Source organism: Oncorhynchus clarkii, chromosome 24 (assembly GCF_045791955.1).
Source record: "Oncorhynchus clarkii lewisi isolate Uvic-CL-2024 chromosome 24, UVic_Ocla_1.0, whole genome shotgun sequence".
Lineage (NCBI taxonomy): Eukaryota > Metazoa > Chordata > Actinopteri > Salmoniformes > Salmonidae > Oncorhynchus > Oncorhynchus clarkii.
The window spans coordinates 22,680,407-22,738,624 of record NC_092170.1 but is presented as its reverse complement, the minus strand read 5'-3'; the positions used below and the strand labels follow the sequence as shown (position 1 = coordinate 22,738,624).

The following is a 58,218-nucleotide window of genomic DNA, read 5'->3' as shown; positions in this document are numbered from 1 at the left end:
AGTCAAACATGCAGTATTTCCTGGTCCATGGACAATCCCATGCCACTGCCTATAGTCACAGAATGCATGCCCATACATTGGGATACTTGTTACTTCTCCAGTGTTTCTGTACTTAATTCCTGTAGCTGTTATAACAAATCCTTTAGTTACGCCATTACAGTTCAAATAAAACAAAATATATAACATATAAATGTGCCAGCAACTGTACCTTTAATTATTTAATATATTCTCACTTTTACAGTTACCATTAAGTGTATTTTACTGGATATGTATTATATAGAAGAAAGGTTGAGTCAATTTATTTGGGGGAATTTATTAACTATGGCACTGCGTACATCAAGATATACATTTTCCCCTAGTAAAGTTTGTCAAAAATCTATTCAAAGAATTCCAGATATCAAATTAAAAACATGAGCAACAGTATGTGGACACCTGCTCGTCAAACATCTCATTCCAAAATCATGGGCATTAATATGGAGTTGGTGCCCCCTTTGCTGCTATAACAGCCTCCACTCTTCTGGGAAGGATTTCCACTAGATGTTGAAACATTGCTACGGGGAATTGCTTCCATTCAGCCACAAGATAATTAGAGAGGTCGGGCACTGAAGTTGGACGATTAGGCCTGGCTCGCAATCAGTGTGCCAATTCATCTCAAAGGTGGTCGATGGGGTTGAGGTCAGGGCTCTGTGCAAACCAGTCAAGGTCTTCCACACCAATTTCGACAAACCATTTCTGTACGGACCTTGCTTTGTGCATCGGGGTATTGTCATGCTGAAACAGGAAAGGGCCTTTCCCAAACTGTTGCCACAAAGTTGGAAGCACAAAACCGTCTAGAATGTCATTGTATGCTTTAGCGTTAAAATTTCCCTTCAATGGAACTAAGGGAACCATGAAAAACATTATTCCCCCACCAAACTTTACAGGTGGCACTATGCATTCAGGCAGGTAGCGTTCTCCTGGCATCCCCCAAACACAGATTAGTCCGTCTGACTAGAGTCCAATTGCGGTGGAGAGTCCAATGGCGGTGGATTTACACCACTCCAGCCGACGCTTGGCATTGCACATGGTGATCTTAGGCTTGTGTGCGACTGCTCAGCCATGGAAACCCCTTTCATGAAGCTCCCGACTAGCAGTTATTGTGCTGACATTGCTTCCAAAGGCAGTTTGGAACTTCACAGTGAGTGTTGAAACAAAGGACAGGCGATTTTTACACTATTCAGCACCTGGCGGTCCCATTCTGTGAGCTTTTTGTTTGCCTACCACTTCACCGTTGAGCTGTTGTTGCTCCTAGATGTGTCCACTTCACAACAACAGGACTTACAGTTGACCAGGGCAGCTCTAGCAGGGCATACATTTTACGAACTGACTTGTTGGAAAGGTGGCATCCTATGACGGTGCCATGTTGAAAGTCAATGAGCTCTTCAGTAAGGCCATTCTACTGCCAATGTTCAACTATGGAGATAGCATGGCTGTGTGCTCGATTTTATACACATGTCAACAACGGGTGTGGCTGAAATAGGCAAATCTACTAATTTGAAGGGGTGTCCACATACTTTTGTATGTATAGTGTATCAACAATATGCTGCCAGTGTATTTATAGTCCCAAAAATCATGAATGAATATTAAAACACGAAAAGAGTAAAGAAAATTGACAAAAAAAAGCACCACACAAGGATGCCACCTGCAATATTCCTCTAATTTGAAAAGATCAGACAACCAAATGATTCAACTTTGGCAAAATAGTGTTACATTATCTATCCATTGAACACCATGGTTCTTCATTACAGGTAACTACTTATTTATCATGAGTCCTCCAAAAACTACCTGATATATCATGGGGCGGCAGGGTAGCCTAGTGGTTAGAGCGTTGGACTAGTAACCGAAAGGTTGCAAGTTCAAATCCCCGAGCTGACAAGGTACAAATCTGTCGTTCTGCCCCTGAACAGGCGTTCCTAGGCCATCGTTGAAAATAAGAATTTGTTTTTAACTGACTTGCCTAGTTAAATAAATAAAGGTAAAAAAAAATTAAAAAATCATACATACATACTCATCAGTATACAGATAATTACAGTAGATGTAGTGTACAATTGTGCTCCTAAAAGACGCCATTCAAAGTCTGATAAACGGACAAAGAGTCCAGTGGAGAGACATTACATGATGATAAAACAGAATCTAAAGTATAGACATATGAACCTAGATGTACTGTAACATGTACTGTAACATTAAACATTAATAATTTTCCATTCAGTCTATTTCTCCCAATCTGCTGCGGTGTCACAAACACTCTACAAGTGCAAGTACCGGAGGAGTTTTCAGAAAGTGCTTTGTCCATTTACAAGAAAAGGAACATTTACAACTTATTAAAAATAAAAATAAACCAACCAACCATCAAAATATACAATTATTCTGTTTTAAAAGTACAAATATTATTGTAATTTTGTTAGTTCATTTTCAGATGTTGCAAATAGAACACATTGCATGACAACAGTGACAACATGAGAGAATTGGCTAAAATCAATCAATTTGACTCTTTAGATGGTAACAAAGAAAGTACAGACAAATGGTTGTCTATGGCAGGAAAAATATACTTGTATAAAAGGTCAAGTAAAAAAGCAGCATAGTTGTACTCAATTATCTGACAGCAAATATATTCAACATGGGACTTTGATTAAAAAAAGTATTGCTGTGGCAATTGTATGTACAGCATTGCAGCTAAAGATAATTTGTGTCTTTGTAAAATGGTACATCCACGTCAAATTACTTTCAGACAGCTTGGTGTTAGGATATGAAGAGCCATTCATGTATACATTCTGCATTGGCCACAGAACCAATTGGCTTACTGCATATCTAAGCTGCCAGCTGGATACTTAATTTAGCCTCAAAACAATAATATTGCACACAGCCACTATAATCTTCTATTGTTCAGAGGATCTATGCATATTTTTTTAATTTAACATATCTGATATGTTCCAATACCATGGCAGAATTAGATTTTTTGCTGCACAAAAGTTTCAAGTTTGATGATGATCCGTGCTGTACATTCCATCACTCTCATTGCCACCTCAGACGTGAATCTGTCATTGGGGATCTGAGGAAAGGGTAAGAGGTCAGGATAGCGAGTTCTTAGGCTGTCCACACCATACCCCTCCAAGATGTTGACATCTTTCGCAAGTCCTGCTAGCTGTGGGTTGTACTCTTCCACTTTCTGTGCCAGTGATGTGGGTTTCACATCCTTGTCTGACTTTCCTCTAACAGAATAGTCAGCAGCTATCAAGGCTAGTTTTGTAGCCAGGTAGCATTTGAAACACACCCACTCATTGGCATTTTTGTGAAGGTCATTCCGTGCAGAAGAAAAATTGGCTCTTGCTTGCCTGAGCCACCTGCGGGCTTCCACAGGATTGCCAACAGACTTGAAGGTCGGGGGCACAAAGAAGCGATTAGAATGTGATGAACCAGCATAAGTAGTGAACTGCTCCCGGAACTGCTGTTTCTCAGACCTATGGCTTGTTGCCTCTTGGTTCCACGATGTGTAAAATCTTTGAAATGAAAACTTCTCTGACTGGAAGCGGGTGGAAGATGTTGAGAAAGTTCTCCTGGATGCTCTGTCGGTGTTCTGCTGATCTGTCAGAGTCTGCTTCTCCATCCTGTTGATTTCATTCTGTAAGTGCTTGAAGACCTCTGTAGCCACGTCTAGATTCTCTGCATTCTTGTCCGGATGCCACTTGAGATACAACCGGCGAATGATCTTCTTCCTTTCCGTTTCAGCGAGCTTCCAAGCTTGCTCAATAACTAAGGTCACATCTTTTAGGATTTCTGGCAATGCACTAAGTCTTATCTTTTTGGGAGATTGTTTTGTGGGAGGGACTTTGTGATTTTCCTTTCTAGTGAAAAGGGGAGGCACCAATCGTGGACCAGGACCAGGAGAGCGACATTCTGGGGGGGTTGTTGGAGTTGATGGGGCGCTGCTGTCTCGGATATGAGCACTTTCCTCTTGTCTAGAGAATTTGTATAGATCAAGAGAACTGACTATTTTGTACTCCGAATATCCAATGTCAATTTGGAAGCATTTCCCAAGGAAGCTTGGGTTGTCCTCCTCTTCTTTCTCCACTTCTTGAACAATGATGGCATACGTGTACGTGGGCTGATATCCGCCATAGACATCCCCTCCTTCAGAGTCCACAAGGTAACCCACATATTCTCCTGGGTAAAACACATTCATTGGATCCATGAGGAGTATATGGTGTATCTCAGCTGGTATGGGTGTCCCAGGGAGAGGAAGCTCGAGTTTTGAGGGCTCTGTGGAGTCATACTTGACGCCAAGGTTGTCCAGCTTCTCTGTGATTCTGTAGATGTCGTTACAGCCCAGCATAGCAATTAGATAGGAGGTGTCAGATATCAAGTTGTCTGTTGCAGATTTAAGTGTCATCGCCAGCGCTAAGAGAAAATTAATGTCTTTGCTGTCTGAGTGTTGGATGTACAGATGAATAACAGCTGTACCATACCTTTTCAGGAAGGCAAGTGTTTCACTCCGGCTGTGTGGGATAGGGTTGCAACCTTTGACTCTTAGTGTTGTCTGGAGTTTCTCAAAACAAGACACCTTCAAACCCTCACAAAGTGCTTTGCACAATCGTATGGCTTTTTCCTCATTCACAAGGAATGCATTGTCATTTTCATGCTTCATTATTCGTATCAGTCCTGTGATGAACTGTTCTGATGACAGTAGAAGCTGAAGGCGACCCTGAAGCGAACAGAGAGCTCCAAACTGGCACATTTTTGGAGAGTCCTCATCCAGCTGCTCCTCAAGGATACTACTCAGGAGTCTTGGTCTTAGCTTCTGTGGGAGCAGCATGATCAGCTTTGTGTGGAAGGAATGGTCCTTGCCAAGATAACACTGACTCATGTCCACAAGCATCTGAACGCCTACATTACCCTGAATTCTGCTCTTGTAGTGTGGGGCATCGTCAAACACTAAACTGTTGGATTTGGCTAATCTACCATCGTGACTTGGCAGGTAAAATATCAAATCTCTGAGGCTCTCAAGGTCTTTGCGTATCTGAACTGGCTCATTCTGTAGGCTTTTGAATAGCCCTGAGACAGCCCTTTTCACAGTTCTCATTTCATTCGGATCGAGCTGCTTACCCTCTGAATTTCTGTGAATGCGGCACAGCACTTCAACGTATTGTTTTGTTGATACAACATCCTCTGTGCCCAAAAGCTTAAACAGCTGATGAAAGATGCCAAGCTCTAGTGGTAGTTTGTATAGGTACGGCTTGAAGTCCGATTCATTGTCCAAGTTGATGACAACCTCCTCTGGCTTTAGAAGTTTCCAGCCCTCCTCAACCATGATAAAACTCACCCCTCGTAGCTGGAAGCGAAACTCTCTTTTATCTGCATTGAGAATTTCGTAGGTGGATCTCAAGACTTTGTTTCTTGTTTTCACCATATCATCATCGGGATTGGATATGTTGCAGATATTTTTGCAGTTGCTTATCACTTTGTCCAAGGGGGGTTCCAAGTTGACACTTAACATGGTCAGCACTAAGTTCAGTTGTTCTTGGCCAGTCAGCGTGCTTCCCTCCTGGTCTTTAATGGCTACTGGTGTGGCCTTCTCTGGGAGAATGGGACATGATGTCCATAGTAATTGAATGATATCAGTTTGCTTGAATTTTGGATTGACTTGAGACCCACTGAAACGTATCAGAGGGAGAGTGCCATTCATCTCTTGGAATTGAGCATGGAGCCGGATCAGCTCAGTGGGTGCACGCTCAGGACAAAGGAATGCTATCATTGACAGCTCTTTGAGGAAAGCGCCAACAAATAGGTCTGTCCTCTCATTGAATATGTGGTTAAGGAGAACATCAACAATCATTTGGGCTTTTTCTTTGGACCAGTTCTCTGTCTGAGCTTTGATGCTGACTTCTTTTGCATACTGGAGAATTTGCTGCTGAGAGACAATGTGTTTGAGGCCTATATTCCTTAGGAATGTGATCCATGAGGTGAGAAATGCTGTCCCATTTTTTGGCTTTGACACTTGCTCAACCTTCTTGAAAAAGTCATTGGGTATGAATGTTTTTGGAGGGAGCATCACTTCGAACACCTTCACTGTTTGATCATAGAACATTTTGGTAGACTTGAGTCTGTTTGTGTAGTCATAGATGAATGACAGACCTTCTAGTTTCTCATACAGATGATCCTTCATCCCACATGACTCCTCCATTGCCATAAGTCTCTCCTTCAGATAGACAAGGTGCTCAATTCTGGCATCGTATGACAGGTTGTCAAACTTTGGTAGGAGATGCCTCAGGTAGACTTCTAGATCATCAATTGGGCAACATCCAAGGAAACTGTACAGTTCCTTCAACTGTGGATTGTCTGCGAGAAAGGCGAAGGATGTTGTGTGAGCCCATTTTTCCATATCTGCAGAGGGAATGCTTTTTGCCAGAACATAGCATGACCCAAAGTTTGCAATGCTGATGTATCTGCCACTGACTGCTTTAAAGCATGGGAGCAGTTTCAGAGTTTGAGCGTCCTCTTGGGTGAGATTGATCAAATTGCAGTTGAAGTACAACAGAAGAGCCTCAAACTCTTTGTCAGTTAAACTTCCTGTTTTGAAAGCTGCCGTCTGAATCATGTACTCCAGTGCTTTCAGGATGCTGGATGGATTGTCTATGTTTGCTGTATGCTGTGCCAAAAAAGGCAGGACAGGATTCTCTTTGAAGCATATTTTGTTGATGGCAAGCTGAATGCATCCCCCTTTCATTAGGATGTGAAATATTTTGTCATTTTGCCCATTTGGAAAGATAGCTGCGCTTATCAAACTCAGGGGTAGTAAGACGTCGTGATCAGGGACAACCAACTTATTGCTTGAAACCATGAATTTGATTCCTGGCAGCAAAGCCCAGTCTTTCAGTAGGTCGAGAACAGTCTCAAAATTGGGTTTGATGCCTGCCTGTTCTTCCTTGACTGCAATGTTCTCACTGATGAAGTGCCACGCACCTTTCAGCCAAGACTCACTGGCATAGCTGTCTCTCCACTTCACAAGGATCCTTGTTCTGTATTCACGCGGTAGAACAGAACTCAAAAGTTCCCCGAAACTGCTGATGTCGAAGACCTTTGCAACACCTAAATTCATCAGGATGTTGTTGTACTTCATGTATAGTGTGTTCATGAACAGCTCTTTCCTTGATGAGACCAGTTCATGGTGTGTTGACAGAAACTTTGGTTTCTTGGAATCAAACACCTGGAGTATGTTGTCCATTGTCATCATCAGTGGTAGCCCCTCTATGCTGATTCCATCCTCCTCTACGTCTTTGAAGCAGTAGTCAACCAGAAGCTTCAGGCTGTGGAAGAGCTTGTAATTTGACTGCTGGAGTCGACAGGGAAGTTTCCCAACTTGGCAAGATGTGTCTGGGGACGAGAATGTGAGGAGAAAGTTTCGTACATCCTCTGGGGTAACATAGCTCACGGGAATGCCTGCATCATCCAAACAGATGTAAAGACTGGCTGTTTCGTCACAACTGTGGACCAAGTTGAACCCCACATCCGAAAGCAGGGCCTTGAGTCGGAAGACATTTTCTGCAACAGACTTGCGTGAGGAGATGTTGTATTCTGAGTTTTTCAGATGTTGAAGTTCATCTTGCAGCAGATTGTCAAAGAATGCACGACCTTTGTTGGCAGAGGATGTGTTCACCCAGGAGATGTATACGGCAGAGTGCATGTCTGTGTTGTCAATGTGGGGAGCCCTAACAACAGGAAGGAGACGTTTCAGGTCAGCATGAATGCAGGTGTACACTGCTTTGACAAGACAGTACCAATCTGGCTGGATGTCAAGTCTGTTGACTGGGAAGAAGTACAGGAATTTCCTCAAAGTGTCTTTGACAATGTGAATTGGTGTTCCCTGTAACACAGTCATGGTGGGATCGGGTCCCGGGAAGTATCGTCTTTTCAGCTGAATCAAAAGCTCCACATAGGCAGGAGCTATCAAAGATGTCATCAAGTTGTTGTTCCAGTCACTCCTCACTCCTACTCCATTGTCATCTCTCCATAGGTTTCTCCTGGCAGAATCCAAGGCAAAATGCCCATTAACATGAAAGGGCAAGCCAGTCTCCAAGGAAAGGGGCAGAAAGCAGAATGCTCTGTGGGGCTTCTTGTAGTTGTGACTTACACATGCAGCCACCCCGCCACGTGGAAAGAGAGTAATGTCTTCATTTTTGTGGGCTGAAATCACACTCTTTGAGACGTTCTCTATGCAGGAGAAGCCAGATCGATTGCAGACCATCCAAGATGTTAGATTGCCATCGGAGTCCTCTATATCCATTGAGTAGGTTATCTGCTGGACTGGGATTTGAGTGAGCTGCTTCTTTTTTGTCACACTATCCACCACTGAGGCATGAAACTGCTTGCGTTTTAGACGGTCACCATCTGTGATTTTAGCAGTCACAGAGTATAGCACCTTCAGGTCACCTGTAGCTTTCTCTATTTCACAGATGGAAATTTTCTCCATGTGGTTGAGGAACATGAGGAGTTCTGCCCCATCGGTTTTTAGTTTATCCAGAAGGTTTTGCACCATTCTGTCTGATGCAGGAACAGAGCTGATCTCTGATATTTTGGCCATTTCTGTTGAGCGTATGGGGAATCTGAACATTGTGCATCGCTCTAGCCTGAAATGAGATCCCAGGTAAAGATTTAGCACATCAGAAAATTGAGATCTAAAGTCAGAGTCCAAGTCCCTAAACATTCTGCCAGGACTAACAGATGTCGCCCCGGGTGCAAATCGTGCATGTGGATCGAAGATGCAAAGAATGTCATTGTTTGAAATGAAAGACGGGCAGTCTGTGATGTGATACACAGAGTTGAATCCTATGCCATATTGTCCAGTTTTACCAGGATTTGCTTCTTTTGTTCCCCTTCCTAGGTTCTGGATTCCTCTGACATCATCCTCAGTGAAAGGCTGATTGTTGTAGACACAAAGTGATGGGCCTTGCATTGGCAACCATTTATCATCAAATATTCTGTCTGTGGGGTGGATTCTTGGATCAAAAACAAAGTAGATTTCAGTGGCTTTAGCATCATCTGCATTCTGCAGGAGCTCCTTTAGCATTTCCTTCTCTGATGGGTAAGCGTTGAGGATACTTTTAATTCTACTGGTGAGTTTCTCTTTTTGTCCAAACTCACTTCCAAGTGTAGTGAAGCAGATATTTGAGGCATACCTTTCCAGGGCTTTGTGACGTTTGGGAACTGCTCCTAATTTCACAGCAACCTCCCTTGGAATATCTACATGGCAATATTTCACAGTTGTGTCTCTGACTTTAATCCAAGGACAGTCATTGTAACACAGAGACTTTGATGGCTGCAGTGTAAGATGGGTGTCAGGAAGGAGAATTTCCCCGTAGGTAGCTTGGCAGAATTCTTGGTTTTTGTCTCTGATCAAGCCCCATATTCCTTCACTAATGATTCTGCGAGAGAGCTGAAAGTAATCCTCAGAGAGGGCTCTTCTCCCACACTCCTTTTTCACTAATTCAAGGACTGCTGAAAAGTTCTCAACTGTGAAGCTTGACTGAACCCCAACATTCTCAAAGAGCTCACGGCAACTGTTTCTGTACTTGTTGGGAAGCTGGTAGAGATATGGTGCTGCATCAAAGTTCTGGTAGAATGCAACTTTGGAGGGCTCAACATAAGTGTTCTCCACCAGAATGGAGCAGAAGGTTTTCAGCTCCTCATTGATCTGTGTCTTTGCTTTGGCATCCTGGAGCATTTCTTCATGTAGGTATTTGTAGCAGGCATTGGTGATATTTTCCTGATACAAAGTAACTCCGTCAAATGACTTAGCAAGTTCCTTAAGTTGACTTACAACTAGTCCAACTGCTGGCTTTCTTATCAATCCGAGAGAGTCTTTTACTGCCAATGTGATTGTGCCGCACCCTTTGAAAGATGGAGAGTTCTCATTAAGGATAGGCTTCATCAAGCACACTGTATCCTGGTGGTCAGTCGTAAAAAGTTCTTTGGCAGAAAACATGGTGGACGGGTGGAAAGTATTCCCATGCCATGGTAGTGAAAACCCTGCAGGCTTTGTCAGAAATGGAAGGAACTTTATGTCCTGTAGCTTCTCCAGTAGTTTACTTGCTCCTGAGTCTGTCATTTTCAGCTTCTCATCAATGAGACTGAGAATAATGCTGCTCCGAAGACATGCAGCAGTGTGATCAGTTTCATTTAGATCGAACACAGATTCTGCACGTTCAATCAAATCCTTCCAAGAAAGGTCATCTTTGACCATTCCCAGCTGTACTAGCTTGACCAAGCAGACTGGATTCATGTAGTCTTTTGAGGTTCCTTCTGGAAATCTTCCATCTTCAGCGTTGTACAGTTTTGCAACTCTTCCTTCTGGATGGATTAGTCTGGATGGTATGACTAATTGATGAGTGGGGCCAGAGCATGGGATGCATGGAGTCTCTCTAAGAATTGATGCAAATTCATCCAGTTTGCCATTCAAGACATAATGCATTAGTGGGTCACGAAGTTCTTTGTCGATGTCTTGAATATGTGGGAAAAATACATCTAAGAAGAACTGCTTTTCAGTCAGGGTGTTCTCTACCAGCTTCCCTTTGCATCCAGCATCATCAAATCCTTCCTTGACCCAGTCAGGCAGCTCAACAGCACAGAGGTCTTGCGAGCTGCTCTTCTTGAGGTATTTTAGGAATATCTTGAAGGCAGCAGGGCCAATGTCTGGTCTACAGAGCAAGGAGTCATCTAGGAATCTGACGTACTTGATTGATACCCAGGTTTTGCCATCTGAGAAAACTTTTGCATGGTCCCCGTCACCCCCTTTGGCGATCTCTTGGTAGACTCCTTGGCTGATCACTGTGAAGTCATCGTGTACTACACTTGGATCAGGCCATGCTACATAGTAGCTGTAGTCAAGCAGTTCTCCACTTTCTGCCATTGAACGCAGCATATTGAGTGCTGCTAGGTATGCCTGGACAATCACGTGTCTCATGAACACTGAGTTCCAGTGTCCTTTGGTGTCTGTCTTCCAGATCTCTTTGCGGTTAGATGTCACAGCAAAACAGCCATTTATGTGGACTGGCAAACCTGTTTTGATTCTGAGGGGTAAATAGCAAAACACTTCTCCTATCGGGTTGATGTGGTTGGTATTATCCTTCACTGTCCATTTTCGATTATCCTCCTCTGAGAGCAGAACAGCTACACCCCCACAAGGCACTAGTCCAAGTCGTTTTCCATTCTCACTGAGTGAAAATTTTAGAGCTTCGGTCACATCCATACATGAACAAATGAGCCAGTTTGTGAGATCAACTGCCTTTTGGGGCATTTCGTCTGTGAGTCGTCTGTTTTTTCCGTCTTTGGCAGCCATTTCAAAGTATGAGGAAGGATCCTCCTCTGAACCTCTGAAAAGGGGTGACTGGAGATCAACTATGCGCTTGAACACATTGTGAAACTCCTCCACCACAATGCGTATGATACAGCCAGACTTGGGAGTGTCAGCAGGTACCCTGTTGGTGGCTGCCACCTTTTTCATGACTTTTGCTGCAGATTTCAGAATGCTCAGAGGCCCATATGCAGCTTTGGATGACCATACACTTTTGTTGATAGTGACAACATCCTGTGCTGCTGCTGGATTGGGCTCTTCATATTTCAGGTACTTCAGTACCATGGAGCCAACATGCTGAGTGAAGAGAATGAGCCGGTGGCCACATATGCTGAACTCATCAACAAGGGAGTAGATGTCTGGGGTGTTGTAGTAGACACTGCTGATTTCACTCACTGACGCCTCTTGCTCAGTCCTGAAGGGGAGTCTGAACAATGTTCCATCGTACTTGTACGGAGACTCTTGTGCAAGAGGAAGTTGGCAATTAAATACATTGATGAATGGTTTGAATTGATTGGGGAACTTTCTCAGCCGTTTCTGCTGTTTGCTCCAGTTGATCTTAATTCCCGGGTTTGACCTGTCTTTAATGTGCTTGCTGATGTGGTTGATGTTTGGATCGAACATGATCATGAACTCTCTGCTCATTATGATGGGGATGTCAGTGATGTGATAAACTGAGTTGAAACCTAGGCCAAATTTGCCAACTTTGTCTGCCTCACATCTCTTCATTGACCCACCTAACCTTGTTATGTTCAGAAAGTCAGTGTCAGAGAATGTAGAGTTGTTGAATGACCATAAGGAGGGGCCATGGCATATAAGCATGCCAGGGTCAAGCAGGTTCTCTCGAATGTCAATATTCTTCCTCATGTCTATCAGGAAGCTACACTCCGTAGCACTCGCATCATCAGCATTCTGAAGAAGTTCTTTGAAAATATCTGCGACAGATGGATATTCTTCTAGAATGTTCTTTATTCTCACTGTCAGAGGCTCCCGTTGGCCTGATTGTTCAAAGCCAAGGTTTTCTGGGTTTATCAGTCTCGTACTCAAACAAGGCACGTTCAGCCATTCTGCTATTTTCATGGGGATATCATCATGGACTAAGATAATGGGCTCTGATGTATCATCAAGCAAGTCGTGTAGATCCTCCACTTTAATGTCACAGTAGGTGCATTCATGAATGGGTTTCATGGCCAGTTTGCTTGGATCCTTGTAGCAAAGGATTGGTACATGCATGTCAATGTCCACAGAAATTTGACTGTTATACAGCCATCTCAGAATATTTATCAGGAGGAGGAGATCATGCTTACTTTCCTCTTTAGTAATTTCTTCATCACACCTTTGCCTTACTGTTTTGATCACATCGAACACATGGCTTGGGACAACCTCTTCAACCGAACCACAGAATTTGAAAAGTTTGTGAAACTTTGCAATGGTTTTTGGCAAAGAGTACAGGTAGGGTTGCAAATCGAGGTCAGAAATGGGTTTTAGAACTGTGTGACTAGGTGATGAAAAGGTCTTGCCAGTCCACACCCAATCAAATGGCAGTGACTTCATTGCCTCTCTTGCATCTTCAAGGTGTGCTTGCATGAAGTCATAAATCTCAATAAGGATCTGTTGGAATTGATACCAGTCTTCTGTGGTAAATGCTTGAGATCTGTGCCAGTCATTCACTGCCTTTAAATGCTGTAACACTTGATCAATCTGTGGCTCTATAGATAACTTCAGGGCCTTCTTCATGCCGGCAGAAGTGCGCTCCACAAGTGCAACTGAAGAGCCTACCAGCACTGCATGGGATATATCGCACATTTCTGAGAATGAGCAGATGTTATGGGTGTCTCCCATCCAGGCAAGGGACTTTGGGTAATTTACAGGTCTGTCCTTGCAAACTGGCACCCATTTCAGTTTTTTCAAGGAATTCTGAGCTTCTGAAGACTTTACCAGCTTGGTTTGTCTATTCAGTATTTGCAGCAGTGTTTTCGCTTTCTGTATAACTGGTTCCCATTCTGGCTCATTGCCACCCTGCAATTCCTCAATCTTCTGTGCCACCTGGAGTACATCTTTTTCGCTGAGTTGTACTTCGTTTTTCAGTCCAAGTTGTCTCAGTGAATGTAGCATATCAGGAGAAGACGTATATGTACTTGTGGGAAATCTATTATTTTCCTCCATGTAGAAAAGATTCTGTAAAATCTCCAGCTCAGGATCAAAAAGGTCTGTAGTTGCAACAATTTTCCCTGCAGATGTATGAATGAACTTTAGAGCCGAAAGCCATCCAATCACAGCTTTGTTTTCATTCTTTAGGAATGACAGATGCTTAAGGGCCCAGAGCATGATCTTAGTGATATCCTCTTTTGAGTAAAACCCTTTCTCCATGTCTTGAACAACCAACTTCAAGCAGTCAGTGGTCTTCACCTGTTCTACGTTCAGAATCTTAATGAGGCGAATGGATGCCTCATCACTGCAGCCCACAACATTGATGGATAGTTTGACGTCTGGTGGATACTTCGCAGTATGGTGTAAAGCCCTGGCTCCTCTCAGTGAGGTATATGTTGGGATGCCTTTCTCTGAACAGGGCCCTACTTTCTCAAATATTGTCAGCTCCAGGAGGATACGCTTCTCTTTCTCTGTGATGTCAGACAGTCCTGCCAGGAAGTCCCTCAGTGCCACTTTCTGTTTGCTAGAGAAGGATGAGACCAGGCTTGCCACTCTCTGTGTTGACGACCTGTCCATGATTTGCAGTAGCATACTGGGAGATGAAGGATGGATGTAGTTCTTCAACAGAGGATGCTGCAAACACAGGTCCAACTTTTTCATCACTACTACCCCAAGTTTTTTCATGATTTCAAGAAGGCTTTCAGAAATTAGGGCCTCTTGCTCATCCACAATGATAATAGGGGATGGGGTTTTGAGACGATGGAGCTCAATTGAGTCCACACTTTCTTCAAGGGGCACATTTGGGATCAATGGCATGTCTTCAAAGGTACTAAGGTCATCAGCAAAGTTTATATATAGATGCTTCCAAACCATCTTAAGCCAAGACTGTGTAGGATGCTTCTTCTCTCGGTTCCCATGGTCCCACTGGACTGTGAAGTCTCTGGTAGGCCAGACTGTCGAGAGGATCTCCTTTATGAGTCGAGCTGACCGTTCAGGAGTTAGCACTTGTACCTGAGTGCAGGGTCTTCCTGTAGAAGATACAAAAACGCTAGTTAATATAACCTTAATGATGACTTTCTCAATGACAATTCATAGGAACTACATATATACAGTGCCTTGCGAAAGTATTCGGCCCCCTTGAACTTTGCAACCTTTTGCCACATTTCAGGCTTCAAACATAAAGATATAAAACTGTCTTTTTTTGTGAAGAATCAACAACAAGTGGGACACAATCATGAAGTGGAACGACATTTATTGGATATTTCAAACTTTTTTAACAAATCAAAAACTGAAAAATTGGGCGTGCAAAATTATTCAGCCCCCTTAAGTTAATACTTTGTAGCGCCACCTTTTGCTGCGATTACAGCTGTAAGTCGCTTGGGGTATGTCTCTATCAGTTTTGCACATCGAGAGACTGAAATTTTTTCCCATTCCTCCTTGCAAAACAGCTCGAGCTCAGTGAGGTTGGATGGAGAGCATTTGTGAACAGCAGTTTTCAGTTCTTTCCACAGATTCTCGATTGGATTCAGGTCTGGACTTTGACTTGGCCATTCTAACACCTGGCTATGTTTATTTTTGAACCATTCCATTGTAGATTTTGCTTTATGTATTGGATCATTGTCTTGTTGGAAGACAAATCTCCGTCCCAGTCTCAGGTCTTTTGCAGACTCCATCAGAATGGTCCTGTATTTGGCTCCATCCATCTTCCCATCAATTTTAACCATCTTCCCTGTCCCTGCTGAAGAAAAGCAGGCCCAAACCATGATGCTGCCACCACCATGTTTGACAGTGGGGATGGTGTGTTCAGGGTGATGAGCTGTGTTGCTTTTACGCCAAACATAACGTTTTGCATTGTTGCCAAAAAGTTCAATTTTGGTTTCATCTGACCAGAGCACCTTCTTCCACATGTTTGGTGTGTCTCCCAGGTGGCTTGTGGTAAACTTTAAACGACACTTTTTATGGATATCTTTAAGAAATGGCTTTCTTCTTGCCACTCTTCCATAAAGGCCAGATTTGTGCAATATACAACTGATTGTTGTCCTATGGACAGAGTCTCCCACCTCAGCTGTAGATCTCTGCAGTTCATCCAGAGTGATCATGGGCCTCTTGGCTGCATCTCTGATCAGTCTTCTCCTTGTATGAGCTGAAAGTTTAGAGGGACGGCCAGGTCTTGGTAGATTTGCAGTGGTCTGATACTCCTTCCATTTCAATATTATCGCTTGCACAGTGCTCCTTGGGATGTTTAAAGCTTGGGAAATATTTTTGTATCCAAATCCGGCTTTAAACTTCTTCACAACAGTATCTCGGACCTGCCTGGTGTGTTCCTTGTTCTTCATGATGCTCTCAGCGCTTTTAACGGACCTCTGAGACTATCACAGTGCAGGTGCATTTATACGGAGACTTGATTACACACAGGTGGATTGTATTTATCATCATTAGTCATTTAGGTCAACATTGGATCATTCAGAGATCCTCACTGAACTTCTGGAGAGAGTTTGCTGCACTGAAAGTAAAGGGCCCGAATAATTTTGCACGCCCAATTTTTCAGTTTTTGTTAAAAAAGTTTGAAATATCCAATAAATGTCGTTCCACTTCATGATTGTGTCCTACTTGTTGTTGATTCTTCACAAAAAAATACAGTTTTATATCTTTATGTTTGAAGCCTGAAATGTGGCAAAAGGTCGCAAAGTTCCATGGGGCCAAATACTTTCGCAAGGCACTGTATAGCCCAACGTTTCATTTAACAATGTTTGTCCTGCAGGTATTCTAGGTGATTTATTAGCTTTACTGCACAGCCCCAGGTTCATTCCCATCAACACCACATGTATCAACAAGATAAATTCGCATTTTGGACCTGGAATGTAGTAGGGATCGACAGGGCATTAGAAAATCAAGAAGAATCATATACACTGCTCAAAAAAATAAAGGGAACACTAAAATAACACATCCTAGATCTGAATGAAATATTCTTATTAAATACTTTTTTCCTTACATAGTTGAATGTGCTGACAACAAAATCACACAAAAATTATCAATGGAAATCAAATTTATCAACCCATGGAGGTCTGGATTTGGAGTGACACTCAAAATTAAAGTGGAAAACCACACTACAGGCTGATCCAACTTTGACGTAATGTCCTTAAAACAAGTCAAAATGAGGCTCAGTAATGTGTGTGGCCTCCACGTGCCTGTATGACCTCCCTACAACGCCTGGGCATGCTCCTGATGAGGTGGCGGATGGTCTCCTGAGGGATCTCCTCCCAGACCTGGACTAAAGCATCCGCCAACTCCTGGACAGTCTGTGGTGCAACGTGGCGTTGGTGGATGGAGCGAGACATGATGTCCCAGATGTGCTCAATTGGATTCAGGTCTGGGGAACGGGCGGGCCAGTCCATAGCATCAATGCCTTCCTCTTGCAGGAACTGCTGACACACTCCAGCCACATGAGGTCTAGCATTGTCTTGCATTAGGAGGAACCCAGGGTCAACCGCACCAGCATATGGTCTCAAGGGGTCTGAGGATGTCATCTCGGTACCTAATGGCAGTCAGGCTACCTCTGGCGAGCACATGGAGGGCTGTGCGGCCCCCCAAAGAAATGCCACCCCACACCATGACTTACCCACCGCCAAACCGGTCATGCTGGAGGATGTTGCAGGCAGCAGAATGTTCTCCACGGCGTCTCCAGATTGTCACGTCTGTCACATGTGCTCAGTGTGAACCTGCTTTCATCTGTGAAGAGCACAGGGCGCCAGTGGCGAATTTGCCAATCTTGGTGTTCTCTGGCAAATGCCAAACGTCCTGCACGGTGTTGGGCTGTAAGCACAACCCCCACCTGTGGACGTCGGGCCCTCATACCACCCTCATGGAGTCTGTTTCTGACCGTTTGAGCAGACACATGCACATTTGTGGCCTGCTGGAGGTCATTTTGCAGGGCTCTGGCAGTGCTCCTCCTGCTCCTCCTTGCACAAAGGCGGAGGTAGCGGTCCTGCTGCTGGGTTGTTGCCCTCCTACGGCCTCCTCCACGTCTCCTGATGTACTGGCCTGTCTCCTGGTAGCGCCTCCATGCTCTGGACACTACGCTGACAGACACAGCAAACCTTCTTGCCACAGCTCGCATTGATGTGCCATCCTGGATGAGCTGCACTACCTGAGCCACTTGTGTGGGTTGTAGACTCCGTCTCATGCTACCACTAGAGTGAAAGCGCCGCCAGCATTAAAAAGTGACCAAAACATCAGCCAGGAAGCATAGGAACTGAGAAGTGGTCTGTGGTCACCACCTGCAGAACCACTCCTTTATTGGGGGTGTCTTGCTAATTGCCTATAATTTCCACCTGTTGTCTATTCCATTTGCACAACAGCATGTGAAATTTATTGTCAATCAGTGTTGCTTCCTAAGTGGACAGTTTGATTTCACAGAAGTGTGATTGACTTGGAGTTACATTGTGTTGTTTAAGTGTTCCCTTTATTTTTTTGAACAGTGTATAATAATTTGCATCAAGACCATATGGGCTCAATTAGGCAAACAACAAGCATTTTATTACAAATATTTCTAGTTAATAGAATTTGATTAACTACAACACTAAAAAAATCCAAAGCACGGCAAAACATAACAACTATATTAAGTTACCATGCACAGCATGGCAAGCACAACACACACTTAACAAGCTAATATTTAATAGACTCAATGTCACATCACAAGACTGCCATAAAATTCTACAATGAGTTCTAACTAAATGACTGATACACAAAGATTGTGCAAATTCCTGCAATGAGCAAAGACAAAGTGCGTTCCAGTGACATGTTAGAATTCACACTGCCAGAGAGACACACTTTTCTGGGAACACACACAGCTAAACAAATACAAAAACATTATGGGCACTATGAAATGTGATGTTTTTCAAATTGGAGGGAAGGGAACATAATATTTCAAACGCTCCCGCCTCCACAAAGGTTCAGTCTTTATCAATGTTGAGGCAATGTTAGCTACTATTCACATTAAATGTATGATACAGATTAGAGTTTGTATAGTGCCCATTAAAACAATGTATTGGTTTGGGTTAATGTAAAAAATGATTCCAGGACACAACACCACATGTCAAAGCACCTACCTGAACACCCCCAAAGAAATTGTTGCACTGCAATTACATTTAAATTACATGTTTTAGACATTTAGGTTAGCACGTTGATAACTACATCCTCCAATTCCCCAAAATTAAATGATGTCATTATAGTTGTATAAATGTTATTTTAAAATGTAACTGTAATGGATTTTACTTTGATATACTAGCTTGCATTGATAGCAGAGGATACAATCAACCTGCCAAGAGAATGTGAGGACAAGGGGGTGATTCTGAGGATGAGTCCCCAGATCACACATGGGTGGCTACAGTGGCAGACAGTCAATGCCTGTAACAGCCACTGTAGGGCAGTGATCATATAACACCGCCGAGGTAGGGGAATTCTAGTGTCTCTAGCTGAGGATCATACAGATGTCGTTCTCAATGGCTACGTGTGAAGGGTCTATTGTGTGAGAGGACCTTCTATGTGACCTACTTAATGAAGTGTAATGAGGATACTTCAATCTCTGATGCATGTAGCAGCACCCAAGGCTGTGTCCTAGCTATGAGGTGGCAATGACAGACCAGCAGAGAGCCAGAGAGGTGTAAGGAAAATTACTTAGGCTTTGAGTAAAGTAGACAGTTGGAATTCTGTCAACTCGTAAAATTAAAATGATAAATATTATTCAGGTTTGCAGTATTTTTCTGAAAGGCAATATTCCAAATGAATCCATGTCTATTTACAGAAATATACTGGATACAGTTAGAGCAGCATATTATTGCCTCACTCCTTCAATCTAGCTACCACTAGCAGTCAGAATGATGGAGTGTACCTCTCTGCCCTGGCTAGACCTTTCTACTGTTTCACAGAGAACTCCTAGCTCAACATGAAGAAGACTTCAATGCTATATTATGTCCAGATTACACACACTGTGAAAACGATGTTTGATTCTGAATTTATTTGTTATGTGGCGCTCAGGATGTGGACACGTTATGTTCTCTGGACCGTGCAGCAAAGGGCTTTAATTGACAAATCTGCATATTCCCCCTGACTGGCTCCAGGCCCTTTTGGCACACTCCTGGTTGGGTATGGGAGCAAGCATGTCCAGAATCTGATAGCAGTGAATGGAATGTGAGTCACCCCCATCTGCCAGCTCACACACGCACTTAGCAGTCATAAATTATCTATCAGCAGTGCACCAGGTTTAATGTCCCCCGGGGGCAGCAGGGGAATGGGGTGACCAGGAGTTATTACTACCTGGCTACGAACCTTACACATCCCTCAAAGAACACAGGGTGAACTAGGCAGTGAAGGCAGTGAAGCTACCGTGTAACAATTTTAATCTACTGTATGTTGAACTACAGTTTAGACTGCATGTCTTCTAGATTCATCGATTCTATTTCCTAGAATTAATGTTGGTGTCCAAATCTAATATTAGGATTAAGGTGGGATCCTCCGATGACTGACACACCCCAGACGTGAGTGGGGGATTTACCTCTGCTTTTGGCTGCATCCTTCAGGCTGCTCATAACTGATGGTTTAATGCCCTCCAGTATGAATCGTCCCTCCAGTCCAGGGTAAAGAGACCTTAACACAAAACAAAGAGAGAGTACACACTTTTATATATTAGCTCACAGGCTGCAATCTAGCATATTGCTGATAGTCAACAATACTTGCATTCAAATGTGTTTTTTTTGTGGTTTTGCTAAGGCATAGAGAAATTCTGTACCTGGGGTATTCTTCCGAAGCAATGTAAATTGCATCCTTATCACTGACAGAGGAGGAGAACGCTGCAAATGTCTCATCTTGCAAAGGCAGCAGCTCTAGTCCAATGAGGTCGCTGTAACCTTTGTCGCTGAGGACAAACTCCAGCAGAAGCAGCTTCTCCTGAGAGGTCCCTTTATGTTTGGCCTTCCTGATCACCTGCCGCACCAGATGAGGGGTCACCTTCTTCACAGAGGCAGGCCCCATTACGTATGTGTCCAGGACCGCATCTACAGCGGCAGGCACCCTGGCCACCTGCATCCCTGAGCTTTGGAGGTAGCTGATTACCGTCTCTGTGATGTCCACGTCCATGTCCAGCTCTGAAAACACAGCCTCGTCCACCTGGATCCAGCTGTTAGTGAGAGAGTAGATGACCTGCTGCTGTAGCAAGTCATGAAACAGAGGCTCCAGTATGGGCTTCCAGCGAGGCCTGATCCGGTTGAGGTCTGGCCAGGCCCCGTAAGTACCTCTAGGGAAGAGGGGGAAGTCTTGGTCCTTCTTGGTTTGGATCCTCTTGATGGCCTCCATGATGAGGGTGAAGTAGGCCCTAGGGATGATGGTGACGATGAGGAGTTCGTTCCAGAGCGCTGCAGGGTCCCTCCACTGGTCCACCTCCCGCCATTTGATGCTTCTGCGATTGTCTGTGAGGCCAAAGAAGCCACTGACATGGACCGGCAGCCCCGTCAGGCTCTCCTCTCCAGGGGGGAGAGGCAGGAAGCAGAAGGCTCGCCCCAAGAAACAAGACGTGGCACCCTTGTCCTCGTCGATGCGGGTGAGAGGCAGGGCGATGCCGATGGTGGGGATGAACTTCAGGTCATCTGCCAGGGAGTCCAGGTCACTGCACAAGCCCCGGCCCCCCACTCCATTACACACAAGCCAGGTGGTCCTCTGGATCTCCTTGGCTGTCTCGTCCTGGGTCTCGATGTTGACCTGGTAGGTGGCGCACATGACAGTACTGCTGGGCACTCCGTTGCTGTAGCTGTCTGTGGCCAGTCCCAGGGTCTTTAGAGAGTTAGGACGCTCTAGCTTGTCTTCTGGGTTCTCTCCTGCTGTCACCTGGAAAAGCATGCGTTCTGTACCGTCTGACTCACGCACATGCAGGGAGACCTTCTGAACGCTCTTGAGGAAGAGAAGCACCGTGTCAGCGTCGGCTTTGAAAGACTCGAAAAGCTCCAGCACCTTCTCTTTGTTGTAGATGTTGGCGCTCAGCTGGGAGGGCTTAATGCGGAGGGGGAAGCGGAACATAGTTCCAGAAAAACTGCCGTCCTCGATGGGTTTACCGGAGTTTCCAAATAAGCCGATGAAGGGCGCAAACTGATCGGTGAGCTCTGTGATCTCCTTCATATCTGTCTTCAGGTTCCAACACTGCCCAGACTCATGGGCACCAAACAGCGTCTGGTGAGGGTCCAGCATGCCAATCTGTTCTCCACTAAATATACTGGGGACATCTGAAACAAACATTCAAACAAAATGTATTTATTTATTGATTAAAGGTAACTTAAAAAATGTGCACATTGAAGGATATATCAAACATAATACTGAATAATCACCTTACTCATTTGCAGGTAAAATAATATTTCAATAAAAGCCTCACCTGTTATGTGGTACACAGAGTTGAACCCAATACCAAATCTTCCAACTTTCAAAGGATCCTCTCTCTTTCTGCTCCTTGCTATCTCCTGAATTCCATTCCAATCTTCAGCCGTGAACACCGCATCATTGTACACATACAAGGCCGTTCCTAAAACCAAAACAAGAAATAAGATCATCCAAATAAGATCATAATCTTGATGACAGTTTTTAGATGTTTGCTGCTGCTATGGAAAAACCAACAAAACAATTTCTCACTACTCTGCGACTTTTCTTACTGAAAACAAAAATGTCCCTATATCTGGTCAACTGAATAATCTGTGAGAATTAATAAAAAACCTACCTTGATACTGAGCCATGTCATGTGACCAAAGTGACTCCACTCCATACTCTGTCTCATCATACAAAAACTTAACCTCTGTGGCTCCAGCATCCTCAGCATTCTGTATCAGCTCCTGCAGAGAAAAACATTGAGATCTTTTAAAACAATATAAAGGTTCAGGGCTTTGTTTTGTGACATTAAGATACATACATACTGTACATACATAAATACATATGATACATACTGATATAAAGAAAGATGTTATGCGCATACTGGGTTTTGTGCATGTCGATATCAGTGCATTATCACACTATTACATAGTCACAGAGCTTCTGAACCATCATCTTCACGGAAAGGTTCAAACTTTAGGAGCCTTTCCTTCCCCCAGAGGTCTTCCAGGCCAGTGTGAAATGAGTGGAACGTCGCTAGGTAATGAGCTTCCATTGTCTTAACAGTGAGAGTGAGTGTCAGGCCTATTTTCGGAACCAAACCAATGTGCTTTCCTCTCAAGAGTATAATCACCTTTGCCTGGATGTCATACTACTAGGCATGGTTGTTCATCATCACCATCAATGAGTCCATGTGTTTGGCTACTATGGACTCTTACAGTAAGTTAAAGCCAGACAACATTAATACATTGTACTTACTTTCAGAATCTGTCCACCTTCAGGATACCTTCTTAGAATATCTTTCAAAAACTCGACCAATGGTGGTGTCGTCTGTCCAAATCTCCCTGTAAAAATAGCAGTGAAATAGAATGTTATGTGAAACATATACTACCCATGAAGAACTAAACTAAAGGATTATGAACACCTATGTGAAAAGTAAGAATGGATTCATCCCAGAACTGTTTCCAGTAATCTATTATCTTACCTCCCCCTTTCAGGCCCCTTCCCTCCAGTGCCATGCATACTTCAAGGCTTCCCATGGGCACCAGGGTCCCAATCTGTACTTTGTCATCCAACTGAAGTTAGGGGAGACAGAACACACCATGAGTACTATACAATATGCTTGTCCTTAAGCTTTAGTAACTGCACTGGACCTGTAATTAACATCTTGTATGCAAAACCCTAAATATGAATGCTTCAAACGATTAATAACCTGACAAATATCTTGAATTGCACATCAGATCACATTTATTTATTCGCTGCCATATAGGCAGCCTATGATCATAATGCACAAGACCATTAAATTGAACAATCTTCACAGCATAATGAAGTACATTTGACTGTCAACCAGGTAAAATCTTGGGTTGGCGTTATTGCACAGGTGTTAGTGTGATACACAATCCCCCTCTGCACCTAACAGGATCGATACTGAACAGAGCAGGCTGGACGTGCACCAGCAGCAGGCAGGTAGGCTTACACTAAGACCATTATCTCTCGCTCTCCAAGGTGAAAACCCTCATCTGCAGCGTCACTTGCTTCGCTCAGCACTTCTGGCACATGAACAAGCAGTCCAGCACGACGAGCCCTGCTCTGCAAACCAAACCTCTCATCACAGAGGCCGTCTGACTACTCACATACTGTAACTGACTGGCTAATACCGATTGTCACTTTTTCTTGCTGGCCATGGTTTGTACAATATTGTTACTGATATGTAAACGATTAGTCTAATAGTTTAAATAAATGAGGATGGCGCCGGAGGAAATGGCTGCCGTTTTACAGGCTCCTAACCAATTGTGCTATTTTGTGTGTTTTTTCACGTTGTTGTAACTTATTTTGTACACAATGTTTTTGTCACCGTCTTTTATGACCAAAAACAGTTTCTGGATATCAGAACAGCGTTTACTCACCTCAAACAAATATTTTTTTCTTTAACGAGACACAGACTGCTACCCCTCGTCTTACCGGAGGCATCTGTTCAGTCTTGCTGATGCGCGGTCTGTGTCTATTTGTCAATAACAGCTGGTGCGCAAAAACAAATATTAAGGAAGTCTTAAGGTTTTGCTCACCTGCATAAGGGGCATGAGTGGCATTTCCCGTATGGTTGAGGAGGATCTCCATATTGCAAATGTACGGTCCCTTACTAGACGTCCGCAGGTGTTATTAAAATAGGCTGATTCCACCAGATGGTGACTGGCTGCTTATTGCAAATTGACAAAACATCACCAAACGGACACGGACGTTTCTTGTAAATGGAAAAGACTTCAAAGATGAAACTTGGTGAACACAGGTTTGGCCAAATGTACTTAAACCAAATGTACAGAAACAAAATGGTGTCGAAGCCGCAACGCTCTGAGTTAATGCCCATTTTCTAGGATTAAAGGTGAAAAACGGTAATACAGTGCTAATTTGACCACTTCACATTAAAGTACATAAACCTACAGTGTAAGGAAAAAAAGAACCAGACATTTATCTATCGTAATTGACGAGAAATCATACAACGTCCGTTTAGTGATGGCTAAACAAATGTGCTTTTTTCCAAAAAGTTACAGATCCAGTTAAGGCGAATTTCGTTAAGACAGGTTTCAGGTGCTCTATGTGATTTTCTGTACTCACCCACCCACACAGTCATTGTGGAGTGACACAGTGTGGGGCTTACTGACACAGCCTACAGCCTGCAGCCTGCAATAGTTACCTGCGTTCGAACCATCAAAGAACCGTCAGACCTAGAGCTCTGAAACTTTATAAACCTGTTCTAGGGATTCAGTTTGTAGTGCACTGTGAGTTATGTGGCTCTAAAAAGTTTTCATGCCGAGAAACAGCCTTGTCCATTTGCACTAACTTCAATTCATTTTTAACGTCGCAAAATTGACGTCACTTAAAAAAGTCCCAGAATCACAAGACAGCCTTGGACCCTAAGGTTTCTGTCCGATAGCTCTTTCAGGGAACCTGTAGCAATGCCCGGACGAAGTGAATTTTCAGCACTAATTAAGGTCGCTACTCGGGCTCTGAATAACCTATCGACCCAAAACTCGGGATCCGGGGTCCCTCAGCTAGGCCTACACATAATGTCAGAACAGGATCCGCAGCTCGAATGTAACTATGTTTTTTTATGGTTTTAACAGAAGGCGCTATGAATTGTGGGCCAGCTCTGAAATATGTGATAGTTGGCTTCTAAAAGAGTTCAACAAAGTAAGTTATCTTATTGACTGATGGCTGACTTGATGGCCGTATAATATATTGGCATTGTACATTTTATATTACAAATGGACAGTGTACATTTCCAATGTATTTAATGAGGGATTTTCCATCATCAAATGGACAGGCTGAAATCAACACCAACGAGCGATGGAGAGGAACCACTATCACTGCTCGGCCATCCCGAGTTCAACAAGCCGGTCAATTGGGCATTTCTGCAGTATATTAGAGCATGTCCAATTCGTGATGGTAAATGTCCATTGTAAGACATTGCAAATTTACAGTCGTGCACCTGGTAATTGAACAGGTTACTAGGAGCGTATTTTTAATATGGCTCCAAATGGCGTCAGGGGGATGTTTTTCAAAAAACATTTTAAAAAACGACAGTCCCACTTCTCTCTCATTGCGCCAACGAGCAATGGAAAGGAACCACTATCACTGCTCGTCCATTCCGAGTTCAACGAACCAGTCAATAAGGCATTTCTGCAGTATATTAGACCATGTCCAATTCGTGATGGTAAATGCCCATTGTAAGACATTGCAAATGGACAGTTTACATTTGTCCATTTCCAATCTATTTAAACCGGGATTTTCCATCACCAAATGGACAGGCTGAAATCAACATCAACGAGCAATTGGACAGTGTCCATCACACATATGCTATACTGTCAGTGTGAACATGCTCTTCTGCAAGTTGACAGTGTCCATTGCCAATGTTTATCCATATGGACTTCCATTACGAAATGGACATGCTGAATCAACATTAATGAGAAATTCTTACTTCCTATGATCAAACATGACAAATAGACCTTCTAGGTTGATTCAGGGCTTAACATAGTGATATATATCATTTGGTCAGTATATACGACATTTGGAGATTTCTTATGCCATTTGGACATGGTTCACTGACTTTTGGGTTTGGAAGCCGATTTCCTATGATCATATATGGCAAATGGATATAACATCCTGATTTGGTACCTTCAATACTTATACATTCCTTTTGGACATTTTTATGCCATTTGGTCATGGTTCACTGATTTTTGTGTTCAGAAGCCGAACACATATATGATCATATATTGCAAATGGACAAAACATAGGCCTTGTGGACAAACTCAATAAAATAAGACAAATGTATGTCCATACGTCCAATCAGGACGCTTATAAGAAATCCCGCTATGCCCTCAGACGAACCAACCAAACAGGCAAAGCGTAAATACAGGACTGAGATTGAATCCTACTACACGAGCTCCAACACTCGTCAGATGTGGCAGGGCTTGTAAACTATTATGAACTACAAAGCCAAGCCAAGCCACGGGCTGCCCAGTGACACAAGCCTACCAGACGAGCTAAACGACTTCTATGCGCGCTTCGAGGCAAGCAACACTGAAGCATGCATGAGAGCACCAGCTGTTCCTGACGACTGTGTGATCACGCTCGCTGTAGCTGTTGTGAGTAAGACCTTTAAACAGGTCAACATTCACAAGGCCTCAGGGCCAGACGGATTATCCGGACATGTGCTCGGAGCATGTACTGACCAAATGGCAAGTGTCTTCACTGATATTTTCAACCTGTTCCTGGCTGAGTCTGTAATACCTACATGTTTCAAGCAGACCACCATAGTCCCTGTCCCCAAGAACACCAAGGTAACCTGCCTAAATGACTACTGACCCGTAGCACTCACGTCTGTAACCATGAAGAGCTTTGAAAGTTTGGTCATGGCTCACATCAACACCATCATCCCAGAAACCCTAGACCCACTCCAATTTACATACCGCCCCAACAGATCCACAGATGACGAATGATCTCCATTGTACTCAACACGGCCCTTTCCCACCTGGACAAAAGGAACACCTATGTGAGAATGCTGTTCATTGACTACAGCTCAGAGTCCAACACCATAGTGCCCACAAAGCTTCTTTATTTTTACGCTGCTGCTACTCACTGTTTATTATCTATGCATAGTCACTTTACCCTACCTACATGTGCATATTACCTCAATTACCTCAACTAACCTGTACCCCGGCATATTGACTCTGTACCGGTACCCCCTATATATAGCCTCGTTATTTCTCTTTTACATTTTTCTTAAAACTGCATTGTTGGTTAAGGCTTTAAGGGCTTGTAAGTAAGCATTTCACAGTAAGGTCTACACCTGTTGTATTTGGCTCATGTGACAAATACATTTTGATTTGATCATGTGCAATCACAAGATCTCACTCAGCAACTAAATTCAACACAGGTCAGGTACTAGGCTAGGCCTAAATGAACCATGTAATCTTGTGAGTGAGAGTGCATTAAGGTTGTTGGTCTTAACCTGCCAATGAATGGCCCCATTGTTGAGCCAATGAGATGTGTATAATAATAGCAAAAAAATGGTGTAAAAGGTTGAAAGAGAAGGCAGGGCTTTCAATCTGATTGAAGCAGGCATGAATCGTAGTATATTCTGACTGACCATAATAGGCCTACTAATACGATACTGGTAGTGGTGCCATGTCCTACCTCTGAGCTTGAAAAGCTTCAAAGCCCCTAATTCTCCAAAGAACTTTAATGTTTTCAGTTTACAGTTGACATTCAGTGTTTTTTTCTCCTTCAGATGGTTACTTAACCATCTTAGTTAATGATTTTTTCAGAGTCAGCTGACTCTCAGAGGCACACTGAAGAATATGGAGACTAAGTCTAAACTTGTTACACCCTTAAGTAAGACATTACCAAGCTAAGTATGGACGCTGGGACAGAGCCAACCCTTCAGATAGATAGCTGTGTTCATAATCAAATCAAATAAATTAGATCTCAACTTGCATAAAAGTCAGTCAGATACCCTTCTCAACTCTGTTAGACTGGGCAGAGAGAGGGCTCCCTGTGGGTATTGCAGCTGATCTAGGATAGTTTGTGGGCGTGGACTGTGGCTAATTTCTGAGGGTGACATCAGAGGGGCTGACGGCAGGGATCCACCTGCTCCTTTCCTTCAGTCAGTAAAGGCTCAGCTAAACAGTGGGTCCTGCAATCATGTTAATCATGGCATACAACCCACGTTTTGCAACACAACATAGAATACAATGCTAAAACTGTAAACATGTACCTACTACAGATCATGTAAATGTTGATCAAAGTTATGATTAGCTACAAAATGTAATGTGTAACATGATAAGAGCATAAGTGACAAAGAAAGTTGTCTGCGCAGTCATGCTTCCTATTAATATGAGCTAGGCACACAGGAGGGCTTTCCATGAAAGAACGGGAGATAAAACTCTATCCCATAATGCACATAGCCACCAAGACCCGCGCATGGTGAACAATCTGTAGCAGCAAACACTCAGTTGTCTAATCCCAAACCTTAATCCTGAACTGTGGTGGTCTCATGGAGTGTGAATACCTGAAATGGTTCCTGATTCCTGGTAGGCCTCCTGCTCTTAGGAGCAGGAGGCCTAGGACTTACTGAACATAAACATAAACGCAACATGCAACAATTTCAAAGATTTTACTGAGTTAGAGTTCATATAAGGAAATCAGTCAATTGAAATAACTTAATTAGGCCCTAATCTATGGATTTCGCATGACTGGGCAAGGGCACAGCCAATCAGAATTAGTTTTTCCCCACAAAAGGGCTTTAAACAGACAGAAATACTCCTCAGCAACCCATCCCCAGACCAGAGTATGTGAGCAGAGTGGAGTGGAGCTGGAGCGGAGTGTGCCCAATTTGACTGGAGCGCAGAGCAAAATTCCCAAAGACTGAAGCATAGGTCTTCTCGCCTATGCTCCAATTTCGCTTCAGTAGCGCTCACTTCACGAGCTCAGGGCATGCCCGGCCCTGCATGCATTTGTAGTCTACTTGTGTGCTGCTATAGCCCCTTGCTTTAGCTACTGTCATGGAGTTCACTAAATATTTTCAGAAAGAAACTGATTAAACTCACAGTGACTTACAAAGATGAGGACCAAGCGTAAGAGAGGTAGTGCAGTGATGTAGTGTCCACAACTAAAGAATCATTGTGGAATCTGAAAAGACACGTATCCCGAAAGCATGATGGTGTACTTACTACGTGCACATGCTAAAAGAAAGGAATGAGGTGGGTAGATAACTGTGTCATTGTAGCAAAGTATTAATAAACAAAAAATCTGATCTCTTAAATGTTTGTTCTATAGGCCATAAACAATAGGACAGAATTTATTTTGTCCCAGAACTTTTTGGAGTTAAAGCTACAGGATGCAAATTTCTGCCTGAAGAAGCTGGCCTTTGCTTTCCTGACTGACTGCGTGTATTAGACTGCACATTTTAGAGTGGCCTTGTCCCCAGCACAAGGTACACCTGTGTAATGACCATGCTGTTTAATTTGCTTATTGATTTGCCACACCTGACAAAGGAGAAATGCTCCCTAACAGGGATGTAAACAAATTTGTGCATAACATTTTAGAGAAATAAGCTTTTTGTGCGTATGGAACATTTATGGGATGTTTTATTTCAGCTCATGAAACATGGGACCAACACTTTACATGTTGCGTTAAAATTATTGTTCAGTATAGTTGCCTAGTTTAGCAATAGGTGAGACCTGTCATCAAGCTTCACTGATCATATATGTGAATGTACATACCTGAATAAATTAGTTTGCCTTAATCTCATATTAGAGAATACATCACAGGCTACATCACATAGAGCCTACTTTTGCAAAACATGAAAAATAACTGTGTCTGTAATCAAAGGCACTCTTGATCACAATGACTGGAATTCTATCAAGAGATAAAAACCAAAGGGCCTTGAAACTATTGAATCAATACACTGTCCTATCAGACTGGTGATAAACCAATAAAAAGTAGTCCTCTCAATGATGAAATTGTTAATGGTGAAGATTACGTCATTGTAATGTTGTTGTCGCAATGGAGAGCCATTAAATACTTTGGAAATGTATCTGTTGGGGAAAATATTAATCAAGGAAATACATCATGTTATTCCCTCAGCCACTATAGTAAGGGGACATTTGACCAGGTCAATGCACAGAATGTGATATAATGAAGATGGTATTAACATGTTCCAATATTGAATAAGGACATGTTGGAAAGAGACAGGCTTGACTGCACAAAGATATCAACACTAAAAACAAAACATGGAATGTCATGAGTTCTAATCCTGCCCTGGAAACACAATGGGTATTTAATCAGCAGCACTGGCTGTGATACATTCCCTAAATCCCTACATTTCTGGATGTTTTTGTTGTTATGTAGTCAAACAAAGTGGCCAATGTTGCTTACTAGTAGAACACATATTTTCTGACAATCTAACCAGCACTTATGTAGCCTACATTGACGTCGGGTGTGTTCGGGAATTCACTATGGAGTGCAGGAGTGTGCTTTGGGCTTTCATAATTTCAGAGCGTTGTCAGATTGTCCATTCGTAAGCTTTTCGCTCTCGGAGCATTCAGACCGCACACTGGATGCTCTGTCCAAGGAGTAGGGTTGATCCAAGCGTTCTGCCCTCACACTCACAACTGCAGTCAAGCACCCAAGCTAACTGGCTAAAGTTACAGTGCCTTGCGAAAGTATTCGGCCCCCTTGAACTTTGCGACCTTTTGCCACATTTCAGGCTTCAAACATAAAGATATAAAACTGTATTTTTTTGTGAAGAATCAACAACAAGTGGGACACAATCATGAAGTGGAACGACATTTATTGGATATTTCAAACTTTTTTAACAAATCAAAAACTGAAAAATTGGGCGTGCAAAATTATTCAGCCCCTTTACTTTCAGTGCAGCAAACTCTCTCCAGAAGTTCAGTGAGGATCTCTGAATGATCCAATGTTGACCTAAATTACTAATGATGATAAATACAATCCACCTGTGTGTAATCAAGTCTCCGTATAAATGCACCTGCACTGTGATAGTCTCAGAGGTCCGTTAAAAGCGCAGAGAGCATCATGAAGAACAAGGAACACACCAGGCAGGTCCGAGATACTGTTGTGAAGAAGTTTAAAGCCGGATTTGGATACAAAAAGATTTCCCAAGCTTTAAACATCCCAAGGAGCACTGTGCAAGCGATAATATTGAAATGGAAGGAGTATCAGACCACTGCAAATCTACCAAGACCTGGCCGCCCCTCTAAACTTTCAGCTCATACAAGGAGAAGACTGATCAGAGATGCAGCCAAGAGGCCCATGATCACTCTGGATGAACTGCAGAGATCTACAGCTGAGGTGGAGGACTCTGTCCATAGGACAACAATCAGTCGTATATTGCACAAATCTGGCCTTTATGGAAGAGTGGCAAGAAGAAAGCCATTTCTTAAAGATATCCATAAAAAGTGTCGTTTAAAGTTTGCCACAAGCCACCTGGGAGACACACCAAACATGTGGAAGAAGGTGCTCTGGTCAGATGAAACCAAAATTGAACTTTTTGGCAACAATGCAAAACGTTATGTTTGGTGTAAAAGCAACACAGCTGAACACACCATCCCCACTGTCAAACATGGTGGTGGCAGCATCAGGGTTTGGGCCTGCTTTTCTTCAGCAGGGACAGGGAAGATGGTTAAAATTGATGGGAAGATGGATGGAGCCAAATACAGGACCATTCTGGAAGAAAACCTGATGGAGTCTGCAAAAGACCTGAGACTGGGGCGGAGATTTGTCTTCCAACAAGACAATGATCCAAAACATAAAGCAAAATCTACAATGGAATGGTTCAAAAATAAACATATCCAGGTGTTAGAATGGCCAAGTCAAAGTCCAGACCTGAATCCAATCGAGAATCTGTGGAAAGAACTGAAAACTGCTGTTCACAAATGCTCTCCATCCAACCTCACTGAGCTCGAGCTGTTTTGCAAGGATGAATGGGAAAACATTTCAGTCTCTCAATGTGCAAAACTGATAGAGACATACCCCAAGCGACTTACAGCTGAAATCGCAGCAAAAGGTGGCGCTACAAAGTATTAACTTAAGGGGGCTGAATAATTTTGCACGCCCAATTTTTCAGTTTTTTATATGTTAAAAAAGTTTGAAATATCCAATAAATGTCGTTCCACTTCATGATTGTGTCCCACTTGTTGTTGATTCTTCACAAAAAAATACAGTTTTATATCTTTATGTTTGAAGCCTGAAATGTGGCAAAAGGTCGCAAAGTTCAAGGGGGCCGAATACTTTCGCAAGGCACTGTAGCTAGCTTGCTAGCTCATTCCAGACATAAATGAGAAAACATCTCCCTCTGACCATTTTACTTTCCCTACAGAGCTGGTTAGACTATTTTCATGTTATCTAGAACGTTGGTGACTGTAACATGCTGACCACACCGCTCGCATTGGGTGTGTGAGCTTTGCAAAATAATTGACACATATATGTTATTTAATCAATGCACCCACATTGCTCGCGAGCATCTGCATGGCCAGGCGCTAAAATAGAACTTGGTTATATTTGTGACGCTTGTCGCACTGCAAGTCCCTCTTCTCCCATATCCTCATTGGTTTTTAGAAGCATATACCCACACTGGGTGATTGAAAAATTAACTGAGGTCCACACTCCAGAGTAGTTGGTGGTGGTAATGCACCTTAAAGTTGGTTGCCAATCGCCATATAAAGTCCAAAGAAGAAGAAGCCTGAAGGAGGAGAGATTACTAGAAACCAACATGGTTTATCCTATTATCTGTGGATTAATTGTCGGAGTAGAGGACTTTGTGCATTTCAGGTAAAATAACAACCCATTGTTTATATCCCAGGACAAATTAGCTAGCAACAGCAAGCTAGCTAGCTAAATTGCCAGAAATGTTTAATGCTTTTCGACCTGTCCTCAAATTAATATAGTTGGTTCAGAGTTTGTTTTGATATTTATACTTGCATGTCCTGACCGCGTCTGGTGTGGGTGGGCAAAATCAACATGCACGCGATGGCGCAAGTGGTCTGGTTAGCATGTAACTAATTTAATTATGTTTTTTACCGACACCAGTCATATTCAACGGGTGTTGAGCGTTCGTAAATTAATCAATTATTCTGCGTTCTGGTACACCCAGACGAGAATGCTCTGAAATCGGAGTAGATAGCCAGAGTGAATTTACAAACGCACCCTCAGGATGCACTTTAACTTACTCTATTAAAGACCTTTTAAATACATCACACAACAATAAACAATGGAGGAGTATGAGAAGCAGACGAGATTAAACAATAGTGTCTCACACAGGATGTATGTACAGACAAGGGATTGTCTCTTGTCAATGAATTTTACCATTGTGCTCTCATGTCAAGCATTTAATCTACTGTAGTCAAACTATGCCAAACTACATTTTCGGTCATTTCAGTAATGAAAATAGCTACAATTTGTAAAATTGCTTTTTTACCTACCACTTTCCCATTGTGAACCAGCTGCTGCTCGATGACAGGCAGGTCGCTTTCTTCATAGATGAGTTGCTTGATGTCCCTAACAGCTGCAGAATGAGGGACCTGGTAGGCCCTCTGGCCAATATACTCATGACGGACTGTCACCCATGGCAACCTAGAATATACACAAAAAAATCCATGTATTAGTTATTTCTTTGTCCTGGAAAGAATGGCACAGTAAATCATAGACGGCATTCTTCATTTGGTAGGTCACAGGCATAAAGCAACGTCAAGCTTACATGGTGATGTTCAGGGACGATATTATTCAAGTAGTGCACTGATTCCATCACATATTTAAATTTGTGTATAATTGTAGTGTACATGTTTCCTTGGTCATCCTGAGTTCACAAGACCAGATGGCTCTTCTATTGATATGTAAAGAGCACAGAATACTGGTAGCACTTAAACATAGGGAACAATGGGGTCAGCAATGCTTGCTTGCAGTTTGTATTGATTAAAGAGAAACCTGAGTATATAACCTAAGTCACATCCATTTGTTATCTAACGTTTCAATATTGCTTGTGTTTCTTGTGTTTTCTCCTCTGCATCTGAGAAATACTGTCAGAAAAATGACCACCAATCCCAAAAGGTTCAAGATGGTGAAAGGCAATATGGACATAGGCCATGTGCACTCAAGTACAAATATCAGCACTTTCCCGAAAGAGAATAGCTAGATCCTGACAGTAATATCTTCTAGTGTAGCAATAACACTGTTTATAACTCTATTTAGGCTCTGTCTGAGTAACTAAATACAGAGATCTGTATGCATATATTTACTTATGCAACAAATATTGATTGTGCAGGCAGCAATAAAGGGTAATAGCTTTGCCTATTCTGCAAACCACTTGAATCAAGCTGCCATCTCTGCAATGTCCATATTTCTACAAGAAAATGGGTGGGGCATTCAACAGTGAGATGGATGGAACATGTTCTAGACAAAGGTTCACTATAATGGCAATGCGTCTTCTATAGACACTTCAGAAATTACATTAGGCCTTTATTTTATAGGTGATTAGGCCTTTATTTTATAGGTGATTAGGCCTTTATTTTATAGGTGATTGTGACATCTGATTCCAGGGTGTCAAGACAGGTGCTGAATACTGCAATGTATAACTAATTGGTTATAGAGAGAATAATGGTGAGTTAACACCTCAACATAGTTTAACAGCAGTTGACATAACGTTTGATTGGGGATGTTGATGATTAGGCCTACTTCAGCCCCCATGTTTAAATTTGAAATGTGTAAACATCGAACTTACCATGGGTCTCGACAGTTTGCCATCACTTCTAAGCCTTTTTCGTGCTATGTCCCCACGTACACATTCATTTGACTTCTTTCTATCTTCTGCACTGAGCGTTGGGAAACTCCACCCGGGAAAAGACTGTCATACAAACAAACAGGACCGTTATTTTCTCACAATACACCTCACAACGTTTTCACTCGAGTCACTTATCTAATGTATATTTATTGTTATTGGTTTACATTCCATAGGATACGTACAGTTAGCCAATGTTGCGGTTGTAAGAAGCTTCATTTAGCCATTCCCCCTCAATGGGTCCCCCGCTAAGGCTACAATGTATCACTGCGGTGCTCAGTTATCAGCTATTCAGTAAAACGGCCACTCACTTGTATCCCGCCAAGACATTCGTTTCATGATCTTGTAATCCAGCTGTATCTTTTCAATAGAATCTGTGTTTCTGAAAATTATAGATATGGAAGTCGTAAGCAAGCAAATTTGTGAGGCTACTTCCTACATGGTAATTCCTTCAAAGGCGCTGTTTCTAATAATGTATTATCAGTGCATGTGATAACTGCGTCTGTTGCGGGTTGGCTGGACTGCTGGTGAGAAGCTAATGAACTCTGGTAGTTGTAGTCACGACAGTAACAAGATTAGAAACACATTGCAGTCCCTCTCAAATTGCGTCCATCTAGCTACTTTCTCATATAAACCCATATTATTATGGGTTGCAAAATAAGCTATGGTTATAATATGAATATTTTGCAGGTGATGCATTAGGTTATATGTTACACTTTCTATGTCTGTAGTAAATCAATTTCAGTTTCTCATCTATGTTATAGTCTTTAGAATTAAGTAGTTGTATAATTAAATATAAAGTAATCATCTCTGAAAATGCTTCGATAATATTTATGATTTTGGTGCAGTGCAATTGGCATCAGTATCCACTGCAACGTAGAAAAATGACATCACCCAACCGTAATCAAGGACTTTCAGCACTTTAAACGATTAATCTCCACGCGTTGACATTTTTTTATGCTTAGCATGTCAACAAACCTTTTCGCAAAATATGATCTATGAAAGACTGACACTGTTGTGTGCAACAAACGAAGGGCACATTGCTAGGCCTATTTGGCTACCCTACTCGTAAACAAACAATAACATATTCATGATACGGGGAAAGAACAGCATCAACCAGTTTGCATTTTTCAGAATACGGTTGATGCCGCAGAAGCCTATACGAACAGGGATACTTACATCCGAGAAAGATTCCACCACAATCATCAGACTCACGCATTGTGCGGCATCTGCCCTGTCCTCTCCACCCTCTCATATTTTGTAGTGCAAACGTCGCTGCTTGACTGTCTCTAAAACGGGAGACCTGTACTGGGGTGATCAGATGAATGTATAGGACTATCCAGTATCCACTTTCCAACATAAATATTCCGAGAAACTGTACACGCGAGACATAATCCTATATCGAATGGTCTCCTCCAAACATCTCTGAACAAGTTCTATACTGCAGAACTCGTGCATGCATTTCTTAAAGCTACAGTATGAATGGGTGACCGAACCGACTGCACACCAAATCAAAATAAAATCGAATTGTATTTGTCTCATGCTTCGTAAATAACAGGTGTAGACTAACAGTGAACTGCTTACTTATGTATTTTTCCAACAATGCAGAGTTAAATATATATACATATATAGTACCAGTCAGAACTTTGGACACCTACTCATTCAAGGGTGTTTCCTTATTTTTACTATTTTCTACATTGTAGAATAATAGTGAAGACATCAAAACTATGAAATAACACACATGGAGTCATGTAGTAACCAAAAAAGTGTTTAACAAATCAAAAAATATTTTATGTTTGAGATTCTTTAAAGTAGCAACATTTTGCCTTGATGACAGCTTTGCACACTCTTGGCATATTTTCATTTTTTATACATTTTTAACCAGTTTTAGCTTTGACATCATCCAGGGGTAAAGTGACTAGGCAACAGGATAGATAATAAATGCACACATATGTATGTGTGCGTTGGGGTGTCAGTGTAAGTATGTGTGCATGTATGGGTAGAGTCCAGTGTGTGTATGTGTAACGGATGTGAAACGGCTAGCTAGTTAGCGGTGGTGCGCACTAAATAGCGTTTCAATCGGTGACATCACTTGCTCTGAGACCTTGAAGTAGTGGTTCCCCTTGCTCTGCAAGGGCCGTGGCTTTTGTGGAGCGATGGGTAACGATGCTTTGTGGGTGACTGTTGTTGATGTGTGCAGAGGGTCCCTGGTTCACGCCCGGGTATGGGCGAGGGGATGGTCTAAAGTTATACTGTTACATAAGCATAGAGTCAGTGCAAGAGAGTTAGTGCAAAAGAGGGTCAATGCATTTGATTAGCTATTTAGCAGTCTTGTTTAGCAGGGCCCTGTTGAATCCAGACTCGGTACACTGGTACCGCTTGCATTGCTGGAGTCTTTGACCATTTTTTGGGCCTTCCTCTCATACCGCCTTGTATAGAAGACCTGGATGGCAGGGAGCTCGGCCCCAGTGATGTACTGGGCTGTACTCATCACCCTCTGCAGCGCCTTGCATTAGGATGCCTTCCAGTTGCTCTTAGCACGAGCTGATGCAGCCAGTCAAGATGCTCTCAATGTCCTCCCGAGTGGTGCAGCGGTCTAAGGCACCACTACAGCTTCGGGGGCCATGACCGGGAGCCCCATGGGGCGGCACACAATTGGCGCAACGTCGTCCGGGTTAGGGGAGGACCTGGCTGGGGATTTCCTTGCCTCATCGTGCTCTAGTTACTCCTTGTGGCGGGCAGGGCGCCTGCAAGCTGACTCTGATTGTCAGTTGGACGGTGTTTCCACCGACAGTGTGTCAAGAAGCAGTGTGGCTTGGCAGGTCATGTTTTGGAGGACACATGGCTCTTGACCGTTGCCTCTCCCAAGTCCGTTGGGGAGTTGCAGCGATGAGACAAGATCGTAACTACCAATTGGATATCCCGGAATTGGGGAGAAAAAGGGGGTAAAATAAATCTAGATGTATTTTTTAAATGCTCTCAATGGCACAGATGTATAACTTTTTGAGGGTCCATGACAAATCTTTTCAGCTTCTTTAGGGGCAAGAGGCTGTGTGGGTTTGTGGGGGACCATGTTAATTCCTTAGTGATGTGGACACCGACGAACTTGATTCTCTCGACCCACTCCACCACAGCCCCATTTATGTGGATGAGGGCGTGCTCACCCCTGCGTTTCCTGTATCCCACAATCAGCTCTTTTGTCTTGCTGACGTTGAAGAGAAGTTGTTGTCCTGGCACCACACAGCCAGGTCTCTGACCTCCTCCCTATAGGCTGCTTCATTGTCATCGGGAATCAGTCCTACCACCATCGTGTCATCAGCAAACTTGATGATGGTATTGGAGTCATTTGCGGCCACGCAGTTGTGGGTGAACAGGGGTACTGGTGGGTACCAAGCACACATCCCTGAGAGGCCCCCGTGTTGATGGTCAGAGTGGTGAATGTGTTGCTGCCTACCCTCACCACCTGGGGGCGGTACGTCAGGAAGTCCAGGATCCAGTTGCAGAGGGAGGTGTTCAGCCGCAGGGTCCTGATCTTGGTGATGAGCTTGGAGGGGACTATAGTGTTGTAATCAATGAACAGCATTCTTACATATGTATTCATTTTGTCCAGGTGGGTGAGGGCAGTGTGGAGTGCAATAGAGATTGTGTCATCTGTGGATCTGTTGGAGCGGTATGTGAGCTGGAGTGGGTCCAGTGTGTCTTGGATGAAGGTGTTGATGTGAGCCATGACCAGCCTTTCAAAGCATTTCATAGCTATATATGGGAGTGCTACAGGGCGATAGTCATTTAGGCAGGTTATCTTGGCGTCTTTGAGCACGGGGACTATGGTAGTCTGCTTGAAACAACTTGGTATTACAGACCGGGTCAAGGATAGGTTTAAAAAGTCAGTGAAGACACTTGTCAGCTGGTCAGGGCATGCTCTGAGTTTGCTGGTCTGAGGTCGTACAACGAGAAGCATCTGGATTAGTGTCCCGCTCCTTGAAAGCGGCAGCTCTTGCCTTTAGCTCAGTGTGGCTGTTGCCTACGGTACTGTATTCATTCTATAGCTAGAGGACTCCTGCTATATCCAGGAGTGATAAGCATAATTTTTTTGTCTTTATCTGTTGTGGTCTAATACTGTCTTTTTGCTAGCTAGGGCCACCATTTCCTTTAAGTGCTGTCTGTTTTGCCAGTGGCCTACTTGGTGTGTGAACTGCTGACTGCTCATAATTTGCAGATCGTTGTTGGCACATCAACCGGGTTCAATGGGCAGGGCAATTTGTGATTTGTTTTGGTAATCAGTGGCTGTATTAAGGGGAAGTGGTTTCATCTCTTTTCTGAGCTTCTCAGGCTCCATCTCAGTGTGCTTCATTCTATAGTTAGAGGAGTCCTGATATCTGATTGATAGTATATATAAGTATATATATTTTTTGTATTTATCTGTTGTGGTCTAGTACTGTCTTTTTGCTAGCTAGGGCCATCTCTTTTAAGTGCTGCCTGTTTCCTCAGTGGCCTACTTGGTGTGTGAACTGCTGAAGCCACTTGCTTCTGCCTCTGACCCTCGGAAACTCTTTTCCACATTCTCCTCCCTCCTTAATGCTCCACCCTCTCTGCAGATTACTTTGTCAACCACTTTGAAAAAACTATTGACGACATCCGCTACACATTCACTCAGCCTATTGAGTCCACATGTCTCACTCACACAGAACTACCCTACACCTTGACCTCTTTCTCCCCTCTCTCTCCAGATGACATCCTGCGACTAGTGAGGACTGCAACAGCTAATGGGGATCCTAATAAAATACTCCCCCCAAAATACTCTCATGTCACCCCGCTCCTCTGCACACTCCACTGGCTTCCAGTTGAAGCTTGCATCCACTACAAGACCGTGGTGCTTACCTATGGAACAGCACAAGGAACTGGCCCTCCCAACCTTCAGGCTATGCTCAAACCCTACACCCTAACCCGAGCACTCCGTTCTGCCACCTCGGGTCTCTTGGCCTTCCCACCCCTATGGGAGGGCAGCTCCTGCTCAGCCCAGTCCAAGCTCTTCTCTGTCCTGGCACCCCAATGGTGGAACCAGCTTCCCCCTGAGGACAGCAGAGCCCTGTCCATCTTCCCGAAAACATATCAAACCTTACCTCTTCAAACAGTATCTTAAATAATCCTCTTCCTCACGACTCCTCACCCAAACATTTAACCAGCACTTGCAGTTGACACCACCCTACTCCCCCTTCTAGCTCTGACTCTACTGACAGCTACGTTATTGAGGAAAAATGTACTTTCCATGCCTGTGATATGTGATTGTCCCTTAAGATGAATGCACTAACTGTAAGTCGCTCTGGATAAGAGCGTCTGCTAAATGACAAAAAAAAAAAAAAAAAAGTAGGCTATTATATATAAGTACGGTCACTGTGGGCACAAAGTTGTTGATGCACTTATTAATGAAGCGACTGATGTGGTAAACTCCTCAATGTTATCGGATGAATCCTGATAACATGTGCTGTGCTAGCGAAACAGTCCTGTAGATTGGCATCCACTTCATCGGACCACTTCCGCATTTAGCATCTCACTGGTACTTCCTGTTTGAATATGCCAATAGGCCTAGGCCTGTTTGTTATTGCACCTTTATTAACCAATCACCAGATGCAATTAAAACATGTTTTTGCTGTCCCAAAGAAAGATGCATGGGGTTACAATTTGGGGTTCAAATCATCAAGTTGCACCACGGTGGCTCAAACCACAATATATTTATCAAAATGTGTTAATGTGTTAAAAATATCCAGCTTATTTTGGACCTTTCTGTGGATATAATCAAATAAGTGTGTTCAAAGTGGTCCCTCACACCTGAGACAAATATAGGCTCAGGCATATACCTTCATGTATTCACTTTAGGGAGCAGATATTTTAGAAAATATGATTTTATGGTGCAAACCTCTTAATGTCATGACGAAGAGAATGGTGCGCTAAAATAAACTATCCTACTGCTGACGAATTCCCATGCATGAAAATATCATGACAGTTTATATGCACTAGATGGAGACAACGTATAAACCCCAGTCAACAGTCCCACAAAGAGATTATTTCAAAACATATTGAACAATGCATTGAAACAACTAAGATGGACAGTTTTATAACTACAGTCCCATAGCAGTGTGTCCACCAGGCTGAGATGAACACATACTTGTAGAGATGAAAGCACCTACAGATGGTTGCTATACTTGTGTATTGGAAGGAGGTCTTATACAGAGGAGAGTTGTTTTTCTATTTGTGAATGGCACCATTATATATGTGTGCCATTCATTAAAAAGTCAAGGACTGCAATCTTTTAGTACACAAAAGATATACAACACATAAGAAATGTGTAGGCATTTTGGACTTTTCAAATAACTAACTTAATGTTTATTGTAATGTATTCAAACTAGAGATATTTGCCAGATACATTATTAGAGAAATAGTAAGCGGAGCAACCTTCCGCTGTAGAAATACTGTAGTTCCATTATTTGAAATGTGGGGCATTAATGAAAACATGCAGAAGGCCTACCTCAAGTTTGTACAATCATGACACAAATCTCTAGAATTTATTTACAACATGCCCTAACATGTCTACTAATTGGCTGCTCTGTTTGACTGCATAATGTTACTTTCCTCTCTAGGGCAGGAGTAGAATTATGATTTTGTGAAACACTGAAGGCTAGGCCTATGTGAGAAGGGACACTATTTGCTAAAATTAGCATTAGGCCTTCATGTATTATATTGTAAGGGTTCATAGGTTGTTAATAATTGCATACATTATTTACAGGTCAATTGTAAATTATTATATGGTATTATTGGTCAGGTCAATGTTGTTGCTCTAACAATTAAGGCTTAAGCCACAAGTCTATAAACATCTTCTAAACTCTTTATACGGGTAGCCTAGTGGTTAGAGCTTTGGACTAGTAACCGGAAGGTTGCAGGTTCAAACCCCCGAGCTGACAAGGTACAAATCCCTGAACAGGCAGTTCCTAGGCCGTCAATGAAAATAAGAGTTTGTTCTTAACTGACTTGCCTAGTTAAAAATAAGCTGGTTATAAACCCTTTATAAACGCAGCCTATCTTATCCAAATTGACCACCATAAAGTAGAGACAGTTTGCTTGCTCTCAGCCTCTTTCAGATTGTTAACTTTGTGGCTGGTTTCCTCTCTAAAAGCTGCAGACAGTCGGCCCGACCAATCCCAGAACAGCAGAGTGACGTCATGGCATCTGCAGCTCATTGAGATGAAAGGGAATGTTGAGGGCTGTGCTCAACTTCAAACCCAAGCTTGGCATCAAACAGCGAGCCCTCAGATAAACCAAACAAACAGACCGGGGATCGCACAGAGGGAGGCGGCCCTGGAAGTGGAATAACAACACAACCAGATCTCGACGCCTTGCACTTTACAAACTCTTTGCATTTCCACTTTAGTGATCCCTCTGTCTTGCATGCAATTGTATCGAATTGTGAGGTTATTGTCATGCGATCATAATGACCTGTTTGTAGCTCTAGTGTCCGCCCTGTGATTGCGCTTTGATGTAGGCCTAGAGGCCGATCAGAGATCAGATTACATGTTTTAGATCGCAGCCATCCCCTGCCTTTGATCTCCACGCTGATTTTGTCTTCAATCCGGGGAGTCCTCTGGACTGGAGCAGCGCAGCCGGGCAGAGAGCACATCGCATGGCTGGAATGGTCTGGAGCCCTATGCAGAACGCATAGGAGTGGATATCTGTCTCAAACTACAGCCAGGGAAGGGATAACTAAAGGAAGGGATAACTAAAGACCCGATCAGACTACAGCAGCACATACCAGGTAAAGCGTACAGAGGGCTGCAGTTATTTTGTAGCCTATATGATTTTGAGACATTCAACAAACTGAAACTATTAACATAAATGTTTTGACTTTTGATAAGATAATTCTGTCATAGCCCTGACCGGTTTTGACGCATGACGTCGCATCATTGTCCTCGCTGAATATATAAACTATCTCATCAAAAACATTGTTACAATGTTCCTTCCACAATAGTTGTTACAAAACCGGTATATTGTGATTGGTCACTATGTCTACCTGTTTGGAGGAAAGTGGCTGAGAACAAATATGTACCTACTCATGATTATTGTACACATTTTCACTGGCCATACATTGGTCTTTTTGACACCAATACAAGGTTCCACAATATAACTTTATGTTTTTTGTTGTTGTTGAACAGAGTAGAAATTCTCATCTTCATTCTATATCTCTCTCTCTTTTCCAGACTCATTCCACAGTAGCCCCTCAAAATGGCCTGGATGTTTGGTCAAACCTGGTTACTTCTGCTGACATTTCATGTAATATACTCATCTCTGGTAAGCGTTCTGCATTGAATTTACCCAACTAGTGTAATATCAGGCTTTTGACAGGCCATTTATAGTCTGATCTGTGATCTGTAATGTCCACGTATAATAGCCTTTGTAACAGTCTCCATTCTAAGTTAGTGTTGTCAGATCTGGCAGGACATCAATGTGTGGACGGACAGATATAGTAGTCTACATAGTTTGAGGAGTAAAAGCCAGTGGGTGAAATAGTGGCAGTATTGTAGGGGGATTACGTCCGCTCTGGACTCGGTTCACATTATCTCTTACTGATGAAAGGCATGATGAAACGCAGGAATCCCTAGCTGCTCAGTATCAAATGATTATTCCCTCTCAGGTTCCTGTAACGGCGGAGGAGGAGACCAGTGAATGCAGAGAACAAGAGTACAAGGATCAGCTTGGGAACTGTAAACCCTGCAAGCAGTGCGACGCGGGACACGAGCTATCAAAGGTCTGAAGCCTAGTAATGTACCCTATATAGACAGTAAAACTTAGACATCAACATATTATGTTCTTCTTAAGAGTGCCCTTAAATGTACTGTACTTTACATACAGACTTAAAACATATGTAGGAAATTTAGTCCAGATGATTACACCTCAGTTGAACAAGTTTATAGCATGTTTCATCACAGTTGAAAGGAAACCTTGATCTATAAAAATGAAAGAGAGTGAAACCATGATAAAACTGGATACTAACAGATCACTTAAATCATGTTGGAACTTCATAAACCTGAATAACCTCTGGATAAGATATACACTTGGTAAAAAAACAAAACACAGATCTTTTTTGGGAAAGACCTGCGTTCATCAATAGAATGGATTCCAGTGTTTAGAATAGTGAATATTATCCAGGGGACTGAGGTTATTTATGACTTCCTCTGTTTCATGGAGAAAAGGGCCAAATGGCTTTTGTAGAACACCAACCGCTCTTTAATCAGTCACACCCATACTTCGACCCTCTGTTGCTGAATGGATTCCATTGTTTTTCCCCAAGTTCCCTGTCCAAGTTATTGTCTCAATTGTTTGAAGGAAACCATGCATAAACTTGCTGTACAGTGAGAGGGGAATGCCTTTAATCACTATTCTTGCCAAAGACATGGTGCTCTGTGTGGGCTGTGTAGAAACGGGTTGGGAGGCCATAAGCAAGTTAGTTTAGCAATGCTTTTCCTCCTACCACTTCAACATGTGCTCAGCTAAGCACAGGTAAAAAAGAACGTCCATCTTATACTAAATTGCCCTCTCGTATCATCTGTTGCACACATACATTTCTACCAGGTTGCCTTTTATCTTGTTACACACAGACATGCAGTCAGTGGTGGTACGCTTCAGTGGGCCCCATGTTTCTCTGCCAGTTCAACAGTCATGAATGCTAGACACCCTGGGGGTCCTGGTTAATAATTGGCTGCCTCATTCATTCTAAGTGGTAGCGGGAAGCCATCTCACAGTGGAGGGAGGCTCTAATAAGGCTGTGTGGCTGCCATAGAGACATATGGAATGTGATTATACCATCTTCTGGATGTCTGCCTGTATTGTTGTAAAGCAACATCACAAACATCAATTAGGTCTTCGTTCAGGGAACCACCAAAGCATCAGGGAAGTCTTTTATTAAAATTATCTGATATTTGTCATTTTCATCAACATAACATAACTTAATAGCTACAAGGGTTGCTTTGTTTTTGTCCCCATATCAAACATACATACTGTTAAGAACTGCATTCCTGTCCCCCGTCCCCCCGGTCCCGCTTAAATCTGAACTCAGACCCTTTGGAGTCACCATTAAGTAGGTAACCCCCCCAGGCTATAAATTCAGCCACCAGTGGTTTCAAATGACAGAGATAGCTAATATACCATTCACTTTGACCCAAGTGGTCTCAACAACAATCTTCATTAATATTTTGACCAGGGATGGTATTTAACAAGCTTCCTGGCCTTGAGGGTCAGATTGTTGCGAGCTCTTCTGAGAATCACACAACTCTGGTTTCTTTCTATTAAATCCTCGAAAAATACAGAAGTCCTCGCCTTGTCTTTCATCCAGCATTTCGTCACATTTGCGCAAATCTACGATTCCAAACCATATATACATACAGTACACACAGTACACACAGTACATACAGTACACATAGTACATACAGTACACATAGGAGTGACTGTCCCACATATAGTGCATGCAAGCTGGGAACTGCATTAAGCCACTGGCAAAGAGGCAACATGTCTTTGATTTGTAGACACTAGACATTGAAAGAGTGTGGCAGTGTGTGGAGAACATTAGATGGCACACTGCGTTAACAAACTCATATTGTTTTACGAACTCATTCATTACTGGATCAGATGACTGGCCCCCCTAGAGACTCTTGTAATTCCGTCCTGATCTCTGAACTATCTCCCCGTCTGAACATGCTTTAACCCCAGCCAGCCAGCTCTCTCTCTCCCTTCCCTCCACACAGCTCTACCTCTGTGCTGTTTTGCTTGGCATTCTCACCAAAAACTAGATCTGGAGATAGGAGTAAAATGAGACTTGTAAGCACTGGCTTTTGTGCTCACTTTTTAGGCTAGATCATCCTAAACCCATTGAAGTAATGACACACTTGAAAGCTAATTTACCTATACCCAATTAGCTCCATTTAAACGAGACAGTAGCATTATGTGATTCCTGGCTGCATCCAAAGATGGGATACCTTGACAGCATCTTTAGTGTAAAAAAAAAAAGGTGTTTCCATCCAATTACCAGAGACAAAGGACTGAATTAGATCATTCCGGGATGTTACAGCTCTGCCTGGGTGGAGAGGGGACAAGTTGGCTGAGTTCTCCTTTTGTTCTGTGCCCTGGCCTGTGTACATGGCAGCCCCATCTACTACCATGCAGTGCCACATGAACAGTGTGCCAGCGCCCAGCTTTGTAGGGATCAATCCTCTTAAGGCCCCTTCATCTGGAAGTTGGACGACGCTCCTCTGTCCAAAACCACTCTAAACAGCTCTGCTCTGACTGCTTTGCAGGAGCTAGCCTTCCATGGCGTGCACTAGGAGAAACCCAGGCTCCAGGGTTCACCATCCTCCATGAATCAAAATTGTAACTTTATTTCCTTCTCTCCGTTGTCATCATCTCCCTTCCCTCTTTCTGTCTCACTCTGTCTCTCATCTTTCCACTGTTCCCTGCTCTGCTGGTGTGAAGGTCCTTATATGGAGATCACACAACAACAGCTGCAGTCCTGTCATAGCCTTCCTCCGGCCAGAGCCAAGGCCCAATGTCGTCTTATATGTGTTTAGCTGAAATGGCTAAATTCCTCTGTCTTCTGCCCCGACTCTGTGGGGCCATCACGGGATCCCATCTTTGCCTCACTTTTGAACATTTTCTTAGCCAGTCTGCCCACATTCTGGTGGGACTGCATGCCCAGGCGGTGAAATGTGACAAGGTCAAGGAGAGAAGTGCCCTGTTTGAATCTCACCTTCACGTTAATGATATATGAGCCCCCCCTCCATCAGTCAGCCTGGTCTGGGAATGCAGTGTGGCAACAGTGGTTTAATAGTGGACGGGGGCAGCTGCTGCAGATAACACAATGACTGATGTCATTCCAGCACAGTCCTTTTACTTGGCGTGGGATGTGATGATCAGCAGGAATGTAAATGTTCCTATGACCACAGGAAAACAAGTTTGCCAGCCTCTGTGTGCCAAATAAATACTATTGAATAGTGATTGCATTAACATTAGACTTACTACATACACCCCATTATACATTTGTGGTCAAAACAGAATAGGCTATATTCTCTTGTCCCCATTTTATGAGGTGTACCCATTAATCCAATAGTAAACAGATATACTCATGTTATATAGATAATATATACAAGGTGATAATACTGTATATCTAATATGGGTCCAGTAATATTTTCTATCTTAGATTCGCTATAGAGGTTTAAGCCTGACAACTGAGCTGATTCCATATTAGATCACTCATTCAGTAATAGATGCTGTGCTTTTTAAGTGCAGTACCCATTGTAGGACCAGGAGAGGTATTCAACTTCTTACTCTTGTGCACCTCTCCATAATCCCTGCCCCATATCTAACTGAAGCGTTGCCTACATACACTGGCCTCTCAATCACCAGGACACTCACTGAGTTGTTCCAGAAAGAACCAGTCATACATAAACCCAGCAATATACTTGCAATAATACAACACTGGTTGTCCCCGAGGGCCTTTATCTTTGAAATACCCGCCCATTCTGGATCCTGTTGCGGAAGGTCATGCATTGATTCTGAGAGTCAGGGAGATTATTGCCAGTGTAAGATGTTACCTTATGATCTTGGAAGCCAAGATCATTCTTTAATTCTAGACACCCTGGTCATCCTCCACATACAACACCCGTTCTGCCAGTCACATTCTGTTAAAGATCCCCAAAGAACACACATCCCTGGGTCGCTCCTCTTTTCAGTTCGCGTCAGCTAGCGACTGGAACGAGCTGAAACAAACACTCAAACTGGACAGTTTTATCTCATTCTCTTCATTCAAAGACTCAATCATGGACACTCTTACGGACAGTTGTGGATGCTTTGTGTGATGTATTGTTGTCTCTACCTTCTTGATCTTTGTGCTGTTGACTGTGCCCAATAATATTTGTACTGTGTTTTGTGTTGCTACCATGTTGTGTTGCTACCATGTTGTGTTGCTACCACGCTGTGTTGTCATGTGTTGCGGCTTTGCTATGTTGTTGTCTTAGGTCTCTCTTTATGTAGTGTTGTGTTGTCTCTCTTGTTGTGATGTGTGTTTTGTCCTATATTTATATTGTATTTTTAATTTTATTTTTTAATCCCAGGCCCCCGTCCCTGCAGGATGCCTTTTGCCTTTTGGTAGGCCGTCATAGTAAATAAGAATTTGTTCTTAACTGACTTGCCTAGTTAAATAAAAAGAAATAATTCAGAGCCTTTTTCCAGCTGCCCCCAGCCCCACCTCTCACCCAGAGGGTTTCTCCTGTTAATCCCTCCAGGAATGTGGCTTTGGTTACGGAGAGGATGCCCGGTGTGTGCCCTGCAGAAGCAGCCGCTTCAAAGAAGATAGGAGCCTGCAGAAGTGCAAGCCCTGCCTGGACTGTGGCCTGAACAACCGCTTCCAGAAGGGCAACTGTTCCACCACCAGAAATGCTGTGTGTGGAGACTGTCTGCCCGGGTGAGGGAAGAGCTTAATCACTTACAACAACTACTCTACTTCTACTACCAGTGTACTACTACTCAGTTACTACAGATAAATGGTCAAAGTATTGGTTCGTTACTGCACACAATCAATTAAACATATTTCATAATAATCCAATGCTATGTTGTGTTTAACAGGTTTTACAGGAAAACTAAGCTGAGCGGATTCCAAGATATGGAGTGCATACCATGTGGGGACCCTCCACCTCCATATGAACCACACTGTGAGGACTTACTTTCTCTTACTTTTTTTACTGGAAGTTGTGTAACATCAGAAGAGCCTCTGAGGAAAAGTTCTCATTAAGTTGAACCATTCACATCAGGCCAAGGAATGTAGCCAGTGAAATTACAGGCAAAATAAGGAATATCCGTAGCTTGAATGAGAAGTTGAGAACATCATTAATTAAAACTATTGAACTCCAGGCTAAAAGTACAGCCAAGACCCCAAAAACATGTCAGGCCATAATGCCATAACAAAGCACATACCTTCATCTAAAACATGCCAGCACAAGGCCCTTAGAGTAATCAGAACCACAACCCCAATGGGTGGAGAAAATCACTGTTCATTCAGTAAATTCTCATTGAGCCAGCCAACTATGTTTTATGCCCAAATAAATGCTTAGTTTTACAAGTAGGCCCATAAATGTTGAAATGGATACTGCTAGCATAACAGTCGGTCTTGCCAGAACTGGATTATTTTAGCTGCGACAATAAGACCCACTATCATCGCTCCATTCTCAGGGACTCCATTCTCAGGGACTGTAAAAGCCTCCATCCACATATTTCAAGACAAAAAGAAGCTTCAATGTTTCTAAATAATAGTGTGGAAATGATTGCATTACATCATGCTTCTTTAGTTAGGTCTTGAATTAAATAAGAGAGTGTAGTGTCACATCATGTACAGTAAAATTCTTAAACTTTGTCGTGTAATTTGCTAGCATGTATCCACGGAGGTCTATTGAGCATTTCTTAAAGGTTTTTTTGTTCACAAAGCAGCGGATTGAATTCCAGTAGGACACTACTACATCTCATTAGCCACCTTTTTCCAGCCATTACCAGTGATTAAGTATAACCTTGTGACTTTCGGCACTCACACAGAGAGAGTGGGCTAGCTAACTTATACCTTTGGTAAATGAGTGTGACTTCCTGATGCTTGTGGAGGCCGCAGCTGTTCCTTGAGAAGGTTTGGCAGCGTGTGTGTATCCAGCTAGGTCTAGCACCCCTCTGTTAGATAAATGAAAACGTCTCCAGGATATCAGACAACTTGAACTCACAAACTGAGGTTACATTTGCTCTTTCTGGAGATGGGAAAAAAAATCTACTTACATTTAGTATGTAAATCTGTGTCACACCCTCAATATGAGCTTGTTTAACTACTACCATTTTTGGATAGGACAATAAATATTTATTTTCTAGCAATAACTGTAAAACATGCAGTATTTGTCTAGATAGAGTCTACATATGACTTGACCATATGAAATCACCCTGAACATGGGCCTTGGGACATCTAAGTTATGCATGTCTGTATGTTTGGCTGGCTGTCTGGCTTGCCATTTTGAATGCAGAAGCCCATGAATCAAAATGGCCATTGTCTCCCAGAGAGAGCAGAGCTGGTAGTTACTACAGGGAGTCTTCCAAATGTTTGAAAGCCTTGATCTCTCTTCCTCTAGTGTTATCTTGTGTAGGGTGGTGAAAACTTAAAGGGCAGATCATTATAATAGGCTACACTGGCTCGGGGCAAAGCTGCAGCTGTGCAGGGAGGCCGCTTTTGGAGGAGGCCGTAAATCTTAACGCACTTCAGTCTCCTGGACAGTTTCTGGGGCAGAGTAAAAATTAGATTGTGTTTTATGGGTTCCTTCAGTTGCTTTAATGTATTTCATCTGCAGGAGTTTCTTCTGTGTCACGGTAGAGTTGTACAAGTTGTCTGGAGAGAGGCCGACCGTTGCACCCCCCAATCCCCAGCTCCAGAACCGTTTCGCCATTTTTACTCATTCCAAACAGATTTACGCCAAGGTCATATGAGAATTTAGTCCGTTTTTTCTATTACCAAACCAATAATCATTGCTTCTTATTTAAGATGGAAGCTTAACAGTCAGATAAATATTTTTAGACACTTGTATCTCAAACCAGGATTTCACAGCATACACAAAAGGAAGTCAGTCCAATTTTGTTTGAAGCAAAATGCAGACTCTTATCACCTCTTCATGCAACTGTCATACTTTTCCTAGAGATAGGGCCTGTGGTCAGGGCTACTCAAGACCCTAAAACTCATGACCCGTCCTCCTCATTTCTCTCAACTTTATCTCAGTATTTAATTTCTTCTACTTCTACTTTCCTAACTTCAAAGGTCCGTGTCATGTCTCCTGACCACTGACTGTAAAAAAGTAGTGTTAGCAGCATGCACAGAGTTATCTAGATTGAGTTGAAAACCAACACAAGCCAAATGAGAGCGGTCAACCCTTAAAATCAAGTCCACCAAAACAAAGTCACTCAAGAGCCAATCAGGACTCCCGAGTGGCGCAGCGGTCTAAGGCACTGCTTCTCGGTGCAAGAGGCGTCATTAGAGTCCCTGGTTTGAATCCAGGCTGTATCACATTCGGCCGGGATTGGGAGTCCCACACAATTGGCCCAGCGTTGTCTGGGATTGTCCGGGGTAGGCCGTCATTGTAAATAAGAATTTGTTCTTAACTGACTTGCCTATATAAAGGTAAAATAAAAAATTAAGAATTGACATGAGTAAAGTGTTTATGCTCAGAGCAGCAAAGCGCCTCACCACTGCCGTAATCTAGTATCCATGTAAATGTATAAACCCACAACCCCATGGCAATGCTAGTTTGTTTTTCTTGCAACACTAAAAGGGGTGTTGGGTGTATTTATGATAGGAAAGTCTGTTTAGTCAAAAATACAAACTCTTGGTTGTGGAGGGCTCATACCTCTTTGGCAATGGGAAGTCATTCCAGTTTCACAGGTGATGAATGTGGATGGGGTCACCATTAGTTTTCAGAAGGGACCATTCATACTTCCCACTGGGCAAAAACTGGTTAAATCAATGTTGTTTCCACATCATTTCAACCAAACAATTCACATGATGATGTTGAATCAACGTGGAAAACTGGTAGGATTTGAAAAAAGTAATCAACATAAGATAATTTCTGATTTCTTAACCTAAATCTAATGACAAGGTGAATTTTTTTGTTGATTTCAAATTGAATTCACGTTAGTTGAGTACTCAATCAAATGTAAATCAAAACTAGACATTGAACTAGACGTCTGTGCCAGTGGGTTGGTGGTTCGCTGTCTCTTTGTGGCCTGTCATACACAAGGCCATGCATGGCTTTAAGTTTGGCATTCCCAAAAGTCAACAGGGAGAGAGGAGAGCATGTATCAAAACAAGCAGTTTATTGGCAGAGTGCGGTGGGTTGATACGATCGGCAGGTGAGGTCTCCTCAATGGGTCAGCCTTAATCTGTGTTTGCTGCAGCTGTCTGGGAGTGATAAGAGCTGCCACTGGGCTGGGGGTGTGGGGGAGACAGCTGTCTGGGAGTGATAAGGGCTGCCACTGGGCTGGGGGTGTGGGGGAGACAGCTGGCTGCGGAGGGGAGTGGGGAGGGCTGGCTGGATCAGACGGCCATGACATGGGGTTTCCACAACTGTACAGTGGAAGAAAAAGTCTTAGAGGTTTTCTGCACCATGGTGAGAAAAGGATGTACCTTGCTTGTGTAAGCATGGGTGTAGGTGTTCAGTCAAAATCTTTCAGCAAGTAATTTTGGGTTACTTTGATAGAGGACTTTCCAAAAGATGGATAGGAAGGACATTCAAAGATTTTCTTTAGTTGTTTGATTTAGTGGAGAATGTTACCGTATCCTCACAAAATCATCTCAATATATATCAAGTTATATTCCGCTATATAAACTGTCTAGTGTAATTTATGTATTTGCCTTGATCTGAGCAGTGCACTCCTGTCAAAAGTGTTAGAAAATGGCACTTGGTTTCTGTCATAACAGTTTTGAAGACCTATCTCCCCTGAAACGTCCTAATCTTGTTTTAATAAGCCATTATCACCTGTTTGTTTACAATGTATTTTTAAATGCTTATTTATTTTGCCACCGGGTCAAACTGACATTTTAAGCTTCACCGGCAGTTTGGGATTTTTTTCTTCCTCAGATGGAATGTATGAATCCCCTTCTCCCCTATCCTCTATCCCGCTGGAATAGAAAACCTTTTCCAAGGCTAAAGTAATGTTTACATTGCATAACAAAGCTCTTGAATTTGTAAAGACCAAACCCACTTTGTTTTATGATTCATGTACTAAAAAGCAAACAGTGATTGAAGGGGCCTATTGAAAAATATTTTTCAAACAAAAAATATATTAAACAGATCTCACATAATCACTATTTTCTCTATAAGGGGGGTGGGTAGCCAGTCACTTTGTCATAGTAGGTGTAGTATTACTTTAGGTATTTTGCTCTCTATGTAAACCTACACATCAACTATGCACAGCTCTTGACTCACTTTAAATTCTATAAGAATGTAATTGTGATGAGGGAGAGTAATATTGACCTAAAATTTTAATCACAGATAACACAATCAAACTTCTGTTGCTTTTTAAAATAATATCAGTGGCCTTATTGCACATGTTTGCCTTGTGACTAGACATCCGTCATGTACGAAATTATTCCTCAACAAAGTTTGTTTGCTTTGTTGAGGAATTAAGCAGATAGTTATATCCGATAAAGAACCATTACAATGACATTTTAGTCATTGAACCTTCATTTAGCATAAGGAGATTGTATCTAATTTGTTATGACATCTGGCACATTAAGCCCTGATGTTCCATATCCGTGGGAAAGTGTTTAATGAGAAGCTGTCCTCAAGGCCAGGTCCCTTAATGTGAGAGTGTGTGAACAGTTTGGCGGTGGGGATCCTAGACAATGGCAGCAGTTGCAGTCATGGGATAAACACACATGCACGAATGCACACACACACACACGCACACACACTCACACACACACACACACACACACACACACACACACACACACACACACACACACACACACACACACACACACACACACACACACACACACACACACACACACACACCAGGCTTGTTTCAAAGGTCTGGCCAGACTACACAGACATAATGATGGGGCTGTGTGACTGGCATGAGAGGGCCTTGGGGTGGGGGGATGAATGACGGCAATAACTCATCCTCCGGAGGGAGGGGGAGGGGGGGAATCTACTCCAGACATTCTCCTTTGAGCCTGTCTCCTTGGAGGACTCAGTGGGTCAAAGACAGCTACTACATGCCAGTAATAAACATAAACCTATAATGGACACAATTCAGGTGTAGAAAAATACTTGTTTTCAATATGGCCAGATAGTACTACCAAGGTCAGACAAAGACATGACACAGTCGACTCTAAAATATAGTCATTCTAAAACTATACAATTGAAATGTTTTATTTAATTTAACTTTTTACAACTTCTACTGTAATTTCCGATGTTATTATGTCAGAAGAACTGCAGTGGTGACGTTTGATGCTCATATTGACCTTCTCTCTCTCCCCGTCTCTATCTCTGCCCCTGCAGGCAGCGGGCGGGTGAACCTGGTTCCCATCCCCCCGGTGGTGACCAGCCCTCGGGACATGGCTCTGGCAGCAGTCATCTGTAGCGCTCTGGCCACCGTGCTGCTGGCCCTGCTCATCCTCTGTGTCATCTACTTCAAGAGACAGCTGCTGGAGAAGAAGCCCAGCGGTGAGTGACCAACTTGAATTTGAAAGAAGTCATTACAATGGTGTGGAAATCTCAGTGTAGCATTGGGACCAACAGGTGGCTTTGCTATTTAAATATAGCAGCTGCTATCTTGCACTTGTTTGGGGTCTCCATTATGAAAGTGTATTTTTGCTTCAGCATCTCTAAGGTCCCAGGATGGTCCGTACAGTGGAGCAGAGTTGTCCTGCCTGGACCGACGGAAGCTCCATGACTTCCCTCAGCACCCATGCTGCCAATGTCACCATGGGCCAGGCCACACCTGTGGTAGGTCCAATTACTGGTGGGCTTCTACAAGCACATCAAGTGGTATGGAGTCTTTGACTTTATCACTATGGTACTGGCATTACTGTACGCTGAGGCTTCTTGGCCAGGTCATCCATGCGTTCTAATGGTTGGCGGTCGGTCACACGGTTATTCCTGTGTGATTTCCAGGCCCAGTGCACTTGATCCCCTCCCTGTGCTGTGATGAAATCTGCAGTCTGGGCCGGAGCAGAGACACCAGCCCCTTCCAGTCCCAGATCAGCCTCAACGAGGGGTGAGGACCATGACACAACACCACTCACCTCCACTCAAAACCATCAACCAACATTAATTAACCACCAATCAACATCACTTAACATTGTTCAACACCATCATAATTCATCAACAAAAATCACCATCTATTTTAGTACATGGATGCCCAGATATGACAGTCAGAAGAACAGGTAACAAGCACAGCAACTGATATTGTTTGACATCATGTCTCCTGGAATCCCAGAAAGACCTAGAAGTGTAGACAGACAGACAGACAGACAGACAGACAGACAGACAGACAGACAGACAGACAGACAGACAACCATTGTTGTGGTGGATAATGTTTGCAAAACCAAACAACATTCCTTTACACACCTCTGGTTCAGAACAGGAAGAGAAACACAGACAAGGCCAACAACAGTCTTGTTATGGTGTTAACTTTGGGTCTGTTTGGGAGATTACTGTCAGAGAAGTGCCTCCCTGGGACTGTGGTTGGATCATTATTGCTAGGAATGGGAGAGATTTATGCTGCTGACACAGCCTCCATTTTCCCCTACAGATGCAGCATAAACCCCTGTGAGGAGAACGTCCTGGCCTATCTGAAAGCCCATCCAGAGCCGTGCATCTCCAGAGAGGCTGGCGAGACATGGCCACTCATGCAGAACACCGACTGTGTCGAGAGCTTGGGATCGCCCCGCTACAACCTAGAACCCACAGAGAGGTGCGATGAGGGCGAGGAGGGCGAGGAGAAAGAGGAAGAGGGGTGCACGTTAAGTGAGGACACACAGGAGAAGCCAACTGATCAGAGCCAGGAGAAGACTGGTGCCTTGACAGAGGTCCTCCTTCCAAAGCAGCAGCCATCTTCACTGGAAGGTCAGTGGTGTCTTGCTGTACTGTATGACCTTTAATGCAGACACAGACAGAATGGTCCTCTGTGTACATACAGTTTGAAATTGAGCGATGCTTGGTATATAAAATACTTAAAATGCTCACTTACAGTAGGGTAAGCTTTCCCAGTAATTATACATGAGCCAAGCCAATGAGCGATTAACAAACTCAGTAACATACTATTCTTCACTGTGTTAAGAAAAGAGGAAAGTATGCAAGTGCAAACACTATTAAGCTCAGGAAACTAAAAGCCTTAGGTAAACTATGCCATGAAAGGAATGTGCTGTAAAGAAACATCACTGCTTCTCCTTCCCCTCAAAAACTATTTAGAATTCTTCTGCATAGCAGGTTCCCACCGGATTAATATGAAATGGAACCGATAAGAAATGGTTGTCCATTAAAACAGATACACGCTATTTATGGAAAAAGCTTTAGTGTATCTGCCAAATGGAGCTTCAGAACCAGAGCAGACTGCCTGAACTGATGGAATCCAGTGAGTGGGAATGAGCTCAGAGCAGAGCAGCAGAAGCCCCAGCAAAGCAGTCATGTAGAAAGTTACAACACAGAGGCTATAACACAGAGGCGTCAGGACAGAGAAGACATTCTGTGTCCTACCAGCCTAGTTCAAACACACACACACACACACACACACACACACACTTATTTTACCATAACTGTTGCACACCCTTTGATCGGCAGGGACAGTGGTGTCCATTGAAACTGGAAGCAAAGATAGGGCCAGGCCGCAATCCTAGCCGAGCTTTCGGATGATATTGTTTTAACTGACTCGGTCCCTGCCTGGCCTGTGTTAGGTAGATAGATTACTAATGACCGTGTGTGCTTTTCTCCTCTCTCTTTTTCCAGGATGACATGGATTTAGTTGGCTCGCGTTCCACCCTTGAACCACCCTGGACCGGAAAACAGTCCAGAAAGATCCCGTTTCAGATTACATTAGCCCACACACCAATTTCAAAATAGTGTGTGGCACACAATCTCTTTCAAGCGGCTTGTGACCCACGGCCTTCCGTCACGCATCTGAAGCGACTATGTAAATAAATGCAAACAAAAGCACTTCACTGTAAAATAAAGCACAAGAGCAGAGACTGAAAAGAAATCTATGCACAACGCGATGTTGCCGGGCCAGAGGCTGATATAATGAAGTTCAAATGATGACAAAATGACTGTTGACTGGTACAAAGTAAATAGAAGCCATCCCCTTTGTTTCTGATGTCTGCTTAAGAATGTCTTACATCTACTTATGTAGGTGACTAGCAGCAACAGTATCACAGATCTGGCAGTGTGACTATTGGTGTGTCTTAATAACTGACAACGTCTCCTTTAAAGGGCCTAAGAGAAGCACGTCAAAACGGACATCTGTGATTTCTGGTGCACATTGAAGACAGTCTAGATAATACTGAATAAGACCTTTTAAGGATTGGACCCTTTTCTTTTTCAAATTTGGCCTAAAATGACATACCCAAATTTAACTGCCTGTAGCTCAGGCCCTGAAGCAAGGATATGCATTTTCTTGGTACCATTTGAAAGGAAACACTTTGGAGTTTGTGGAAATGTGAAAGGGTTGTAGGATAATATAACACATTATATCTGGTAAAAGATAATACAAAGACAAAACCAACTTTTTTTTTTGTACCATCATCTTTGAAATGCAGAGAAAGGCTAAAATGTATTATTCCAGCCCGGGTGCAATTTAGATTTTGGCCACTAGATGACAGCAGTGTACCTGCAAAGTTTTAGACTGATCCAATGAACCATTGCATTTCTGTTCAAAATGTTGTGTCAAGACTGTCCAAATGTGCCTAATTTGTTTATTAATAACTTTTCATGTTTAAAACTGTGCACTCTCCTCAAACAATAGCATGGTATTCTTCCACTGTAATAGCTACTGTAAATTGGACAGTGCAGTTAGATTAACAAGAATTTAAGCTTTCTGCCAATATCAGATATGTCTATGTCCATTGTTCTTGTTACTTACAACCTTATGCTAATCGCATTAGCCTACGTTAGCTCAACTGTCCCGCAGGGGACCCACCGATCCTGAAGAACAATTAGGAATGTTTGTGTGTGATATCAAATTGGTTGTAGATCTTGTAAAATAGAAAATAGGTCAATATTTTTGTAACGTAGACATGACTGACTAGTGACAAATATGCCTGTTTTTTTCAGTTGCAGTATTGGTGGTTGTGCATAATTTTTTTTATACACTTCCACAATTAAATTTAATTTGATATAATTGTTCATATTTGTAAATAAACCACTTCAACAAGACAAACTATGTGATCTTGATTGTTGTTCAAATATCTCTAGTGAATAGCACTGAAATGGCCCATCTTAAATCCTACACCAAGGACCTCAGACAACCTGCAATCATCACTACATCACACATACTACATTCACTTCAATATACAGTGGGGTCTCTTTCTGAAACTCAACATATTACTTCCCCCAAAATAATATGATTGGATTTGGTTCAGAACAAGATACATACA

General features: G+C 42.9%; 2 protein-coding genes across 6 annotated transcripts; one reads left to right on the top strand and one right to left on the bottom strand.

The window, feature by feature from the left end:
• Positions 1–297: 297 nt before the first annotated feature.
• Positions 298–36,462, bottom strand: LOC139383104 (sacsin-like). Of its 2 annotated transcripts, XM_071127417.1 has the most exons (12): positions 36,192–36,462; positions 35,324–35,394; positions 34,956–35,078; positions 33,661–33,811; positions 23,142–23,232; positions 22,916–23,001; positions 22,290–22,401; positions 21,951–22,097; positions 20,322–21,804; positions 20,088–20,179; positions 18,643–18,669; positions 298–14,562 (listed from the first exon to the last, which is right to left on the bottom strand). In XM_071127417.1, exons 3-12 carry the CDS (start codon positions 34,976–34,978, stop codon positions 2,987–2,989), a joined length of 13,788 nt encoding a protein of 4,595 aa, XP_070983518.1. In that variant the 5' UTR covers positions 34,979–35,078; positions 35,324–35,394; positions 36,192–36,462; the 3' UTR covers positions 298–2,986. The 2 variants fall into 2 exon arrangements, with proteins under 2 accessions (XP_070983518.1, XP_070983517.1); XM_071127416.1 differs by lacking the exon at positions 36,192–36,462 and having other exon boundaries at positions 35,324–35,471.
• Positions 36,463–42,180: 5,718 nt separating this feature from the next.
• LOC139382939 (tumor necrosis factor receptor superfamily member 19-like) lies at positions 42,181–58,001 on the top strand. Of its 4 annotated transcripts, none has more exons than XR_011628673.1 (11): positions 42,246–42,816; positions 43,259–43,349; positions 43,693–43,806; positions 48,332–48,510; positions 48,672–48,757; positions 54,128–54,292; positions 54,449–54,574; positions 54,743–54,845; positions 55,383–55,696; positions 56,576–57,221; positions 57,388–58,001. XR_011628673.1 is itself a non-coding variant. In XM_071127215.1 (10 exons), exons 2-10 carry the CDS (start codon positions 43,284–43,286, stop codon positions 56,578–56,580), a joined length of 1,158 nt encoding a protein of 385 aa, XP_070983316.1. In that variant the 5' UTR covers positions 42,181–42,816; positions 43,259–43,283; the 3' UTR covers positions 56,581–58,001. The 4 variants fall into 4 exon arrangements, 2 of the variants coding, with proteins under 2 accessions (XP_070983316.1, XP_070983315.1); XR_011628672.1 differs by having other exon boundaries at positions 42,329–42,816; positions 54,449–54,616; XM_071127215.1 differs by having other exon boundaries at positions 42,181–42,816; positions 56,576–58,001.
• The last annotated feature ends 217 nt before the right edge of the window (positions 58,002–58,218 follow it).

Coding starts and splice junctions, on each gene's coding strand:
- LOC139383104 (XM_071127417.1), bottom strand. CDS start 34,978: ATGGCAAACTGTCGAGACCCATG. Junction 23,233..33,660: donor TGGTTCACAATGGGAAAGTG/GTAGGTAAAAAA, acceptor CCCTAACTTCAG/TTGGATGACAAAGTACAGAT. Junction 21,805..21,950: donor CTCTGTGTACCACATAACAG/GTGAGGCTTTTA, acceptor TGTTTGTTTCAG/ATGTCCCCAGTATATTTAGT.
- LOC139382939 (XM_071127214.1), top strand. CDS start 43,284: ATGGCCTGGATGTTTGGTCAAACCTGGTTACTTCTGCTGACATTTCAT. Junction 54,293..54,448: donor GCTGGAGAAGAAGCCCAGCG/GTGAGTGACCAA, acceptor TTTTTGCTTCAG/CATCTCTAAGGTCCCAGGAT. Junction 54,846..55,382: donor CAGATCAGCCTCAACGAGGG/GTGAGGACCATG, acceptor TTTCCCCTACAG/ATGCAGCATAAACCCCTGTG.